The following is a 72,089-nucleotide window of genomic DNA, read 5'->3' on the forward strand; positions in this document are numbered from 1 at the left end:
TAAAGAATTGATACAAATCCCTAAGCTAAGGTGAATAATGCTTAAATGCACTCATAATGATGAGAAAATGAACTAATTAATCTTTAGGCTCAAGTTTAGTTAGGTGACAAGATTGAGACTTGTACTCATAGAAAGACTTGAGAGTTTGGTTGATTTCATTACTTGAAAGTGACCCCTTTTATATGAGGTGGGTAGATCTTGGCTTTGTTAACTTATATGGGTTAATTCCTACTTGCTCATGTGGCAACTTGCTAGACTTACTCTCACTCCCTACCTTCCTTGTGTTCTCGTGGCTTTATAGCTCAGGGATTGGTCTTACCTAGCTTTCTCTTAGGGAGCCTTATGTGTAGTGTCTTTTCCTCTTAAAATTCTGCAATACACATGAGTTGAAGAACATGAAAATCATGCAATTCAAGAAGGTAAGAGTGATTTAGGATGCAAATTATGATTCCCCAAAACTAAAACAACCCCAATTGATGAGAGGCTCATGTGAGGAGAGGGGTGGCTTTGATACCATGTTGAAAAACACAATACCTCAAGCTATGGCTATGGAAGTTATGACCTAAAGAATTGATGCAAAACCCTAAGCTAAGGTGGATGATGCCTAATTGCACTCATAATGATGAGAAAATGAACTAATAAAGCTTGAGAATCAAGTTCAGTAAGGTTCCTATAAGACATGTTTGCATGGAGCTTTGCTAACATGGAATGCTTCAACTCAAACTTCTATCAACACATATTCAATTTGTGAAGGAGGATTGAATGCCAACCCATGGTAGCAAAGGTAGTGGATGAATCCAAACTATGCAAAGCAAGTGAGGAAGAAATTGACAAGCTAATAAAAGTAAGATTCATCTACCCCATAGAGAAAGCAATCTTGCTATCACCCATCGTGATAGTGCCAATAGAAAAGAATGAAAAACCAATAAAGTAGGATACATCTACCCCATAGAGAAAGCAAGCTAGCTATCACCCATTATGATAGTGCTAAAGAACGAAAGTAGTATGAGTGGACTATGGGAAGTTGAATGTAGCCACCACTATCTCGATCGCTACCCTTCACAGACTCTATGCTAGATGAAGTGGAATGACGTGAAATGTACTCATTCCTAGATGGCATTAGCAAATACATTCAAGTCCCAAGAATAAGAATATTTCCTCGGATACCAGGTCCATCATTAGTGGTCAGTGGTCGGTGGGCTGCGTTCTTGATAGGCGGGCGTCTACCACACCGCCTATAGTACTATATATGGACATGCCATGAGCTAAGGTATCCAATGCTTGTGAGTATCCACCCTCTTCTACACCTTGTACATACTCCATCCAGAGTCCTGTCTAGATCGCCATCTAAGCTCTACTTGAGAGCGCACGGGTGGACAGCACCATTACTTGTACCTCTTTGGTATAATCAAAATTTTAAATTCTCTCCATGTGTATTTTTTGCATTGTCTATTGTGCTTTGTCTTGCTATCTCTTTCTGCTGTGCCATATTCTTATAGTTTCCATTTATGCTTAGTTTTTGAGCTCAGTACTCTCTCTTGGACTTTGAAGATAAAGTAAAATCAAACCATATAAATTTGTGGTACAAGCATTAACTGATATAGAATTGAGAAGATCACATACAAAATTTATACAAAAAATTATGTCATTGAACTTTTAACAAATTCTACACATAGCTAGTTACTGATATGAATCAGATTTATAGCTTGCTCAAGCTCAAAGTTCTAGCCTCAAAAGGTGAATCCATTGTTGCATTTTGATTTTGTAGTATCAAGATGGCCATAAATTGAATTCTCTTTGCACATGATTTCTCTTGCCAAGCCCACAAACCAAATAAATTTTTGATCATAGGATGAAAATCCAAAATGCAAGTAGAAAATACATGAATTACAAAATGGAAATCCACAATAGTGCACATGAACTTTCAATTGCAAAGAGATAAGACATATCATGGGTTGGAGAGTGTAGGGAGAAAAATCAAGTGAAATTCCATTAGAAAGCAAATAAATTAAAGTATAGAAAATGAGTGATTAAAATAAGGGCATTTTTAACACAGTGAAAGTCCATTAGAAAGCAAATAAAATTAAAGTATACAAAACGAGTGATTACTCTAAAGGCATTTTAATCATAGCTTTTAGCTCTTATTACCACTAAAACTTATTTTTATATGCAATTCATTGACTAATAGTGAGAAGTATCAACCTATATACAATTGCAAGCATTCACTTGTAGCATCTTGAGCTTTGAAAGAATTGAAATTACTAAATAATACTAAAAAGTATTAACCTATATACAATTAGAAGCATTCACATGTCTCATCTTGAGCTTTGAAAGTATTGCACTTATCTTACTAATTTGCATGCCAATGATTTATTGTGGTTGTTAGAGTAATCTATTACCTTTCAATCCTCTTACACTTTGCTTGATTATCCCATTAATTTGTGTTACTTTTGAAAATCTTGACTCATGTCGGTTGTCAATTGGTTCACTATGCATATATTATGGGCTTGGGCATCCATATAAGCATTAGATACTATGCATTACTTTTGAATTAGTTTTGAAAAACTTGACCCATGTCAGTTTTTGATTGTTTGGTTCACTATGCATACATTGTGGACTTGGGCATCCATATAAGTATTATATACTACCGTATAAAAAAACATGACAAAGCAACTTTTCATAATAATCAAACTAGCTTCTTAGTTCATCAACTTGCTTTAACAACCTTGCTATTAGAGCCTAAGGTTAGCAAAAGATGAGGGATAGAGCTCATGAAGAAGAAAAACAATGTCAAGCCTTGGTAGCACAAACTAAAAGGAACATTTTCCAACTTTGTCATTCTTAAAAGAGATGTAGCAAGAAGTCCATAAAACATTATGCTGCCAAAATAAAATATAGCTATTTCAAACATGAATAACATATGAAACTCATGGATTCTCAAATAAAAGATCTCCTTCTAATCATTCTTTTGAGTCATCTACATAAAAGAGATGCAACAAGAAGTTTATAAAACATCATGCTATCAAAATGGAATATAGCTATTTCAAATAGGAATAACATCTGAAACTTATGGATTCTCAAACAAAATATCTCCTTCTAATCATGCATCATTGAGCATGTTCTCTCAATTGCACTCTACATCATCACGTGTGGGGATGCTTAAATTCAATTCATCCTTTGTGTGCATGATGTTCCAAGTTTTATTCTAAGAGTTGTTATAGGAGCTTTGGATTTGTCAAAACACTTAGAGTTGTTATAATCATCACTATTTTCAATTGTATTTCCCATTCGTGCTTGGTTTTTAAGTTGACTTATCCCTTTAGGACTTCAAAACTTGAGGTGAATTCATCTTGTATAAACCTCCACCTCTCCTCTCTCTCTCTCTCTCTCTCTCTCTCTCTCTCTCTCCCATGTGGCCCCCCTCTCCCTCTCCCTCTCCCCCTTCCCCTTCCCCTTCCCCTCCACTTCTCCTCCCCCTCCCCCCTTGTGGCCCCCCTCTCTCCCATGCGCCCTGTTCTTTTCAAACAAGCTGACATTTGTAGATGGTCTGTGTAGAGATGATATGGTGTGGGCCAATGCTCCAAATAAAGAGCTTTCTATTAATTTAAAACTTTATATAAAATTTCAAATTCAAACCTCTTCTTTTTGGAGATCCTATTCCAATTACAACACTAGCAAGATTTCATGCTTTTTATTTACATCACTGGACAATTTTCATGCATATGTCAAACCGGATTAAAGCAAGTTCACACACAACATCTTTAACAAAAAAAAGACATTTGGGTGATTTTGACTGCGCTGTGCCAAAAGTAATACTCAAAGTGTACCTTTCTCAATTAAGGGAGGAGGAGGAAGAAGAAGATGATGATGATATTAATAGCCTAAGTTGCTAAGGTGGACCATAAATAGAATTCAAAGTGTTAGAAAGAAGAAACCCACAAAAAATAAGAAGAGGTCATTTTGCTTTTGCTAGCTTTTCCTTCAAAAACCTACACATCAATTGTCGGGTGTAAAACTAAAATTTTCAATATGTTACTCACTATATTTCAATGCAAGCAACGAGATCAATTGAGTTTTGTCAAATTTTGCCTTGAAAAATACACTAAAGGAAGGCTTTTATTCTAACACTTGAATAGACAGATAGCTAACGTAAGCAAAGTACTAGAAGCAAAATGACGATTCAATATTTGATCATTTAGCAATTGAACATGAGGTAGTAGCTGAACATGAGGTAGTTCATATGGCACAAATATGGTCTTGATATATGTATATATATATAAATGTGTATGTATGTATGGTCTATATGTATGTATGGTAGTTCATATGGCACAAATATGGTATGTATATATGTATGTATATACCATATATATATATATATATATATACATGGTATATACATACATGTATACCATATATATATATGTATGTATGTATGGTCTATATGTACATACATATATACATACCATATATGTATATATGTATGTACATATAGACCATACATACATACATATATATATATATATATATATATATATATATGTGTGTGTGTGTGTGTGTGTGTGTACATGTATACATTTTAAGTGTAAATGTGAAGGACGAAAGTTAGGGTTTCTTCGTATTACAAGTTAGGCTTGTTAGACATTCGTAAGAGGCTTTGTACAGTGTGTGCTATGATGAGGCCTTGAAGATAGGAAGATTTGAGACGCTGCACTCCCCCTTGGGTGTGTAGTCTTGTAATGAAAGCTCTGGCAACCTTCTGATGCACACACACGCTCTAGGGGTGGAACGAACCATCGATGTGTGTGTGTGTGTGTGTGTGTTTTTTTTTGGGGGGTGAACCCGCGCTTGCAAATGATGTGAGAGATCAAAATCGATGATTCGCCAGAAACCAAGCTTGAGTTGGTTCGTGTTGCCAATTTTCACTTCCATGACTCTGATGCAAGCGCTCTCCCAAACTTCTCGTCTTCTTTTTATGTGCAGACCTTTCTGTGTCATAATACAATTACCTTGAAGAGCGTGGTGCTTTGGGTTAATTAGCAATAATTACCTTAGGATTTTGAATGTGCCTTTCGAGTTTCAACTTGTACATGAGGGTTTGCAGGAGATGGTTAGTATGATATGGATCTCATTCATAGCTGCTTGATGCTCAAAGATTCAAAGCCCACGTGACACTAGCACTCCTGTTTGCTCATGTATGTGTCTCGATGAATGCGGAAAGTGTAAAATGTTGAGACATCCATGGCAAGTGTGAACTTACCATTTAAATGGATGGATGTATCAAGAAGTGAAAATGGTAGTCAATTGGCATAAGGACCACAAAGATGTCAACTCCACAAGAGAGTGACACCATAGTAAAAGATGTTCATTGAAGAAGCTTAAAAATATCTAACACTATATTAACACGGAGAGGTGGTTCTAAAGCTTCGTGGGCCACTAAGAACAGTGGTGAAAAGCAAGCACAAGGACCACCCAACTTACCTAAAGGAGGTGAGAAAAACAAGAAGAGCGCGAGCAAACAAGAGAAAAGAATTTTGTTATGCCTGTGCCTTTGCATGATGCACTACAAGAAGATGTATGGTTGATGATTCTTGCTCGAGAGAGGAAGAGGTCATGCATTCGTTTGCCAAGGTGCTTATGTCATCTGACCTGGTGCTACCACCACAACTTGAAGAGGCAAGATCAATGAAAAATAACACTCAACTAGCTAAAATGTGCCAATTGGCAAGGCCCCTTGTAAGAGCATCAACAAGAGAATTAAGAAGAGAAGTACATTGAAGGCCTACTTCAATACTAAAATGTGGCAATTGGTAAGACCACATATGTAAGAGCATCAACAATAGAAGATTGAAAATAAGAAGAGAAGTAAATTGAAGGCCTACTTCAATGTACTTGAAGATTGGAAATATGATCTTGATATATGTATACATGTATATATACATATATGTATATATACATATACATATGCATATGCATATACATATATATACATATATATACATATATATACATATATATATATGCACACACACACACATACACATATATATATGTATATATATATATATGTGTGTATATATACATACATGTATATGTGTATATATACATACATGTATATGTATATATGTATATACGTATATATGCCTTGATTCTATGAGGGGCCACTTACAATTTTACCAAGATATCTTTGATAATTACAAAGTATTTGTACCTTGGGATCACCTAGATTAAGGTACACATAGAGACACAAGATTCACACACTAAAGTTCATAGACTCAACTAGACTAAGGTTCACATAGATTAACCTAGACTAAGGTTCACATAGATCAACTAGACTAAGGTTCACATAGACTCACCTATACTAAGGTTCACATAGACTCACCTATACTAAGGTTCACATAGACTAACCTAGACTAAGCTTAGACACAATTCACACCAAGTAATTGATGCTAGATCACCCAAAATCTTAATAGAGTATACTTTCTAGAATAGAAAATCACCTTCCTTGTTATAGTGCGGAAATACTCTAGTAACCCTTAGTTAGTTGTAGATGCAGCATCTACAACTATCACCTTACATGGTTAGCCCTAACATGACTTAAGAGCACCTACATAGGTACACTTGGGTTAAACTTGGTCCAAAGTTAGCGTGGTTTGACATGATGAGAAAGAGATTCAATTATAGAGTAGTATCAAGACTTAGAACACAAGAATTAGAACTATAAATGAAAGTATAGAATAACGTAATAATTATACACAATAATGATATATAAAAGAGTACAATTCTTATACATTTTTTAATTCAAAAGGATTTTCCACAAATTGTGAAGTGTGTAGCTTGACTAAACTACTAAGATAAGTACTCATGCCAACATCTTGGGTAATAGCTTGACTACTAAGATAACATTTTTTATATTTTCAAGCATAAAAAGATAAGATCCCAAATTGCAAGTAATGTGTCTTTGGACTTATGTTAACATCTTTTGTAATAGTTGGTATAAAATAAGATTTTTGAAAGATAAATCTACTTTTATAAGGTGAATTGCTTATTTCCCTAGTTATATGGTCTCACATACTTCTTAGGCCCATGGAATCTTATAGTGTGCCTGCTTGCCAAAAGTGGTGTATGTTTTCTAATCACTTGCTTGCTGTTGGCCCATTGTGTCAAAGACGGCCTTAACTTAGGTGTGTGGGATTCTACCCTCTTCATCTATATATTTCCAAATATTGCACACTATCCTATACAGAGTAAGAAGATAATATTTTTATAATCATTACTTTCAAATGGAACTCAACCCATCCTTTGGTAGAGTTTGATCACCCATCGGCCACTTAGCCTAGAAAAGGTTTCTTTTGCTATTTTTTTTCTTACTTACTCCCTTATCATCTATAGGAAATTATGACCAACCACAATTTCCTCTAGTTGGTAAGGGATTACTTAAGTAAGAAAAAGTTAGCTTTTGCTATTTCTATTTCTTACTTAAGTACTCCCTTATCACAACTAGAGCAAATTGTGACCAACCGCACATGATTATTATATTGGCCATGTATCTAGTATAAGTTATCCTTACATAAGATTCATGAAACCATTTAGCACTAGTTTGGTAGCCTAAAAAGACATAAAACTATCCTTTTAAGGTGGTACATATTTTTTTTGGGTAGTTTGAACCCTTCTCTAATGAAACTTTCTTTGTTTGTTTAATATACATAATTAAATGGACATGGAAAAAACAAATTCATGAAAGAAAAGGGTCCACACGACATTTCCTCTTCATTACTTTCAAATGGAACTCAACCCATCCTTTGGTAGAGTTTGATCACTCATCGGCCACTTAGCCTAGAAAAGGTTTCTTTTGCTTTTTTTTTTCTTACTTACTCCCTTATCATCTATAGGAAATTATGACCAACCACAATTTCCTCTAGTTGGTAAGGGATTACTTAATTAAGAAAAAGGTAGCGTTTACTATTTCTATTTCTTACTTAAGTACTCCCTTATCAACTAGATCAAATTGTGACCAACCACACATGATTATTATATTGGCCATGTATCTAGTATAATTTATCCTTACATAAGATTCATCAAACCATTTAGCACTAGTTTGGTAGCCTAAAAAGACATAAAAGTAGTATCCTTTTAAGGTGGTACATTTTTTTTTGGGTAGTTTGAACCCTTCTCTAATGAAACTTGAACCCCTCTCTAATAAAAGTATCCTTTTAAGGTGGTACATATTTTTTTTGGGGTAGTTTGAACCCTTCTCTAATGAAACTTTCTTTGTTTGTTTAATATACATAATTAAATGGACATGGAAAAAACAAATTCATGAAAGAAAAGGGTCCACACGACATTTCCTCTTCATTACTTTCAAATGGAACTCAACCCATCCTTTGGTAGAGTTTGATCACCCATCGGCCACTTAGCCTAGAAAAGGTTTCTTTTGCTATTTTTTTTCTTACTTACTCCCTTATCATCTATAGGAAATTATGACCAACCACAATTTCCTCTAGTTGGTAAGGGATTACTTAAGCAAGAAAAAGGTAGCTTTTACTATTTCTATTTCTTACTTAAGTACTCCCTTATCAACTAGAGCAAATTGTAACCAATCACACATGATTATTATATTGGCCATGTATCTAGGCCATGTAGTATAAGTTATCCTTACATAAGATTCATCAAACCATTTAGCACTAGTTTGGTAGCCTAAAAAGACATAAAAATATCCTTTTAAGGTGGTACATAAATTTTTTTGGGTAGTTTGAACCCTAATGAAACTTTCTTTGTTTGTTTAATATACATAATTAAATGGACATGAAAAAAACAAATTCATGAAAGAAAAGGGTCCACACGACATTTCCTCTTAACAAATGAAATGGTAATATGTTTGTATCATCTCCAAGACCCAAACAACATAAATCTAGCTTCTAAGATAATATTTTTACAAGTCCTCACTATGACAGAGAACAAAATTTGGTGGACTTAGAGGTATTAAAAAATAATAAAGTACATGTCATCATGTTCTAGTCAAAGACCTTTTAAGTTTGTATTTTCATTTAAAAGTCTTAAATGATGCTTTCCATAACTAGTTTAAATATCTGTCATGAATACACATTTAAAAGCCATGATAAGAGTCCAAAATATCTCCTCATAGTAGCAAGCTAAAACCCAACTAGGTTTCAATAAAAATATCTATAGTGGGTGGATATACCATATTTCAAGCTCATAAGACATTTAAATAGAAAACTAGGGTCTCCACCCATGAAAACAACTTTTTAGATCAAAAGAGAAGACACAATCAAAACCACAACATGAAATGGGGATATTATAATCCAATTATTATTTCAAAACTTGAGGGATAATGCACCTAGTATAAGTACACCTAGTATAATCCAATGATTATTTCAAAACTTGAGGGATAATGCACCTAGTATAAGTACACCTAGTATAATCCAATGATTATTTCAAAACTTGAGGGATATTGCACCTAGTATCAGTACACAAGTATGTATATAAGATCCAGTTAATAATACACTTAAGAATGCATAAGTATGTATATATGATCCACTTAAGAATGCAAAAGTATGTATGTAAGATCCCCTTAAGAATCTAAGACGTTCCAAGGTCACCTCCACATAGAAACATCAAGTAGTAGAAATGCTAAAAACACATGTATCAAAAAGAGAAATATAAACTACATTCTAATGCAATCACCTCAAAGTTAGATGAGATCAAAGGCTAGAATGTCCATGCTTCCCACACAGATTTGGCTGACAACATATTAAAAAATCTTGTACAACTTTGTATTACCTTGGCATTGAATCTATAACTTCATGGTCTAGTTCACAGATGAGAATACAAAAGAATTGGACCAGTTTAGCTCCCATTTTGATCTAGTTTGATTCATTAGAGAGGAGAGATAAAAATATCTTAATGTTTTTGAATTAAAAACTCATCCACATGTGTAAAATAGGTGCCTACCTTAAAGTCTCCCCCCTCCTTACCAAGGTGTCAAAAATGTATCATTATTCCAAAATATCTCTTTTTTTTTGGTAATATCTCATAGTTTTTAACTAATAAAGCTTGTACTCAGTCAACTCTTCATCTTATGTGAGCATTTACTCATTTTTGGCTATTTTCTTTTATTTATTAGATTTATCTTATCCCAACACTTGGATTAATCTTATTGGCCCATAGGAACCTTAATTGGACCATAATCTAAAAATTTCAAAAAATCTTGACCCTTAGGATAAGGTCTTTTAAATCATTTTTAATTGATTTCTAATGCACCTTGGAAAATCTTGACCCTTAGGGGGATAAGGTCTTTTAAATCATTTTTAATTGATTTCTAATGCACCTTGGAAAATTTATTTTGAATTTCTGTTTCAGGGAAATATATTTTTGATATTAGGAGAATTTGTTTCTCCAAAAATATCTCAATATTGAATTATCTCTCTCTAGAACTTTTTATCTCTCTAGGTAAAAACAAGGAAAACAATATTTTCTTGTATTCAGAAATAGGGAATGATTACAGGGGATTGAAATAAAGCTTATTCATTATTCAGGCTAAGGAGGAATCTTACATCCTCTCCCACTTGAAAAATTGTGAATGTAACTCCATATAATGGTATCTACACACTAGATTATTTCCTTAGAGCTTCCATGCTCTTGTTTTGCTGAGATTAGAAAAGGCTATCAGAACCTCCACATTTTGGATAATTACTACACACTCAAATATGAAGAGACAAAAGAGACCAAGTCCATTTATGCAAGGTGTTACTAGTAGCAAGAAAAGGTTCTTTGAATGCATGTCACTACTCTAGCATGAATAATACCCTAGAGGGAAAGTTGGGTTTACGAAACTCATTGCCAAATCGTCCAAATTTTAGGGCAAAAGAGAGTCCTTAGATTAAATAAGAAATATTTTTATTCAAAGTTTCAAATTTTTAAATGAATTAGGTCCTCTCCACCTTTCTTTAAACCTGCCTTTTCCCTCTTTAGGGTCGTAATTGTATTATTGCCAAGAATGTAAATGGTAGAGTTTGTAATATTTCTCTTATTAAGAATCAAATATAGCCACACTTTTTTTTAAATGAATGTATAAGTATAGAGAATAAGGAATCGCTCTACCTCTAGTCAAAATACAATCACAAGGAATTCATCCATCAGTTCAGTTGGTGCTTGAGGTGTGCTTCAAGAGCTCCACTCCTCCTTGGGAAGATGGTAATATCACTTCTTTCCATCCTTTTGGTGTGTATATCTTTTCCCTTTGGTGTAGAATATTAGTGGCAACATTTGTTAATCCCAAGAATGGGTTAACATTCCCCCTTCTTGATGTCAACCACATCATCCTCATCTCATGACCGTTGTCCTCATGATCATGTGGAAGACTTTGCTGTGCAGAGAATAGAGAACTTGTGTATAAAAAGGGAAGAAGCGTAAACCCAAATGGTGAAAGACGAACCTTAATCGTTGAAAACTTGGAATTGGGCATTGGCTTAAAATTCAAGATGAAAAAAAAATTGGGGAACTGGTCAAAGACTCAACAGTGACGTCCAGGTGGCAATAATTCAAAACAAAAGGGTTGGTCAGGAAGTTCCAAGTCAGACACCGCGTGGACAAGATCTGCCAGCCCCTCTTCTTCTCTCTCTCTTCTTTCTCAACGAACGCGTCTTCTGCTCTTTTATGGCGTTTCCTTACTATAATCCTCTCTTAATTAAGTTCCATGGCCCGCTTCTTCTCAAAACACTGGTGGATCTTTCTTACCGTCTTTCTAGCCCTAGCTGCCTTGCAGGCCGCCATCTGCGTGTGTTGCCAATGGAGTGCGCGCAATGTTGCTCGCGACCTCGAAAAAGCTCAAGCCCAGCTTACAGATGCAGACATTGAGCAACAGAAGCAGCAGGAAGAAGCAGAAGATGAAAGCTCTTCGCCTCAACAGCCCACACCTTAGCCCTCATGCGCGCCCATGGATTCACAGCTTGTCGAAATGTGCGCAGCTATTGGTTCTAGGGTTGCTCGACCTCGCACCAGAGACGTCGGATCCCTTCATGATAAGGTACATCGAGGGGCCAAGAATTTCCTTCAATTTGCGGTGTTGTGCCCATGGTTTTGCTGCTTCTCTTCTTATCCAAATATGCATATCCACCTGTTGTTTGTACCCCAATTGGCCCCCTTGATGGTGGTAACATTTCTATTGTAATGAGATTGTACAAAAGCACATTGGTGGTGCAATGGGTGGCAGCCAATTATGGAGGTAATTTGGGAATTGAAGCTCTTCTCTTCTCTTTTAGGTTCCCTAGAAGGGGGTTTGCTATTATAGACTCCTGCTGTTCTCTCCTCTTTTAGGTTTCCTAGAAGGGGTTGTGCCTACTATCTATCGCCTATATCCTTAGGGTGCTAGTCCATTTTCAACCCATTCTAAGTTGTTTTGGCCCCTCTCTCTACTAGCTTCTGACTCCCTTGTTAGGTTTGTTGAAGCTTTTGGAAGTCTTGTTGTAATTACCCCAAGGTGGCAAAGTACAAATGTAATTCTTTTATTTAAAAAAAGATGTTCTCTTCTGTTTTCAATGGCATGCATGTGAAGATCCGAAGAAAGAATGCAAAATTCCGTGTGCCATAGAGGTGTCAGGGAAACTATTTTCACCGAACCTTAACATCAATTCTCACTATGGGTGGAAGAATAGACGGTTATTTTTTTTAGGTGGAGATGTATTCATATAGAGGTTTTAGTTGAGTAATTGGCTTGCCTTGCCTGTGAGAAGCCTCTTTAAATTATTTCTCATTAATAGCTTTTTGAAGGTTAAATAACATTTATAGGTGTTTTATCCCTAGTTCATTGGTTGTCTTTTCTCCCTATGTACAAGGTATGGCATGCACACTGAGTGAAAGAGATACCCTCACATACTTTTCTTCTCACAAAAATATGAGCTTGGAAAGAGTGAGATTTTTGAGCAAGATAGGTTGAACCAATCTAATCAACGAAGTATGTCCATCTTGGTGGTAGTGCCTCAAACAATCCAAGATCTTTTTAATGAATTGAGCTTAGGTTTGTATCACCTAGATGATACTCAGGAGCATGTTACTCGTCAAAGATACTAGGGTAATTAGACATATCTTTCAATGAGGAGTTACAAAGGGAACTATGAAGCCATTGCCTTACGAGAACCTCCAAGGAGAGCCTTGAGTTGTTTTTTTGAAATGAACTCTATCACAAAAGCTCTCACCCTTAGGGCCGTTGAAATATTAAGGGAGGATGTTACTTCAAGGGACCTTAAGACTTGTTTACAACCAAGAATTAGGATCTCAAGAAGAAATATCACCTTGAACTTTGAACCTATACAAAGTGAAATAGAGTTATGGCCTTAACATCCAGAGATGTCTCAAGGGAATTATTAAACAAATGATTCTAGAACATAAGTAGTTGTTGATGACGTACATCTAGAAGCAGAAAGAGTTGGAAGGAAGAGCTCAAAATTGTCTTATTCAAAACTAAATATGTTGGAACAATCGACTATTGACAAAATCAAGGGATAACACCAGCTCTTTTGGATAGCCTATGGCTACATGACAACTAATAGAAATTCCTCATGTGGATAATTTGAACCAAGACAAGGGGAAGAGACCTAAGAATCCAATTCAAAGCAAAAACTTTGAAGGTGCCAAACTCCCATTGAAACCAATGTTGAGTCCAATGAGGCTACTATGAGCAACCAAATGATTTTTTAACCTATCCAATGTTGGAAGAGCTATAGAGACAGTAAAAATGAGATAAATGGCCACAACTGGAGTTAGAGAGACACTAAGTGTGGCAAAAACTAGGACCAATGTTGAGTCCAATGAATCTATTATTAGGAACCAATTGATTTTTTAATCTACCCAATGTTGGAAGAGCTATAGAGACAATAAAAATTAGATGAATGGCCACAACTTGAGTAAGAGAGGCACTAAGAGTGGTAGAAACTTAAACAATGGGGGTGAATACTACGGTAGTATGTTCTGCACCCAAAATAACAACACCATGGTTCTTTGATAATGTTGAGAAATGTTCTGCACCCAAAATAACAACACCATGGTTCTTTGATAATGTTGAGAAATGTTTTCCTTACAAATATAATTTCTGGTCATATCCTTTTTCTTTATTAAAAATCATGTTAAAAACTCAAATCATAAGGTCATGAACACATTTCTCCTCATCATTTGAGCCTTGCACAATGTAAGATCCCTCTTCCTATGCCATAGTTTCAATTACATTATTGTTTTTCTAAAGTGCACTTTCTAGTGAGAGAATGTGCTTTTTTAAAAAGAAGATGTGCATTTAATGGGAGAGATTTGACTCCCATTGATTTGGGAGGTCATCATGTCACCGATCGATGAGCTGCATAGATCTAGTTTATTTTGGGTACTATTGTTCTTGTTTGTAGTGACCAATCCTTATATGCCACCTTCAAAAGCTTAAGCTTGGTCTCGCCTAAAAGCTGAGCCACATATCACACCTAGTTGCATCCATAAGGTGCTCCATGTGTCGGTGGTTTTTTTGATGCTAGTAGAGGCTGCATTCTCCATTTCGTTGCCTTGCCATTACCTAATCCTGAAAAGGAAACATTCAAACATCCTTAAAAAAGTCGATTCTCCGGAGGTTAAACATTCTCTTTGTAACTGTTAGTTTTTATGCACCTTTCTATCTCGCTCTTTTTTTTAAAAGAAATATTTGTTGTGTGGGTTAGTTCCTATAAGTATGTACAGATATACAACTCCACATTTTGTGGAGAGCATTTTTCAACAAACCTCCCTTCGTATATGATCATGAAGAATTATCGGGGAGTAAAGATTATAAGGGGCTAATATATAGAAGTTGATAGAAATGCCTCCCTTCATGTCTCATGTCTTCCCTGGACTTAACGAAGACTTGTGTACGCCTTTTGGAGCCATCCTTTGTAGCTTTTGTCTAAGGGGGATTCTTGCTTAGGAGTACACGTGGCAGCTGATGGTATTTGGGAGTCAAGGATTAAAGGTGGCAAGGGAAAGGTGGTGACGTTAGTGCAAGAACTTGTTGATCAGTAGTCTTTTCCTTGGGTGGTGGGGTTTCTAGAGGTATTTATGTAGATGGAGCCTGAGTTGATGTTGAATCCAAATCTTTTGAGAGACTGGTGAGGAAGGTTGAATTTTGATTTGGTTCTTCCCTTTGTCAATTTTGGTACTGTGAGTGGACAAGATTGAGGATTGGCTCGTAGATGTTGCTTTCATTGATGACGCTATGGGCGTTTGCTTTCATTTTGGCACCCAAATCCTTGTGTTACCCTCATAGTAGCCTTGATCTTGAAGAAGATGAATTGGAATCCATCAAGAGGTAACCTGTGGTTTGGATTGATTTTCTATTGCAATGTCTCTTGGGTTTCTTGGTAGTGGGTTGGCAATTGAGAATTGGTGGAGAAGCTTTAGGGACCCACTAAGGGTAGGTTGTGTACTAGTTCTTTATAGAGGTAGATGTAGATGTGGAGCTTGAAGATGAAGAACCTTATGGTGGTGAAGTGGATGTCAATGTGGAGGGAACGACATTAGATTATGTCAATGTTGAGGCTTTTTCCTTACGACATTCAAATGATTGGTGCTGGTCCAACACATTTGATGTGGAGACAATGTTCGTGGAGTGTAAAAGTGTAGGTTATGATTTTTTGCCACTAAGACAATCCTTGTGGCCTAGTCGATTCCGCATTAAGCCACTATCATCCAAGTCCGTCCAAGAATGACATTTTCTTTTTAAGTTCTTACAAGAGTGACCAAAAAGCTACCAACCAAGTGCTTGTTATCACCATAAATGATAGTTTTAAGGAAACCAAGTACTTTGGTATTTTTGGCAATTTTACTGTCTATTCTCATGTTCCTCCTTGGCACCCGTGGTAGAGATCGGAGCTATTCGGGCAACAACCTTCTAAGTTGAAGGTCACAGGCGACTTTTCAAGTTGAGGTTTACCCAACTGTTTCCATGTAGCAAAGGAGAGTAGATTGTGAATAGCATATTTTTGCATCCTTGGGTGAGGTTTGTTGTGAGAGTGCATTTGTTGACCTATTTTGTTTACAATTCCACCCCCTTGTACCATGTCGTGATTGTGGGTGTCGCATGCTTGGAGCTACATCCTATCTTTTTTGGCAGTGTAGAACCTACTTTAGAAGGTATGGGACTGGACTCTTCAATTCCTTGTAGGAGTGACCCCGCAGAGGCATGATGATCAGAGTGTTCTCTATTCAATTGGTGGACCCCATCAAGTGTGGGCTGTCTAAGAACAACAGGTAGAGCACAATGGAGGATAGAACATTATGATGCCTTAGCTCCATCAGTCTATGATATTTTATTGTCACGTACTTATCCATTTTGGGCCATTGTAGGTGACTTCATCGTCCATGTGGGGATAAATGTTTGTCTCACATACATGTCATCCAAATGCCATTCTATAGTGAGGATTCCCTAAGATATCTACCAAGTATGCCAAAAGTAGCATATGAGCTGGGAGTATCCCGTAAAGATGAGAGACCGGATGATGAGTCTATGTTTGCATTCATGTTGCATCTTTCCGCGATGATCTTTCACGAGATAAGCTTTGCTCTTCATTTTTATTCTTTTCTTACGTGTGTAGTCAAGTTTACAAGTTTGCTAGGGTATGTTCATCAATGTAGCCTTTCCCATCTCCACATTCAACCATCTTACAAGCCATTAAACAACAAGTCTCTTCTATTTGAATAGGTGTATTTGAAACTTTCAGATCTTTTGCAGTTTTTTTACTTTGCATTGCACTTGGACTGGTCCGATTTTCTCCAGATGAATATTAATGCTAGCATTTTTTCTTAAAAAGAGTCCTAATCTTCCTATTCTGCATCTTAAATAACGTCTGCCAAGTACTCCACTCTATCGTTTTATTGAGCCCTCTTTAGCCATATTCTAACTCTCTAGACAATTTGTGAGTGAAAGGATAGTCATTATAAAACATAGATAAATAAAATGATTAATTAAAAAAAAAGACGACCAACAAGAGAATCCATCGCCGTGTAGAATCCTACTAGGTCCTTGGGACACCGGCAATGGTACTTTGGACCGATGCCTTGATTTTTCATGGAATGGAACCTTGCTCCCCAATAAAAAACCATCACCGTAGGAAGTTCTTAGTGGTTCTTAGATACTCTTGGCAAAGGTCTTTGGGCCATTGCTTTGGTCTTCTCCACAGGGTGGTGCTTATCACTATTTATTTCGAGGAGAAAAGAGCACTAAAAAAAGCAATCATTAAAAATAAAATTATTTCGAAACAAAAACGATTTTTGCTATGTAAATAACTGTCTAATCATGAGTAACTTTGCTGAATGTAGACTTAGTATCTTGCTTTAGATGGTTCATGTGCATCATTGTGTTTTGAGACTACGGTCATAACCCTAGGCATACTCTTATACTTAGTTCATGGATAAAATACTCTGTACTCATTTATAAGTTAGATTGGCATTAATATTTATCTTTGTAGCATCTTGGGGAAGTTTGACCAGTCTTATCTCCATTACATCGATAAATGTTCTTTCTTGCTAAATCTTGCTTATTTCTCCAAGAACACCTTACTTGTTATTTTTGTTGTTATGCATATAATGTCAATCTTTGTGTTACTTTCCTCATGGCACTTGTCTTCATTGACATCTTTCGAGGATGGAACCATTGCCAAGGGACATCCACAACGTCGATGCCAGACACCTTACCATCTTCAACAATTTTGATTGAAGTTGTTGAAAATGCCGGATTTCATTGGAATGTGCTTATATTGTATTATTTTGCGTGTGTGATCGCTGCTTGTCTATTAAAGGTGCACCACGTAATCTTAGGTGAAAAGTACTAGTTGTGGATTAAGTGTTTTCATAAGCTAGAGTGGCTGAATAAGTCCTAAGTACTTTTTAACTTTGGCTGCCTGAGAGTGTAAACCCTAGGAGCCACACATAAAAGGTAAAATGTAATTCTCACCACTCATTCTCTTATGCATAATCTAAGTTAGTGCTCTTTACCTCTCCTTCCTTGCTTATCTTTTGTTGAGCTCTTTTGTGCTCCATTGTGTAAGAGAGTGAGACAGAAAGAGAGTGAGGGTCGAGCTTCCATTGGAGTGCAGTGGTGGGTGGCGATGCAGTGGAGCTTTCGGGTGCTATGTGGAAATGACACTACCTACGAGAATCTCAAGCGATTTGCATTCACGAGGTGAGTCGACCGTGAATTTGTGTGCTAAGCAAGGACTTGTTGGTTTCTTGATTGAGCTATTGTACTCCCGAGTGCGAAAGGGAAAATCCCAACATTTGGACATCCTTCCCAACTTCCCACTCTAGTAGGGTGAGGGTCGAATAGGCATCTTCTATGGTAAGAATCAGGGAAGCTAAGGGGGTTAGATGGAGGGTCGAAACCATGGTGCCATGTCACGAAGAACACATGTGCACTACAGCATCATCGTACCATTTCTCCCAAAGACTTTCAAATAATATATATGCCAGACCAAAGCCTGACAAAAATGGCATTTACATGTAATTGTACCCACCAGATTTTGAAATTAAAAAAAAAAACTGGCTGAAAATTTATCATGCCCCTACATTTTATGGGCTGAATTTCACTAACTCTTAAGTTAAATTACCCGCAAAACAAGTAGATTTAGGATGAAAAAATTGGAAATGCCCTTATTTTTAAGGGTTAGGAAAAAGGGAGCATTTATAATCGTACATTGGACAATTATACTCGTATGCATGTCAGACAATTTCAAGTAGTCCATGTGTATTTTTAAACTAAACACTAATACATTTATTCCTAACATGTACATCGTATGTTTCAAAGAATATGCAGCAGGCAACAAAAAAATAAAAAATAAAAAAAAATGTATGAGGTTCGTGAAGATTTCCAAAAACTCCAAACAAATTTGAAAACCTTTGAAATCCAAGTCAAAAGATACAAAATCCAAAAATAGCACTCCATTGAGAATTGTGCACTCTCTCATCAAGGAGAAATTAGCACATCAAAACATGGCTAACCCAAGGGGATGAAATGTTCCTTTGATGGATATGAGTCTAGGAGTTATATTCAACCAATTCTTGAGGTCAATGCCTCAAGAGCAAATTCTAGTCATCTCTACCATGGCCACTTTCTGTCTCCAAGTATGCCACTAGGGTTCACACCCTTGGTGACCCTAATTTCTATAGTGACTAGTCCTTCACCTCACACGAGTCTAAATCTCATGTAGATGCTGGGACTCAACCCTTGTAACTAAGCTTACCAATATTGAACACTCTAGGAAGGGGACTGCACAAGCAATCAATGGTGCTCTAAATTTTTGAGGACCTGCACATGGTCCTAAGGAGCTAAAGCCACCTAGAAACCTGGTTATAGACATCTCTAAACTCATGGGCAAATATGATGGAACCACGGGGATCGTGTTTTCTTAATAGAATTATTTAAACAAAGGTGTGAAGCTTTTGGAAGTCGTGACTTCCCTAATAAAGTACACACCTTGACTTCATGCTTAGTGTCGTTCATCACTTTAAGGTGAACTTTAGAATGCTGAAGAAAGCATTCGTCTACAAAAAAGGCAAGGTCCAGGGTGGAGTGTAGAAAGAGAACTCACACAATAGAGTACAAACTTGAGAACCTTTCAATTGAAAACAAGTTTCCAATGGCAAAAGACCTTGCTATTTTGGGCTACTGAACCCTTTAACACATCAAGGCACAATTTGCAACATTATGCTTAATGAGAAAAATAACAGAAGAAGCTCTGATGGAGAACTATTACAGTGGATGAATGCTTCAAAAATTAAATTGCTCCCACAAAATTCTTATCAAACCAATATAACTTATCTTTCCCTAGCCCTTTAATCTAATGTTCATAATATTAATCCTAAGTATAATCCTCAGTAGGGACAAATTTCTTCCTGAGATGTTTTGGACATTTTAAGATGGGGGCTTTGCAAGGACTCCCCATTGCTAACTTTTGCCTAAATAGCTAATGATGAGATGAGGCCAGCATTCATGCCTTCCGGCTTTCCACCAATTGGACAAATATGTTCACAATGACTATCTCGAGCTTTAAAAACTGGTAGTTTTTTGTAACAATCCTGTAATATCTAAAGAACTTCATGAACTATTTTTTGCAGTTGCTAATACATCTTGGATTAATAAAACATGTTCAGGTTCACGTACATCAAGAGTTAGTTTGATCCGACGTAGCAATTCACATTGCGCTCCTAATCCAGAGATCAGGGTCCCATTCCTTGGACTTCAGTTCTGTCACAGGGGATCATCTGGAGCTCTTTCTCTCTCTTTTTTTGTTTGTGAGGGTGGAGCATGTGGTCCTCTTTTTTGGCTATGGCACTTAAAAGACTTGTCTCTCTGTCACATGGATCATGTGGTCCTCTCACTTGGCTATGGCCTTAAAAGGCTCGTCTCTGTGTCACATGGATCATGTGGTCCCCTCACTTGGCTATGGACTTAAAAGACTCCTCTCTCTCTCTCTCTCTCTCTCTCTCTCTCTCTCTCTCTCGTGTGCAAATGCCGGTGCAACAAGGCATTCAAATCACAACTCTCATTAGATCCCTTCAAGGAAGGGCCTAAAAGAATCAATTTACAAACGAAGCACAACAATGATGTGCTTTCGCAAGAGCATGTGCATCTTATACAAAATAGCTGCCGTTTAAAATGCACTGCTGCTGTGGCCCGAGAAACGAACTCATGTTCTTTTCTTTCTTTTAGGACTGCATAATTTCATTCCTCTAAAGGTCACTCCAGTAAGAATTGGCAAGGACATGAGTTTAATCCAAACCTCTATCAGCACGCTTGGTCCGCTCAAGGGAGATATCACTGCATGTAGAAATGCTGCAAAGTTGCAACAGTAATGTGATCAGCCAATATGGCATTCTCCCAATCATAAATTTCTTTCCCTTCTAAGTTGGCATGAGTCCACCTTGATACCCAACTCTTGATCCTGCAATGATGTCACCTTACAGCACTGTCGCCTTGGTACCTAGATAGCCAGCACATAGATTAGTACAAAACTTCATGACAGGTGAATTCCCAGATCTTAGAGATAGCAGTGTCAGGCCTTTGAAACATAATAGTGCCCAGTCGCCACAAAATATTTATTTTTTTATACCAACAGAAAGTTCAAGCTCTTTCCCAAACCACAAAAACCAAAGTGCGATCTTGACTCCATGAAAGTCTACTCACAAAGCTTCAAATCATCAACTCTATGCATAGCATAGACTACGTGCTATGACATCCCACTCCCATCATCAACCCTCAAGAGTAGGTGGACGTTCATGCATAAAGATATGTCACCTTAGTAAACAGATCTTCATAGACAAAGCATCAAACTGAGGTAGAGTCAGCCACGACGAAGGCTAGCACTAAACACACGCACACACGCACACACGATTCTAATAGTTTTATAAATTAATTCCCCTTATACATTAGATCTCACAAAATGGGCTGATTTTTCTGCTAAACCCTAGCCCCAAATAGTAGTCTTATCATGATGCATGCATTGAGTGTTGGAGCTAATGCATGTGACATGTTAGGCAGGAGCTAGTACCTTTGTGTTTCCACACGTAAACATGAAAGACAAGGGATAAACAATATCAGGCTTTGAACGGGCATTGAAGGGACCCCACCTGCAGTCCCGAGGCCCCAGACATTCCCTTCTTTAGTACTTGGCCCACCTGGGTTGGTGCATTCTCTTGCAGGCATAGATGGTTGCAGCACATTGGCAGGGCCAGGTCATACTCCCTGATTTTCTTGCAGATTATTGGCACAGGCTTTGGGACATCGCAGCCTCGTGGTTGACACTTGGCTTGCTATTGCAGGACGACCTTCCCTACGCAGCTTCTGCAACGCCCCCGAGGAGACTTAGTGACATTGCCTCTAGGATTGCTAGCGGAGGATCCGCATGCTCTTCACATCCAAACAGAGCCCCCGCCGTTTTATCACATGGGGTGATATTTCTTGGGCCACCACTGAGGTGGGCACATCTATACTTTACTAGGAGAATGGCACTGGCCTCACCCTTCAGCTTACCCACTTTCGGATCTCGGCCATCCCAGCCTCGAGAGTCCCCCGTTACCCACAATAGACCCTCGGGGCTGGAGTCTGTCGGAGATGGGAGATCATTAGCAGTATTAACGCTTGGAATATCTGGCAGGCTAGATGCAGAAAGGCCATTGACGGTGCACACGGCACTTGCTGCACATTGGCAGGCTCAGGGTGTACTCCCTGAATTTCTTGCAGATTATTGGCACAGGCTTTGGGACAGCTTCTGCCCTCAAAAGGTTTCTCTCCATTTGGCTTCTGGCACATCACAGCCTCACCATTGATACTTGGCTCACCATCGTGGGATGACCTTCCCTGTGCAGCTGCTGCAATGCAGACTCAGTGACATTACCTCTGGGATTGCAAGCAGGTTTGGTGAAGGATCCTCAGGCTCTTCACATCCGAGTAAAGCCCCAGCAGTTGTTTTATTACATGGGCTGTGATTTCTTGGGCCAGAGGAGGGTGCAGCTACACTTTACGAGGAGAACAGCACTTGCCTCGCCCTTCAGCTTACCCACTTTCAGATCTCGACCATCCCAGCCTCAGCGGTCCCTGTTACCCACAATGGACCCTCGGAGCTGGAGTCTGCCAGAGATGGGAGATCATTAGCAATATTACCGCTTGTTGGAGCACCTCACACGCGATTCAGAGCGGATGCAGCACCATTACGCCACCTTCCTACGCACTTGGAGTCAGGGCCTTTTCCTCGATTGAGAAGGGGATGGACTGGTCTGGCCCTATAGACCCCCAGTGTGGCTTTTACCTTCCCCCTCCTCTGATGTAGTCTCCCTCCGAAAGATGGGCCAGCCGGAGAGGAAGCCCCCCCTCTTTTTCTCTTCACTATATCTCTTTCAAGGGATGTATACATGAGGCTCCACTTTGGGGCTGTTTTTTGTAGTCACTTTAATGACTAATGAAGAATCTCTTTAGAGAAAAAAAGTATTCCTCCAGGACAGCATGGGCAGGCCCATCGAGAACAGACGTTGAGATAGCACAGGCAGCCTGGGCAGTGTTCCAACCAGGCGGGCAGGTGTGGGACCTTTTTGGCAGGTGGGGTTGGTCATGCCATCAGGCTGACCTGCTATGACCCCGCCCCCTTTTCCATCATCATCCACTTTAGCCTCTTCTCTTGCTGTCCAGCCCCTCCCTAAGCCTGTGAGTGGCCTGTAGCAGCATCAAAACAGCAGCAAATCATCCCTAGAGTGGCGGCAGCCAGTGTTCACTGTTCTCATTTGATTTCGGGCAGAATTGTGGGTGATTATTTGTAATTTCAGTTTCAGTCTTCTGCCAGATTTTGGGCATGCTCCAAGGGTGGTTTCTTGGCACTATGCAAGCCTCACAGATGGCAGACGGATCTTTGACTTTGGACAGCAATTTGGTACAAGTTTGCAAGAGTGGAGTAGCTCAAATATCCATACCTTTGATACCATAACTGATTGTCATTGACACTAGCCTGGGCAAGAAAAGCTGTGAGCTCCACCATCTTGGACTCCTGATGCAATTACTTTCCCTATGTTTGTTGCATGCACGGAATGCTTGTTGTACTGATCCACAGCCTTAAGCCTGATTAAGAACAAGATGCTGATTTGAACATGATTAAGACAAAGGAGAGAGAAGAAGAGAGAGAGAGAATTGGTGTCAGGTTTTTTTGTATTTAATATGGTACAAAAAGGTGACTGAATGGTTGTACATGATTAGGCCCTTGTTCAGCCCCAAAGGGGTGACTTATGGCCCCTTCTACATGATTGATGATAACTTTTACTTTGAATATGCTGAATGAAATGAGGACCTTATGCTTTTATATGTGCTTGAGGTGCTGGTCAGCCAGCTACAGTTGTTGTCGGCCTGTTGCATGGACAAATATTCATGAAACATTTTATTTAATTTCTGTGCTGACTATGCTGCTGCCCACACCTGCTGACCATGCCTTTAGCACCTGGCCGCGTGCTGCTTGGGCTCTCTGCTGGTTGCTGACAGGGCTCCCATGCCCTCATGGTGATGATGATGATGATGATGATGATGATGATGATGATGGTGCTGAAGCTGTTGATCATAGTTGCAAACATTCTCTTTTGCAAGGGTATGCAAACGTTTGCAAAGAATGCAACAAACTCGCGATTGCAGAGGCTTGCATTCTTCACTTCTTCCCAATGTCTTTCCAATGTTTAAAAACGGGCGTCTGGCCAATATTTAGGTTCTTGTAAGGGCAACGTGTAAAAAATTGAGATTTCAAAATGTTGTCTCGACCCTCATTTTTATTTTCAGCTTGTAAGTGCTAACTTTAAATCTTAGTTTGTGTTCTCTTTTCTTCTCCCATAATTAATAATTTGGGCATAAGTTTCATTATTTTATGCATACATAATAAGGTCACGAATGCAACCTTGCCAAGGTTTGAAGCATTCTTTAGCATACTTAGCATACTCGTATGCGAATGCGCAGATGCAAAGAATGCTTGCAACTATGCTATTGATGATGCTGATGTTGATGCTGATGTCAATGCTAATGCAAATACTGCTGATGGTAATGATGTCCTAACTGCTAGATTAATCAAGGATTTAAGATGTTCATGCTGGAGATTAGCCATGGCAGAGCCATGCACGTGACATCCCCTCCTGCTAAACTTGATGACGTGGTGGACACTCTGTCATCCTTCCTCCCTGGACTACTGACTTTGACCTTCTACTTTAACTTTGACTCTTTTTGTCTAAAAACCTTCCCACTTCTGATCTCCACTTCCAAGTCTTGCTAAGGAACTCAACATCTGTTATGTCCCCATGCCTACTATCCTTTTCCCTTAACACAGCGGTGGGTCACCTATCGGAACTAATCATGCCTGCTGCTACGCCTTTGGAACTGATCTGAGAGCTTAATTGAGTACATACCCTCAGCCTTCAGGGAATGCTTTCCTGTAGCTTCGCCTGTTTACAGACCACTTCATTTGCCACCCTGACTACATTTTGCTGATGGATCTATGCACCTCCTTGGGACTATGCTTAGTGGTGGTTGAGCCTGAATGCTCCAATGTAATAAAGTAGGAACTTTATTCAATAGGGTTAATAATGGGACAAGTCCATGTATAAAAGAGGGGACTTGGACCATGGTTGTAACTTTTGATGATCATTTTTAGAAATGGAAACTTATGTTTCTTGGAGCTCATGGCTTCTCTCTTGGCTTGTGGAAGGCTATTTCCATTCTCTTGGTGAGAGACTAAACACACTTAGGCATCATGTTTACATGGTGATTACTCATATTTTTCATGCATTACATCCCTTCATTCCAATTGGTATCAGAGCTCTTGATTTTGATCATGGGCATGCATGGGTTGTTGGGAAAATTTGCTTGAAAATTTGAGTTTCTTTTAATTTTTTTTCTCATTTTCTTGTAATCCTTGAGTGATTCTTGACAAATCTTCTCTAATCTTGCTTAATCTCATGGATATGGTGAGCATTTCATGGAAATTGCTTGAATTTTGAGTGATTTTGGCCGATTTTGCCATTTTTGAACCAAATTTAGGGCCTCTGGACCAAAAATTTGGGACAGTCGGACCAAAACTTAGGGCAAGTGACTAATTGCAATTAACTTTTCTGCTAATCACGTTTAGTAATCATCTTCTTCTTCCTCAAGCTTTCCATAGCCATGGGATGCTCTTCCTTTACCCGTTTTGATGCCAAACCTTAGGGTTTTTGTAGAGCTCACTGAGATCCATCTTTTGAACCTCTTTACTCACATTTTTTTCTCAAGATTAGAGAGCTTTTGTTCATTCTTCCATGGCTGTGAGAAATCTTGCATTGCTAAGCTCTTACACACTTGATAGGCATCATTGGTAGCTTATTCACTTCATGAGGAAAGCAAGAGAGAAAAACGGCGGGCTGCAGACAGCAGGCTGCCGCCTCAAAATCGCTGAATTCGTGTGAGGGAGAGCTAGGTGAAGCCTAGCTCTACTACCTCATGAGATGGAAGCCATTCAAGAGGGTTCTTAGCCATTGTTTGGAGCACATTTTCAAGCTATGTTCAAGCACATGGGAGGTGTTCTTTGGCTGCAAATTTCAGAGCAAAGAGAGGCTACGTTTTTCTTCAACAAGAGGCTTCTTCAACATTTTCTACCATTGAAGCTTTCCGGATGACATTGGTGAGTGGTTTGATCAATTTCTTGCAAGTTTGAAGCATTTGGTGGAGCTTGGGAATGGATTAGGGTTGGACACATTCAAACTCCCCTAATTTTCAGAAATTAATCATTAAAGCTTGACCATTCACATGCCAATATTGCTTCTCCATGCATTATTGATGGCAATGGTGAAAGGAATTGATTCCACATGAGCTTGGCCAATTCATAGATCACATTTTGGGAGATTTTCTTCATTATGTCTCATTTGGCATGCCATTGATGGAATAGCAAGCTTATGCAATGTTTTTGGAGTCCCTCATGCTCATCTTGATGCCATATGGACACTATGGATGCTATACATAGCCATGCCAATGCTATGTTTTACACATGGGCATAAGAGAGCATAAGTTTTGGAAGCATGCATTTGTCAATATGATGTGAAAGGGATTGTTGGAATGCAATTGCAAATGCCTTGATTGTGGTTAACAAATGCTTATGCAAATGCCATGGTGAGGGCATTGTGAATTGTTGGTTTGTGTCATGTGCACAGTGGGTATCTACCGTGTGCTATACGCATGCAAGACTAGTTTCAAGGCTTGGGGAAGCTTGGAACTAGGCAGGCTGATTGACGAGCTGAGTTAGGGAAATACTAACGGGCGGGCACCCAAGTATGGACGGGCGGGCGGCCAAGTGTGGACGCCCGATGACCGGCCAAGAGCCTATAAAAGGGTGGCCAAGGTTAGTTATTGGATATAGAGAGTCTCGCGAGTTTGTGAGAGCTCTATGGTCTTGGAGCCTGGATCTAGTGCAGACGTGCACCTGCTTTATGCAGCCGAGGCCGGCAGCAGTCTCGAGGCCCGCGAGGGCAGCTTCGTGGCGGTATGGGACGTCGCGAGGAGGAGATTGGTCGGTACGTCATCCTAGTTAGCTCAGCTCGTGGCTCGGTGGGGACAGCCAAGTCTGTGGGCTTGCCCACGGCTGTCATGGTTGGGAGGTGAGTCAGGCCTGCACCCCCTTGCTTGTTTGTTGTTCGTTTGTTTGCAGGATTCGAGTTTCGAACCAAGATCGATCACGAGGGAAGATCCGTGGGGATTTGACAGTGGTATCAGAGCATACCTCGTGCATGAGCAAGTCGGTAGGTAGAGAAGAAGAGGTCGAAGTACAGTATGTGTTAAAAAAACTTGCTGTTTTTTCTGTGCATACTGCAGTTTTCAGAATTTGTATGTATTTTTTCTTCATCAAAGAACCCCATGTTGATGGGAGATGGTAGGTTGAATAGGGTTGATTTCTTTTTCAAAGAAGAGGCCTTGTGTGCAGTCGCATATCTTGCAGGAAGAGAAAACAGAAAAAAGAAGAAGAAAAAAAGCATGATGATTTTCGTTGCTTTTTGGCGCATGAGAGAGAGAGCGAGAGCGAGAGAAGTGCTTGATTGCCGATGAAAGGTTGGCGACTGGCCGAGTACGGCTGACGTGTGTGTCGTGTGTGTCATAGGCGTGGGGGCTGCTCACAGCTACAGGCGGCCAGGCCTGCTCGGCATGCGGCCAGGCCTGCGTAGCCAACCCCAGCCGGCGCACAGGCCACGCAAGACCAGCGCACAGGCCACGTGACCCTGTGGCCAGGCGTAGGCGCAGCCTACGTGTGCGCACAAGCGCTGGCTGCAACGTAGGCAGATACACGTGTGGCGGCGCAAACGTAATTCTGACGGCACTTCAATCGACGCAGTCAGCACACAGTCGGGCTAATCCAGGAGGGAAGTTTAAAAAAAAAAAAAACAAGCAAAGCATTACGTTTTTTTTTAATGCTTTAGTTTTTGTTTTCTTTAGGGAAGTTTAAATTTTTTTTTTTAAAAAAAGGTTTAAAAGTCCTCCCCTCTCTAAGGTTTCCAAGGTTTTTATTTTTTTTTAAAAGACAAGAGAATATATATATCCATATATATATATTAAAAAATATATATATATATATATTTATTCAAGAAAAAAAAAAGAAAAAAACACAAAAGCTAAAGTAAAAGCTAAGCATAGCTTTTCGAGATTTTTTTTGGCTTTTGGGAAACCTTTATAAACCCCTCACGTGGGCTTCTTGCCACACATCTCTCGACTTCTCGAGTTCTCAAGTTCTCGAGTTCTCAAGTTTTCAAGCTCTCAAGCTCTCGAGTTCGCTCGCACTTTTGTGGTGCAAAGACCAAATTTTCTCTCCGCGTATCCTCTTCACGATGTCGACCCAAGAATCAGAGTTGGAGCCCCTCGTGGAACGCGAAGGCTACGGAAGGCACTGATGCCGATCTTTTTGACGAGGTTGTGTCAAAATCAGATTTCCAAGAGTTCAAAGTAGCTCTCGAAGCTTCTTCGGCGGAACGTCAGGCACAAATCGCAGCCCAGATGCAGGCTTTGCAGAACTCCATCGCTCTCTTGACCACTACCCTCTCTACTTTCTCGGGAATGGATACCTTGGCTTCTGCTTTAGGCCCCAATATTACTCCGGAACCGTTCGGGGGCGAGCAAAAGCAGAGAACCAAGGAGATCGTGGACACTTGGCTACACAAGTGGCAAGTTCACTTTCAGTTTCATCCATATGATGATGGAAAGAAGATACAGTTAGCAGCAAGTTTCCTGTCCGGCAAAGCTTTGCTTTGGTGGAAGGAACTGAACCCAAAGCCAACGACTTGGGCACAATTCGAAGACATTTTCAAGAAAGAATTCCTCAAGAAAGAGGATGATTACGATGTTGTTGCCCGGTTTTCAGCTTTGACCATGACCTCGCAGCACCTCACTTATGAGGTCTACCTCCAGAAGTTTCGTGACTTGCAGATGAAAGCTACAAAGATGGATCCCACTACCCTTTTGGGATTTTTCGTAGCTGGTTTACCCGACTCGTACCGATTACAGGTTAAAAATAACAAATGTAAAACTTTGGACGAGACCATTCATTCAGCTCGTATCTATGATGATACGATGGTCTCTTCCAAGTCAAAACCCGTTACCGAGCAGGGGAACAAGCATAAAAGAAAGTTCTCCGCACCTATGGCTAACACGAATGAAGGCAAGTCTTCGGACCAACCTTCGAAGCATACAAGTTCGACACCAGCGAAGAAGAAACGACTCCTTAGGGCTTTGAAGCTCAAGAAGGAAGGACGTTGTTTTATCTGCGAAGAAAAAGGACACATGCGTAATGAGTGCCCGAAGCAAAAGGGTACCAAGTCTAACGCAGGACCCAAGCCAAAGGCAGCTAACCAGTTGTCTTTGACAGAAATTGAGTCTTGACACGACACTCAGCGACCATACCTATGAGGTACGTCTACCTGCGGCGGGCAGACAAGTTTGGGATCGCAAAGTGGAGATGCTTCCAATCCAGATTCAGGACTACAACGATACTCTGGAATGCTATGTCATGCATCTGGAAAATGTAGACTTGTTATTAGGGATTGAGTGGTTTAAGACTCTTGATGTCCAGATAGATTGGTCTAGTCATATTTTTTCTTTTCAGCATAGGGACACCAAGTATAGTATTTTAGGTGATTGTATCCATCCCTCTCAGGGACCTCTTGTAAATACAATTGATTTTGGAAATATAATGAATTCTTCTTTGTACACCGCTTTCCATTGTGTCTTGATTCCACTTTCTTCTTTTCTCATCCCTTCCATGGATGTGAATGAATTAAGTGTCTTTGAAAGCAAAGAATTACAGAAGATACTTGATTCGTTTCAAGATGTATTTCCTAAGGAACTGCCATCGGGTTTACCACCTGAACGCGCAGTAGATCATCGTATTGACTTGATCCCTGGTACTCATCCTGTGAGTATTCCACCTTATAGGATGAGCCAAGCTGAGGAAGATGAGTTGGCTAAACAACTCGAAGATTATCTGAGGATGGGCCAGATCCGTCCAAGTAAATCACCTTGGGGTGCACCTGTGTTGCTTAGGAGAAAGAAGGACAATACTTGGAGAATGTGTATAGATTACAAAAGATTGAACAAGCTGACAATTAAGAACCGTTATCCTCTCCCTAGATCAGATGACCTAATTGACCGGTTAGCAGGAGCGAAATATTTCACGAAGATAGATTTGCGTACTGGCTATCACCAGATACGTATTCATGAAAGGCATGTCGAAAGAACCGCCTTTCGGACTAGGTATGGCCATTATGAGTTTCTCGTATTACCTTTTGGGTTAACCAATGCTCCAGCCACTTTCCAACAAATGATGAACGATCTTTTTCGTGAACATTTGGGGAAATTTGTGGTGGTGTTCCTGGATGATATTTTGATTTATAGTCGTACTCTTGAGGATCATATCAGACACCTCACGATTGTCTTATCTATTTTAAGACAGAATCGACTATATGCCAAGATGAGTAAATGTGAGTTCTTTATGACGGACATCATTTACTTGGGACACAAGATCACTAGAGATGGATTGAGCATTGACTATGACCGAGTTCAGAAGGTTTTGGACTGGCCTATACCGCGAACAGTGAAACAACTTCGTTCTTTTCTCGGTTTTGTTGTTTTCTTAGGAAATCTGTACGGGAGTACTCTCAGCTCACACTCCCGATGACCGACTTATTGAAAGGTCGTGGACGTAAGTCCAATCAGCCTATCACTTGGAATAACGATTTGGATATGGCCTTCAGACTTTTGAAAGATAAAGTCAAGGAAGCACCTATCTTAGCATTGCCTGATCCTAGTCGGCCTTATGTTCTTGAAACTGATGCCAGTGACTGCTATCGGGGCTGCTTTATTTCAAGATGGTAGACCGGTTGCTTTTGAAAGTAAAAAGCTAGACGCACTCAATCTCGTTGGCCAACCCTTGAGAAGGAGCTTTATGCTGTGATTCATGCTCTCAAGGTTTGGAGACATTATTTATATGGCTCTAAGTTTGTGGTATTGACTGATCATCAGTCAATCAAGTATGTGTGTGCTGCGGATGATTTGAGAGGAAGGAAAGCTCGTTGGGCAGAGTTAATGCAAGATTTTGATTTTGAGATCCGTTATCGGAAAGGGTCCATGAATAATATTGCAGATGCGCTTAGTCGGATTAGAGAGGTGAATTCTTTGTCATTCACCGAGATTTCTACTGACTTATTTCAGTCATTGAGAGGGCTTTGCAGGACTGATAGTTATTTTGGGCCATTTTGGCAGAGGATCCAGGACGGGAGCTCATTGATTGACCAAGACTTGGTGACTGAGCAGTCTACCATTCAGGCTGCAGGAGGTCAGTGGATGATTCGGAATGGTTTGCTATTCCGTAATGACAAAATTTGTGTACCACAGATCCCGGACATTAGGTCCAAGATTCTGAGGGAATGTCACGACGCCCCTTCTGCTGGACACCCTGGGGTACACAGGACACTATCATTAGTGAAACACACTTTTTATTGGCCGAAGATGAAAGGGTATGTAGAAGATTATGTTCTCAAGTGTCAGATTTGTCAGGCAAATAAAGCTGAACGCTTTAGACAGGCTGGGTTGTTGCATCCTTTGCAAATCCCAGGTAATAAGTGGGAAAGTATTTCCATGGATTTTATTACCGGATTGCCAAGAACACATCAAGGCCACGATTCTATTTGGGTTGTGGTAGATCGCTTGACAAAAATGACTAGATTTTTACCGACCCGGAAGACTATTACAGCTACGCAATTAGCTCGGCAGTTTATCGAGCAATTGTTTAGACTGTACGAGTTACCGCAGGACATAGTCAGTGATAGGGACTCTAAGTTTACAAGTGACTTTTGGAAACTTGTTTTCGAGAAGTTGGAAACAACTTTGAATTTGAGTTCCTCTGATCATCCTCAATCTGATGGCCAGACTGAAAGAGTGAATCAGATTTTGGAGGATATGCTTCGGGCATATGTATCCAAAAGACAAAGTTCATGGGAGGATTATCTTCCTATGTTAGAATTTGCATATAACAGTACTAAGCATACGAGTACAGGGTTTAGTCCTTTCATGCTTATGTACGGTTTTCAACCAAGATCACCTGTTACAGTAGGATTCTCAGGACTTCAGCATGATGCAGCACGTAATTTTTTGCAAGATATGCAGGAAATGTTACAAGTTGCAAAGGAATCTATTAGAAGTGCTCAAGACCGAGACAGGTTTTATTCTAATAGACATCGTTCACCTAGAGAGTTCTCTGAAGGAACGATGGTGTATTTGCGAGTTCCGAAAGATTCCGAGACTTTACGGACAGGTAGATCTCCGAAATTATCCCCTAGATACTGTGGACCATTTCGTGTTACACGACGGATTGGTTCAGTTGCATATGAATTGGATTTGCCATCTCATGTGAAAGTTCATCCTGTATTTCATGTCAGTAGACTTAAGGAAGTACTGGGTGGAGCAGATCAGTTAGTTACTCCTCAAGAAATTATAGATGTCCAAGACATGACATTTGTTCCGCACGAACCTGAAAAGATTCTTGGCTTTCGTGAACGAAGATTGCGTCATACGCTTATCACGGAATACAAGATCAAGTGGAAGGATCGTGTTGAGGAGGACGCTACATGGGAGACACTGACTTCTCTTCAGAGAGATTACCCTGGCTTTTTAGTGAGCTCAGGAGTGAGCTCTTAGAGGAAGGGGAGTATGTCATGTGCACAGTGGGTATCTACCGTGTGCTATACGCATGCAAGACTAGTTTCAAGGCTTGGGGAAGCTTGGAACTAGGCAGGCTGATTGACGAGCTGAGTTAGGGAAATACTAACGGGCGGGCACCCAAGTATGGACGGGCGGGCGGCCAAGTGTGGACGCCCGATGACCGGCCAAGAGCCTATAAAAGGGTGGCCAAGGTTAGTTATTGGATATAGAGAGTCTCGCGAGTTTGTGAGAGCTCTATGGTCTTGGAGCCTGGATCTAGTGCAGACGTGCACCTGCTTTATGCAGCCGAGGCCGGCAGCAGTCTCGAGGCCCGCGAGGGCAGCTTCGTGGCGGTATGGGACGTCGCGAGGAGGAGATTGGTCGGTACGTCATCCTAGTTAGCTCAGCTCGTGGCTCGGTGGGGACAGCCAAGTCTGTGGGCTTGCCCACGGCTGTCATGGTTGGGAGGTGAGTCAGGCCTGCACCCCCTTGCTTGTTTGTTGTTCGTTTGTTTGCAGGATTCGAGTTTCGAACCAAGATCGATCACGAGGGAAGATCCGTGGGGATTTGACAGTTTGTGTTTTGGAGCTTTTGGATGATGGATTGAGGCATGAGTCCATGCTTTATTGATGAGTTCTAAATTGTAAAAGGGCATGAGTCATGCTCAATACTTGTAAGCCAACAAACTTGTTCTATCATTTGATATTATCCACATCATTTTGTACCTACACTCACCATTGCTACCACTTCAAGTTTCTATAGAATCTAGCAATGTGTGAGGGTACCTTGGCATTGGTTGGATCGGCCAAGGGGAGAATGGCTTGAACTCTTTGTGTCGTGATTGCCATGGTAAAGCGGTACAAAGGGGGATTAGGTACACCGGTGTGAAGAAATGGCCTCAACCTTCACCTTGGAGGAAAACTCGGTGAAGGGGTGAGAAGAGCTTGGCCAGGAGATCGGCAAGCTTCAACGCGCGTCCTCAACAATCCTCACCATCGACTTTGTGGATGCATTTGGGTAATGGGGCCCCTTTTCCGTCATATTGTGTGGATATTGCAAATGCTTTGATGGACAAAGAGTGCATATGATCTTTCATGACATTGTGGGATACAAAGAGTATTGCATTGTGATTTGAGAAGTTGCATTTTCATTTGAGATTTGGTTCCAATTACAAAGGAGACTCTGGCGGAATTTTTCCAACAAGGGAGCCAAACAAGCTTATTGATTGGAGATTTACCCCATGGATACACTTGAAGAGTTATTCATAACTACCAAGGGGAGAAACACCAATCATTTGTAGCCGGATTGAGCTTTGGGACCGAATTTTGGGAATTTCTGGGATTTTACAAAACCCTAATTCAGTCCTAGGGTTTTTGGGATTAGGTCCGAGTGATTACACGACTCTATTCTACTCCTTGAGAGTTTTCAAATGAGCCATAGAACCCCTTAATCGGATATCACAATCTCGGTCAAAGTAGTCATGTTGACTTTCTGGTCAAAGTCAAACGGAATATACTTCCACTTTGACTGAATCAAAATGCTTTTAGGGGTAGGTTCTATCTTCCGTTAGCTTTCTATAGAGCCGTCAAAATCCTAATTCCGACATATATTTTGCGTTTTAGAGCCAAATTACTACTTTCAGCTGTCCCGCACAAACCCTAAAACAGAGAGTACTTGCCCACACCTAATTCTTACTGTGTTCATTTGGGAGGATAGTAGACACCATTACCTACCCATAGAACCTTATGTTGTGCAAGAAATGATCATTGGTGATGAGGACATGGAAGGTAATATGGATGCAAGGGATGCATTCATCAATGAAGACAATGGGGGCAATGTACATAATCAAATTTCTCAAGGGACACAAGCGACGGTTAACCATGACACCCTCATGCAAATGCTTGTACAACGGTTGGAGACCTTAGACTCCAAGCTTGATTCTCATTTTGAAACATTATCCTCACGGATTGGTGTGATGGAGGACAAGTTTGGGAAGTCTCAAGCACAAGAAAAGCATGGGAATTATGGTGACTATGAGCAAAGAAAAGGCAAGGGCATCTTGAATGAGGATTCCATGAAGGCCGTACAAGAGGATCCATTGGGAGCATCCACTCGGGGATTCATGGCGGATGCACGGAGACCTCTTGTCAAGGACATGTTTCCTCCTCCTTTTCATTCGGGTTTGTCTCACCTCAATGCATCAAAGGGTCCTACCTTTTCTAGGGCAATGCATTCAAGGGAAGAGGATGAGGTGTTTGTGAATGATGAGGAGATTGCACTCGATTGGAATCAAATGTCCTTTGCCCAAAGACAAAGGGATGCTCACGAGAAGTGGATGGAATTGTCGAATATCATCAAGAGGGATTACAAAGACTTTGCACAATTTATGGAGTCATACTCGAAGATGCAAAGATTCAAGCCCTCTACCCAACATGATAACCCATCCCACATATCTTCCAAGGATGTCAAAGACAAAATCTCACTATCAAAGTTCAAAGGTGACGGGTCATCTCCGCAAGAGTTGGAGGAGTGGGCTACCAAGCTTGACACCTATTTCCAACTTTACCCAAAAAGTGAGCGTGATATGGTACAATTTTCCTCCTTACATCTTGAAGATTATGCTCATCAATGGTGGAGGCACTTGGTCAAACAAGGGAACACGCCATCAACTTGGGAAGGATTGAAGCGGGAGATGAACTTGGCCTTCATTTCACCCTTAGTGCTCGACCGATACCATGAAGAATGGTATGAGCTTTCTCAAAAGGGGATGATGGTGAGAGGTTACATCAAGAGATTTTTGAAGCTTTCAATGTACGTGGAAGGCTTGAGTGAAGACATGAAGATGAAAAAGTTTGTGCATGGGCTTGAACACTTCATTAAGGCGGATGTGTCGGCTCAAAGGCCTAGCTCTCTCAAAGAAGCTATGAGGTTAGCCGAACTCTATGAGCCAAAGTACAAGAGGTCTCAGCCCATGACCTTCACCAAAGACACACTCAAACCAACCACTACTTCTTACAATTTTGGGAAAGGTCCTACCTCTACATTACCATCCTCTAATCCAAGAACTCCTACATCATTTGGGGGTGGACAGCCAAAGAATGAGATACATCAATTTGATGCCAAAAAGGGTAGTGACTTCATGAAGAAGAAGCCCTTTCAACCCTTCAAGAAGACTCAAAGAATGGATGATCCAAAGATTGAGGAGTTGAGAAGCAAAGGGCTATGTTTCAAGTGCAAAGAGAGGTGGTCACCCGGGCATGTGTGCAAATCAAAGAAGATTGTGGCCACTATGATCCTCATGGATGAGGAAGAGAACAAGGATGACTCTCATGACATTGAGGAATGGGAGGATTGCAATGAAGAAGCATATGAGGAGTCACTTGAAGACCATTATTTCATCACGGAGGATGGTGAGTTTCCGTTTGATCCGGGAGGTGGAGTTAAGGAAAGCCTTGTGGACGGAGACATGCCTACCAATGCAGAAATTTCAGCTTGCATATGCTCTATCTCACAAGAGTTGTTGGCGGGTTGCAAGAACCCAAGCACACTAAGGTTGGTGGGGACCATCAATGGGAGGGTTGCACATATTCTTGTGGATTCCGGGAGCACTCATAGCTTCATCAACTCTAAATCCATCAACTCTCTCAAACTCAACATAAAGAAGTATACATGCTGTAATTTCTGGACAGCTTTGGGAAGGTCTACTATTGGGCCTATTTTTCTACTCCAACAAGCTTTATGGCGTATCCTAATGAAAGATTATGATGTGGGCTACATATGGCTGAGTGTACATATCATTTTCAGCCTAATATATGGAGTCTAAATGAAGGATTTTCAAGGGCCTTCATCGACTAGAAGGGCTGTCATAACAGTCCCACTCATACACTTTGGGCTTGAAGCTTTGTGGACTTCTATACATCCGGATTTTCATTGTATATGTGCTTAGGATGTACTTGAGAACTCTTAACCACTTCCCATTGATTACATTAGAGTCTCATACTTTGAGATTGTACATGTTATTGATTTTGAGGACAAAATCTTTGGGAAGGGATGGTTTGTAATAAAGTAGGAACTTTATTCAATAGGGTTAATAATGGGACAAGTCCATGTATAAAAGAGGGGACTTGGACCATGGTTGTAACTTTTGATGATCATTTTTAGAAATGGAAACTTATGTTTCTTGGAGCTCATGGCTTCTCTCTTGGCTTGTGGAAGGCTATTTCCATTCTCTTGGTGAGAGACTAAACACACTTAGGCATCATGTTTACATGGTGATTACTCATATTTTTCATGCATTACATCCCTTCATTCCATCTAATACCAATGTTGCATGTGTGCAGGCTTAGTTCCGTACGTCGTACGGATCAGATCGCACGTACAATTCGTACCGTACGTATCCGTACGATTAGGTACGATTTTGCCATGTTTCTGCCCGTTGGAAGTAGCCGTTTTTTTGCCCGTTTTTTCTGACCGTTTTTTGCCCGTTTTTTTGGCTGTTTTCCTTTCATCTCTCCTGAGTCCTTCTATAAAAGCCTCAAGGACCAAGCCTCTCCTCCATCTACTCCAAGCCTCAAGGACCAAGCCTCTACTTGAAGCCTCTCCTCCACCCTCCTCCAAGCTCCTTCCATCCCACTTGAGCCTCTACTCCAAGTTCTCTTCCCCCAAGCTCTTCCCATAGTTCATCTTCTCTACGCTCTCTCCTCTACTCCACGCTTTAGCCCTTCTCTTATCCATCATGCCTCGGGAGAAGCACGAGGCTTTTGATTTGCATTGCCTCAATGTGGAGAAGGACACCAAGAAGTCCAACTCCCATCATTGGACATGCCGATATTGCGGCAAGTCATACACCAGTGGTGCAACAAGGCTTCTCCAGCACCTTTCAAAGATTGGGGGACAAGTTGCCCCATGCAAGGAGATTCCGCAAAGCATTGCCGATGACATTTCGTGGAAGATGAGCGGCGGCTCAAATTCAAGTAGAGGAGCATCATCAACACACGCACCGACACCACCACTAGCACCACCATCGGCACATGATGAAGCGGCCACCGAGAGGAGTAGAGAGAGAGAATATAAGAGTCGACACTAGATTGGACACACTAAAAGCCGCGCCACCCCCCCCCCCCCCCCCCTTGCAAGCAAGAGTACTTGCTTGCTTGTATTTCTTTGGAAAACTTTGTACGATGATAATGAATGATGACCGAGGACTGTCCAATGCAAGGATGAAGAAGACTGAACAGCAGGCTGAACCAATAGCACCGTAGAAGACTCTATGAAGCCACTTATGGCATACGCAAATCCAGAACTAATGAGGATATGCACATATATATTGGCTGAAGATGAGAGGGTCTACTGCCTTGGACTGAAGCATAGAGTGCTTGAGGCTGTTTGTATGCTACAAGAACCCGGGGGATCACAAGCACGCATGTTCTCTTGAACTGCTTTGCTGAATTCTGAATGAATGAAGTGATTTATGCAATGGACCAGGGGGCTGCTTTTATATTGAATTTTACTGCTGGTCGGTCCATTCATGCTGCTGTCGGCCAGTTGTGAATACCCACGACTTGCTGAAAATGAGGCATTAAATGCCATGGTTAAGCATTAAATGCTATGATGGACATTTTATGCTGGCCGACTTGTTATATGATGCTGGCCGATTGCTACAAGTGCTGGAAAAAGGCCTGTGATCAGCCCTCCATGCTGGCTGACACGGATATGGGCTGCCATATGATGTCTGGCATCAAATGCTAAGGCATGTGACCTGCCTTGGCTTCCCTGTGGGCTGCCCAATGGGTGGTCCTTGCATCCATGCTATAGAATGCTTTAACATGCTTTGTTTTATGCATCTATTGGATTGACTTTACCATGCCTAGCCTCATATGACTTAATGCTTTGTTCTTCAAGTGGGTTAAGGGACTGACTTGACATCTAAGGCTGCTAGACTGACTTATGTAGCTCGTGCTTGACATGTCCCAAACTAGGGCTCACAATGGGGCTATGGCATACGACAACTAATCCTAAAGAGTATTAATATTATATGATGTTACATATAGCGTAGGGTGCATGTGACATTCCTCCTACTTAGCTTGGCGGCAGGTTCATGGCTTCCAAGTAGCCCAACAATGTGCATACATCTATCTCAACCAAGCACTCTAGTGCTTCAGTCCAAAGGCAGCCCAAAGTTGTCTTCAGCATTTAGCCTTCGGCAGTGCATCTCCCTCAGCGGGTCTGGGTGTGCATAAGGCTCTCCGAAGTGGCTTCACACTTGTCTTCAGCCCGTTTGATGGTTCAGCAGACGTTCGGTCTACATTGTCCTTGCGTTTGGCATTCCTCCATCAATCATCTTCAGTAAGTTTACTGCATTGCAACAGAAGTTCTCCAAAGTAATAAAGCAAATATTCTTGCTTGCAGAAGGAGATTGGGACCCAATCTGGTGTCGTGCATTCTCTCTCCAGCTCTCATGTGAATAAAGACAAAAGTGGATTGCTTCATGCTCACTAACATAAAGGTATAAAAAAGGTCTTGATGTGCATTACACGATCAAACCAATTGCATCAGCTTGGATTATTATGAGACAGTTGTGCGGTTGCACCACTAAAGGTCTGGCTTTGGACCAGGAAAGCAAACATGCTCATGCCGTGCACATGGTGAGTACGTAGGTTGGTGTGTCAAAGGCGCAGGCTTCAATGGTATGGGACGTCGGAGTTCGACACGGGCCTACAGAATTGTGCAAGAGCCCTAGCCTTGGCTCGGGGAGATCAGTGGATGCCGGTCGTCACGGTTGGGAGGTGAGGTAGCCTGCTACCTTATGATTTGGTTTAGTACTAACTGTGTTTTCAGCTGTGTTCAGAGCAGATTTTGGCAAGGACTCTATACAGACGGATTGACAAACTAAGAACATGAAAAATAAAAATAAAAAAAATCACCATGTTATGGGGATTGCATTAGAGTCTTCAAGAGAAGTTTCTACTAGTTGGGCACGCCATCAACAACTCAGGTCAAGCAACAACAAAGAGGACTCCCATCAAGGTGGTGAATGGCTGTTTCGCCATGAACCTGAGGACCAAAGCTTTGAAGACACACACCCATCACAATGCACACCAGGTGGTGTATGACCTTGATCTAATGTAGATGCAAATTTGCAAGGAGAATCAAAGGCTCAGCACAGATGAATTCATGAACCGGACAAACACAAAGGCATGTCCACTTCAAGGAAGGTGAGTGAGTCTATTTGAAGATGCAGAATTAGCGTCTAAAACAGTTCAGGTAAAGTTTTTTACAAACTTTCTCCAAAAAGCTCCATTTAAGATCATCAAGCAGCTCAGTAAGGCTGTTTGTGCTGAAGTTACCACATCTGGTCTTCCATTCAAGTAATCTCCAGGAGTAACATGGGCCGTTATCTACCACATGAGGACGAGCCTGAGCTAGTAGATGATGGAAAGCCTTTAGGAAGTATTGGTTCCAAAAGAGTTAATTGTTTATCAATTCAAACAAGAATCTTGATGGAGGAAGCTCTAATAGCTTCTGAAGTTTAAGGTTATCCTGTGAAGCACAAAGTGCGGTTCAATGAGAGCTGGCTCAACAAAAGCCCCTTCAAGCATGAGTCTTGTCCTTTGCTGAGAGCTTTCCAGGATGCTATGCAGCTGAGGATAGCCATAGTTCCAGAGAGAGAATGAGGCACATCTCTCTCTTAATAATGTTCAGAATGCACAAATCAAGCAAGTTCCAGGCCTCTGGACATGGAGAGCAAACAGGCAGCCTTTGCCATACAAACTAATTGGAGCATTCGCACGCTTGCATGCAAGCCAGTTCATGCATAGGCACACTTCCACTGTGTTCACACCCTTCCAGGCAGCATGGGCAGGCCCAATGGGTAGTGAACAGGTCAAAAATCCTGGTGGGTAGAGTAGACAGTTTCTAGGCCAGGTGGGCAGGTGTAGCACCCCTTCTACAGGTCAGGCAGGTCTTGAGCAGGCCTATCAGCAGGCCGACCTGCTATGATGCAATTGGGGATTATAAAAGGGGTCCTTCTCTATTCATCACCATCCACTTGAGCCTCTTCAACTGTTGTCCAGCCACTCCCTCCGCCCGAGAGCCACCTGTAGCAGTACTAGAACAACAGACAATCGCAGCCAGCATTCACCTGCACACAGAGGTTCTTAGTTGACTTTGGGTTGACTTTTGGGAAAATATGTGGCCGATTAATTGTATTTTCAGTTCCAAGGTTCAGCCACATTTTGGGCAGGCTTGTACATAGAGCATGTGCTCTCAACAATAATATAGTTCTACAGTGCTACATAGTTTAGGTAAATGTGTGCACTTGTGTCTTCTGTTGCTTCTATATCTCTATTTTTCATAAGCAAATAAGCAAACAGCCTCACAACAAAAAATATCACCGTCAATGCTCAAAACTAGAGCTTATATGACTAAATGCAATACCTTCACTGTCAACTTTCAAAACTAGAGCTGATATGACTAAATGCAGAACGGTAAATGATAGAGCCTGCTGAATGTTGAAAGAAGAAAGCGAGCTGGATGTGTTTGTTGAATGCATAGAGGAGACAATGTGTAGGTCTTCACAAAAGGTTGTGGTCTGATCCCTGCACGGATTCGTCAACCATGGCCCACACTGGGCACTCACCTGGCACCTATTCAGTGCCCATCTACCTCGGAATTGTTGTCTGCGTACCTAATACCATGCTACTCGATGTCCAGTACCACATGTATCTACATAACAGTCTCCAAACTTATCCATATCAAGAGACCTTGGCTTATCCAAGGGAAATGCAAGCCATCAGAAGGCAAGCAGAAAGAAAACAATAATGCCATGCAATTTTCTAAAGTCAACACACCACCACCAACGAGCAAAAAAGGCTGAGAGATGAACTTCAGTCTTACCTTGAACCAGTGCTCATTCATGGGCTTGCTTATAACACGGATCTGCTGCATATCATCTCGAAAGCAAAAAGACCACCTCTTTCGGCTATCAGTGCTCGTGTCACGCTTGTAAACAGTCACCACATTTGACCCTTCAAGGTAGATATTATCCAGAAAGAAGAGAAAAGGCTTATTACAAACGGACTTGATGGCAGTTCGGGTGTCAAAATCAAACTCCCCTCCCCCATTTTTTTTGTTCCAAGCCTTGAAAGTGATTTCGGGCCTCTCCAAGTCCCTAGGAAGCAAAACATATGGATACACCTGTACCACATAACCCGACGAAATAGAGAAAGTGAGTGTCTTGTCCCGATTATAACAAATGCAGTGTTGCAAGAAGCTACTAGGCTCTGTCCGCATAGCCTTTGTCAGATGGTGCAAACCATTCAGGGCACTGTATTGTGGGAAAAACGGATCTACTTCATCCAAGTGATGCATAGATATGAAAGGTGCAATAGGGTGAGCTGCCAGCAGACCGAAGGCATTGCCATGGACATCAAACTGCAAAAAGAAACATCATGAGAAGAGTCTGAGGATGAGTTGTAAACCTCAAAAGGACACTTAGGAGAAAACTGGTCAACAGTTCAATCTATGCAGCACCCATAAACAATACTAAAGAGAATCGATTGCATGGGATGTATCTACCTGATGAAAGCCAGGCTCTTTTGTGAGAGGTACTCCTAATTCGGAAATGCAGGCATGCAGCCGATCATCACTTCCAAAGAGAAAGGGGTACCGTTCCAAGCACTCATCCAACATGTAAGAAAGCGCCTTCGCAAGTGGGTAACTTATTGCAATTCCACCCCCTCCAAATGCCATCCCATGGCTGAAATAGGTGTTTGATGAATGGCTTTCTGATGGGTTGCCTATATAGTACAACTCTCTCGAATCATACTTTCTCAAAACCTGTAGAAGGTTGTCTGCTGCAAAAACAGTATCATCATCACCCATTACAAACCAACGCACATCCGGCAGATCCATTTTAAATGCTTCCTTGATGATTCTGGCTATACGGATACCAGAGGGATGCCCTGTTGGATTAGTGTAGCTAAAACTGCTGATATCTTCAGACACCTTAACTGTGGGGAGAGGTTCGTTGGGGTCCTCTTTGATGCTCTCCTCTAACCATACAAACCCTCGCATCTCTATTGGTCTCCACCATAGTTTCACATACTCCTTGCGCCGGGGCCATAGTTGAGCAGCACCTGCAATCCCAAAGAGGAGCTGGCTCATCTTTAGATCTCCTGTTGTGTTCAAGCTGTGCTGATGCCATTCGCTTGCAGAAAGAGTGTCGTTGCGTTGCTCTTCAAGTTCTGTAGGTTCCCACGGAAAGATGGAAGAGCTGCCCTGCCAAGTTTGCTGTGAATGAAAGCAACTGGTGCGTGAGAACACCAAGGAGACCCAAGCACACATCGCTAAGGCAAGTACGGAGACGATGACAACAACTGTGCTTGCTTTAGCATGCTTCCATCGCCTGCTTTTGTTCCTGCTCAAGAAACGTTCTAACTGGTAGTGTGACATGGTTTTGCTTCTGGCAGTCCTCTCATGGCCCAAGATTTTGAGGCTGGCAACCTCTACAATATCACAGGGGTTACAGTCAGATGTTAAAGACTCATAGAAAACGCTCATAAGCTCTACAAAAGCTTCACAACGAATGGCCCAAAATGCACAGAAAAGCTCATAAGCTTTACAAAAGCTTCACAACAAACTGCCCAAAATGCACAGAAGCTTGTGGGAAGAGCGTTCATATGCACAAAAAAGCTTTAGGAAGATCGCCCAAATGCCAAAAAAGCTTAATGACAATGCAGAAAAGCCTCAAAGTGTTGAACGAATAGCTCTGACAAAAATTGCCCGAATGGGAAAGAGGCTCTACGAAGATCGCGCAACTGGTAAAGGAGCTCTCACAAGATCGCTTAAATGGGGGAAAAGGCTCTATAAAGATCGCCTAAATAGATGAAAAACAGATCGCCGACTGCAGGGAGGTAAAACGCTCATAGAAAATGGCTCAATTGTGAGAAAAGCTCTGGTGAGATCGCCCAAATGCGAAGAAAGCTCTGGGAAGATCGCCAATGCAAAACGCAATGACAAGGTTTGCAAACATCGTCCGGATGCTAGAAAAAAGCTATGGGCAGAGGCGCCCACATGCCCCCAAAGCAAGGTCAATCGAACGCAATGAACCGCAAACTGTACACGACAGTGAGAAAGAAGAAATTCTGAGGTTCCCGAAGAAAGCGATCGATCTGTAGAGAATTCAAGTCGCGGAAAAAAATTCCCGGGCCAGATCAATTGGTCAATACAGCGGGAAATGAACCCACTTGCAGAAGTTGTAGATATGCTGCGAAGCTTTGATGTGAAGCCTTTTTTTTTTTCTTCCTTTCCTGTTGATCTGATGTAATGGTGGTGTTGAAGGCTTGCTGTAGAGGAAGGCGGCCAAACTGGCCACGACCAAAAGGACCAGGACTGCGTCAAAGGGTAGCTGCGAGCCCCATCAACGGGGCTACAAAAAGACTTTCTTGTTCTGCTTTTCTCTGTGCTTTATTGTGGTCTCTTCTCTGCTTTTTTGGCGCTTGCTGACCCAATGCTAGCTGATGAGGCAGATTTACATCAATTTACAATAGCTTTGCCCGATTAATATTAAATTCTTTGGATCCCTTTCTCATTGCCAATTTGCCCTCTCCTCTACATTCTCACAGCAAATCCCGCCTGCTACCAAAAAAACCTACAATTTGGCCCCAAAAAAAGCACTCAGATTGCTACATGACAGCTTTGTACCCTAATTGCAACAGCTTTTCCTTGCTGCATCAAGATTTACCCTACGTTTTATCAGAAAACGCGCCCCAGTTGCTACAGCCTGCGCCCTAAAAGCAACTGCTTTTTACCCCCAATTCCTCCCAAAATGCAACTGCTTTTCGGCCCATTTCGGCAACACGAAATATAAAAGGCCTGTCTGCCAAGGCCGAGCAATAACGTGTTGCCAAAAGCAATGCTTGGTGCACACGATCACATTTCTCACATGGGAGGGAAAAAGCATCTAGCAATAATGGAGCCCATCACCAAGGAGGGCTTTACTATTTAAGAAGTTGGGTTTGAACTTTACACTTAAGACTTGTGAATGTGACCCACACAATTTAGGTGGGTCAAAGCATGCTTGAATTTTGAGATGCATCACGCCAAAATTTGAAGGCCTACCCTAATCTTCAATTTGAAGGCCATAAACTAGGTTGACCTTCAAAATATATAAGTTTATTTGAAATTTTCAAAATAGTGGCAACCCTATTTTCTAAGAGGCCTTCTCTAGAAGGTTTGAAGGCCTCTGAAAACTTCATCACTCCATCATTTCCATTTTGGGCATCAAATGCTCTGTGGTGAGAAATACAATAAATCTTGAAAAACCATTAAAATTTTTGTGGGCATCCCATTGTTTCCTAGAAGGAGATTGCACCCATAAAAAAATCAACTTTGGTGGGGGAGGCGGGGATTCGCTATCTCATGGGGGGCTGGAGGTGGGGTGTTGCTCGATAAAAGCATTTTTTTCAACTAATTAAAATAAGGACACCTCCTCAATCTACGGTTTTAGTTCCCAAAATGTATACTATTTGCTTGCTTAATAACTAAAATATATAATTGATGAATCCTTAAAATAAGGGCAATGAAAAATCTTAGGCGATTTTTCATCATTCTAGCCAGTAAAAATGCACTAAGTTGCCCTTTTTTTCGAGCACTATCAGGGGGTGTTATCAATCTCATGGGAGCTTACCATCCCATAAGATTGTGATTATAACTAAAGTAGGGTATGAGGGAACTTTAGATTGGATGATGTAGGGTATGAGGGAACTTTAGATTGGATGATCTATCAGGAGTTGGGAACCCTTGGTTACTTAGGGATCACTTTCATGTCAAGGCATCTAAAGACGATGTGAAACCATGCTAAGCTTCAAAACCAAAGCCCCATCATGTGATGACATATAATTTCATCATACAAAAGCTAAAACTCATGAGATTGTGGGATATAATTGATGAGCAATGGAGCCCAGCACTAAAGGAGGGCTTTACTATTTAGGAAGTTGGGTCTAAACTTTACATGGTCCACTTGTGAATGCGACACAAGTGAACCTGCACAATTATGTGGATAGAGGCATGCTTTATTTTTTTTGTCTACAATGCCAGTTTAGATAAAATCGAATCAACATTCTTCTCTTTAATGGCATGCCAAAGGATCTAGTACTACTTTAGACCTTGTATTTATCTAAAGTGGAAAACAACCATTTACAAATAATATATGAAATACAACTCATTTTTAAAGCAATCTTGTTGGTCAAGGTTAATCTTTAGTTACCTCCTATACCAAGTACATATGTACAGCCTACACTGACCAACCACATCATCAAAGTTGGTGGTATAGTTCTAAAATTTTGTTGAGTACACATGTGAAAGCTTCATTATTGGAAGAGTTATCTAGGTGATGGTGGTTCCTTATTTAAACTTCAAAATCAAATTACAATAACAAGTGAAGGGTTCAAACTAAGCTTGAGTTAGATTTGAATAAAGGTTGCATACTCTTTGTGAGAGATGGGTATGGAAATCAACTTGCCCTACCGTCTTGTTAAAGGTTGGCATTCGTATTGGCCCCCAGCTTAAGAGGCCACAAGCTACACCAACTCAGCCCAATACACACACTATATTTCATACTTTATGAACTAGTTATGTCATAACAAGTGGCAGAGAAATCACAAGAATGGAGAAAGAGACAAGATTGTTATGAGAAGATGAAGAGGAAAAAATTGTCACTCCAAGAAAAGAAATGGTCCCATGCACAACAAGGTTCCGTTTCTATACACTTGAGTTCCATCCACCCATTTATCTCTCCTTAGTTGTGGCTAATGAGCGTCCACATGGGGCTGCGGCTTCCTTTCATCATGTAAATTTGAGGGTCCTGCCCTTGTTTTATGTGTTGATGGTGGCCACAAACCCTTGCCAGGTCCCTGGAAGGAATGGGCCTCCACTTACTTGAAGGAGCTTAATGCATGTCGTTTTAAAGTGCACCATTGATTTCAATTTCGCTCCTCACAATGGCCCTTATTTCTTTAGCAGCACTGCCTGCCCCAATATAACCTCGCCATGCCTCTCCTCTTTTGGCAAAATGTTCTCCATTACCTATTTAAGTTAGCTAGTAATACAAACTCGTGTTTCTATTGATGTTCACTTATTTATCGTATGTTATCATATTAATGTTGACTTGTTTATGGTTTGTTATCACAATTATGATACACTAGTGTGAGCAATGTGTTCATGATGGGATAAGCCAAGTATTGTTAACTAGTATAAGTTTAAGGTATTGTCAATCCATCTAACTAATCATTTTGATGAGTTGTTTGAGGAGTTTAAACTTGATGGTACTAGACATTATGTGATGCCTTGGTGTCTATTTCAATTGTACACTCCCCAATCTATTTCCAATGGCACACCTTGTGAGCACCTATGGAGATGTGTTCAACCACCCGCGGACCCACACAAGTTAAAAATTTAAAACTCAAAATCTATCAACTAGGAGCCATCTAAAAGGGGAAATTTGAATTCATCACCTTGTGTGACAACAACATAAGGTTATGCATGTGGTGAGTGACGGCAATAGCTTGTGATTTACTCGAAACCAAAGCCACAAAAGTTATCAACATCATTGTGGATAACAATAATGTAATTTTATGCATTTATTTTTTATTATGGCATGTGCCATACTAAGAAATGTATAAAATTTTGCTTGAAATATCTCCCAAGAGATAGGGAGTGTGAGTTTGGAGAGCAAGCTTTTTGGAGCGAGCTTTTCTTGATAGCCACTCTCTCTCTATACCCATATCTCCATACTTCTTCTCACATTTGTCCATCATTATATACATTACAATTTTCTCAATGGCACTAAAACCTTGTTAACAATACGTTCATGTGCTTCCACTCAGACAATATCTCTCCTTAGATCTCTGATAAATTTCATGAGGTCTAGCACCACATCCCCTAGAATGGTCCTCCAATAGCTTCTTCAAAAAATCTCATCCACATTGTACCCCCCCCAACCAATGTTTATGAATACAGCAAAGTTATCAAGCTACCACCAGGATTCCAAACTACACCTATTCATCAAACTTAGGAAAGAAACACCCACCTCTATATGCTTCTCCACGACTATCTATGTCCCACTCCCCTACTCCACCTTCATCTTTCCAATAGTCTAGCGCTCAGGATATATGTAAGATGATATCAAGGATAGTATGAGATTGTAAGCCTACAAGCTTACTTCTTGGGTGGAGCGCTAGTTTCTCTTGGTTTCTTTAGGTTCAGATTTCACTGGATAGAGCAGGAGCACGGTATCACTATATATGACCATACATTATCACCATGTAGCATCACATTGATTGTTACATCCACCATAGCTCAAGAGGATAAGGAGCTCTAGTCACCACCCAACCATAGAGGAGAATGTGGATAACTCCAAATTCTCGGGCACTTATAGGGGCATGTTGCCCATAAGCTTGCCTAGCTGCCAAGTGTTTGGACTTGGGCGCCCTCACCCCTAGACCCCAGATGCACTCGTCCTTCGCACTACGGCATTTAGGATCCACATTCGATCGAGCTTCCATGCGCTGTTACCAGGCTATGTGACGTTTACCCCCCCTCCCCCCTTTAAAGAGTTTTCGTCTCTAGCGAAAACAAACCGGGGAAAGCTTTTGGTAAGCGCATTTAGTTGTTCTCATTTGAGACCTTTTCTGACCTATCCTTCCACTTAACAATTTCCTATCAGTACATAGTACACCTCATGTTTCGATCTTTAAACCCAAAAATTCTCCTTGGTTCATGTGGAAGTGTCATAACTCCAAGGACTCAACAATAACTTTAAGATAAACTACATTATCTTAGTGATACATTGTTTTCACATGCCACTGACATGAAAAACTGGATGTACTTGAGAGCTCTCCGACACCTCAAGTTTGTAGACTATGCTACTAAAGAGTTGAATATTCTCCTTTTATAGCTCTACGGCCATAGGACATGTAGACTAGAATCCATGTAACAACCTGAATGCAATAAATCTAGTCGGTAAATGTTTTGAATACAAAAACCAAATTCAACAGGTGACATGTACTCTTGTCAACCTGATTGCTTTTACTGCATATGCACAAGCATATTCTCTAGAACTTGGTTGACTTTTTCAATCTAACCATCAAACTCCAAATGATCAGCCATATACTCAAAGTAATATCCAAATTTTGAAGATTTTCCTTTAAAAGCGACTATCAAACTTCCTATCTCTATCCAACACTATATCTATAGGAAGGCCATATAGTTTGTAGAGATGTTTGATAAAGAGCTTAGCGAGCTCAGATGTTTTCACATATTTTTAGTTGGAAGAAAGTTTGTCAACCTATTTACTCTTCCCTTCTTCAAGAAGATTTTTCATCTGTGAAAATGGTTCAGAAAGTTGTAAACAAGTGTCTGTGTGTAGACCATATGGTCATCTATGCCTGTAACTTCCCTAAGTACTAAGACAAGGAAAGCAAGACACATAGCACATATCCTTAAGTACTACGACCAAGTAAACATGCAATACTCATGTTTCATTTCGAACATTAAACCATAGTTTCCACTTGCAATATGAAAGATGTCAACAAAACACAAATTGCTACTAAGGCATCGAATAACATCATGCCTTTAGTATACACTAGAAGCTCTCAAATCCTCAAGAACTCCATAAAATGAATGTGCTCCGACATTCAAGGAATTCCTTTACATGTTCTACGACATCAAAGATGTTTTTCTCTTGTGGTTAGAAACCACATGGACCTTAATTCAATAAATTTGCTCAAACTGTTACAAGTCTTTAGCAAATTGTACTATAGTGTGGTAAAGTTCAATTGACCCTACACATAGTCTAAGGAAAGCTACACTTTCCTCTCTCCAAAATTTATTGTGTTCTTCCAAGAACAGTTTTCACATCTCGCAAAACGAAGATAATTTCCACATAGACAACGTCTATGTGATGTATAGTGTCTATGTACTACTACAAAATCAAGAGTAACGTCCCAATGAGAGTACCACTCCTAGCCCACGAGTAGATACATGCCTATCTATATGTCTACTCCTACAACCACTTTGGTTGCTTGGCGATACATATCTATGTCTTTACGGACATATTTATGGGCTATCTATGGTCACATCCAAAAGCTAATAGCACCATCCAGACACACCCCTACAAGTGTGGTCTCAATGGACACCTCTACTAGGTGAAACAATATTGTAAACCATTTCAACTATGGGAAATTATTTACTATAAAGCAATAAATGAGAAATTTTTTATCACTTACCTAGTCTGTATATACATATGCTACAATATGTGGATTAGGTATGCCTCCAACACACTTTACACTTATAGACAAACAAAATCAATCTCTATACTTTGAGACTGCTTTGACATAAATAACATAACATCCAATTTGTGTTCAATACTAATATGAAGTTTAGTGTATAACAAATATTTGTTGCCTCCCCATGATAGTGGTAATGCACTACCTACCCATAGAGTTGGCAATATAGTACCCAACTGTAAACCGATGACAACAAAAAATAACTAGTCCTTGTGTGCACTTCATAAACATATTACAAAACACAAATGTGTATAAATTTTCTTTTTCATGGTGAAGTAAAGAGGAACAACATCCACTTTACCTTGTCTATGAAAACACCGAATCTCTCTCTCTCGATTTGGTTTAGTAACTTCATACATTTCTATTAGTAACTCCCTACTCATGGATATACTCTCCTGCTACGTTAAAATCCAAAGAGCCATCTCTTACAAGACGACTGAGCCACTTATTTTACAAAATGCTCACCTCAATTGAAGTAAAACCTTTGGCACTACGGCGGCACAAAGTCAAGAGCATTCCACCACCCAATCCTTGTTGATCCAATGACATCTAATCAACAACTATGTCAATCTATGAACTCTACGGTTTAGTATCTAGCTATGAGTCCTCCTAGGCTGTGATAGTAGGCATAGACTCAACTTTCATTATGAATAAAAATAGCAAAGTCCTTCAAGAACTTGCCCTAAATATTTTGTGGATCCACTTTATGGCCAACTACCATGCCTGAGCATAGTGCAACAACACTTCCACGCCTACCCAAAATACATACTGAACACTCTGCAAGGTCAAGGATGTATCTAGAATATTAAGCACCTAAGGTATATGACTTTCCATAAAATTTGAGCTCATTGGAAGTCCACCCAATATCGGTTAAAATATACTATCACTTTTTTCCCCGATAAATTTTATCACCCCCATTTGACCAAGGTCAAGTGGACATGAAGGGTTCACCTCTAAGCACTCCATCTCAGTATATATAACCCAAGAGATTCGCCTAACCACTCTAGACCAGCTCCTTATTAGTATATAACCCATCTCAGTATATATAACCCAAGAGATTTGCCTAACCACTCTAGACCAGCTCCTTATTAGTATATAACCCAAGAGATTTGCCTGACCACTCCAGACCAGCTCCTTATTAGTATATAACCCAAGAGATTCGCCTGACCACTCCGGACCAGTTCTCCCTCTTCTTCTCGCAAAAACCTCAGTTACTCTCTTTGGGATTAGCACACCTTTTTGACGAGGAAGCCATGACTGCTAGAAAGTGCAATCGCATATAGCAAGCCATGCTTGACTATATTAATGATCAAGTTAACTTTTGGATACTAAATACTAGTATCAAGATCAAACTTAAGTGTAATCACTCTGGATTATGACACTAAACCTATTTTGGTGTGGCCATGAACTCTCCATATCATTTCCAAACCGTGAGTTTACTTTTGAACCACTATGGTTAATTCTAAACCCGACATCTATGTCAAGAGATCCCTCTAATCACTCCGGATCAACACCTCATCTTAATGCAATATACTATATCGGCACCCACAAATGGTTAGCCAATCCTCTTAAAATAGCACATGGATTGTGCAGATATAATCTATGTGTAGTGATTACGCACCACGTACCGTGTAGACATAATCTACATAGTACTGACTATGCACCACGTACTCAAAAGCCAAGGAAGTTAATTTCTGGTTTTTGCCTTCGTATCCCATAATCTACATAGTGAATACGCACCACATACTCAAAAGCCAAGGAAGTTAATTTCTTGTTTTTGCCTTGGTATCCCATACCACCAAGGTCACAAGAGTTTGCATAGAGTAGTTGACGTCCCATACCATCAAATAATCATGAAAACTATTGTGACACAAAAAATAATCTTTCTTACTTTAATTGGGATGATTCCACATCCTTAAAACCCAAGTGATACAAAACATCACCATATAAAGTATAAGGAATAACTTGTTTTATAGCGTGTGTTCACCATTTGAGGAGATTCGAAACCACCCCATAATTCTACAATACTTGCTACAAAATATGAATGTAGGATTAATTTAATAAATCTTGGGCTACTTGTAGCCCCAACCACTTGGATTTCAAAATTTATGGTGTTACAGGGTAAAAATGAGGAAAAACACAGCTAATAATTCCCCAAATGGCATACCATATCATATATTCTCCCAATTTATCAACATATGCATATTCCACATAACTAGAGTAACTACGTACTCAAACTTAAACGTGGTGAACAACAAACAAGAATCCTTTATAGTACTAGGGTTTTATGTACTCAAAGTCTACTGATTCCAAGCTCGGGATTTCTACAAACCCCCCTGACTCTGAGCATGGGATTACTACGAATCTCGTTAAAAGGGAAAAAGGTTTTTCGCTCTTTCTCTTTTCATAAATGGGGTCAAAACCCAACCCATACATATTTGTAACCAAATATTTTTCTTCTACTGGCGTGTTAGAATTCATGCAAAAGGCATGCATCTCTATGGAGAGTGCACAAATGCTTGCATCTCTACAGACCAGGCTAACAACACTCTGGTTGTTAAATAGCATAACACTGCAATTTGTGAAACACCCAAAGACACGTTCTTATCATCTAGTGATACGAACAAAGGTCTTCATCACACTACGGTGAGATTTAAAACCAATGTTAGTAGTTTTTTAAGTTGGTTCAAACTATATCTTAACAAATTAGTTGAGACATATAAACTTTTTTGGAGGCCCATCCAATAAAAAACAACCTAAAAGAGATTAAAATATACAATAACAAAAACTAATGTCAGTGTGCACTTATATAAAAAGCCGGTGAGGTATTACAATCTCTCTCTCTCTCTCTCTCTCTCTCTCTCTCTCTCTCTCTAAGTTTGAAAAAAAAAGGAAATAAAACCCCTGCTCCCCCATGACAATTTGCGAACAAGGGTTTTTTTTTCTTTTTTTTTCCAAATTGAGAGAGAGAGAGAGAGAGAGAGAGAGAGAGAGAGAGAGAGAGAGAGAGAGAGAGAGAGAGAGAGAGAGAGAGAATCTTAGGGAAAAACTTAAGAATTTTCATTCTTAATTTTTCCCTGAAATTCTCTCTCTCTCTGTCTCTGTTTGGAAAAAGAGAGACAGAGATAGAGAGAAAGAGAAAAGTTTTTTTAAAGAAAACAAAAAAGACCATTTTGAAAAAAAAATCTTGGCTCTTCGATCCCAAGTGGTGAGAGTGTCACTTGGGATGGGGGAGCTAGGGTTTTCTATTTCAAAATTATTTTCTATGTTTTCTTTTTTTATTTAGTTTGGAAAAAAATATGAAAAAAAACCTCAACTCCCCCTCTATATTTTTAAAAGGGGAGTTGGGAACCCTAAGATTTAAAGATATGAGGACATTTGTTGAAGTGCTATAAATTTTTTCCCCTCTTCTTCTCCCTCTCACATCTATTTTTCCTCTTTACCTTCTCCCTCTCACTTGGCTGCACTTTTTTTAGAAAATGTATCCTAAAGCTTCAAGCTCAATGATGGCCAAAGCCGATGTCTCTTTTGTTGAAGTTCTCAAAAAATTTATTTTCTTTGTAGTGTGCTTTTGGCTCTATCCATTTGTTGAGCTTGGCTCTACAAGTAATGATGCTCTCCCATGCCTTCACATAGCCGATGCTCTCCCATGCTGCTCTATCTGTTTAGCGTTTTAGCACTTGGACTCTGCTCTCTATTCGTTTGTTAAAAGTTGAGCAGCTATGTTGTGCCCATGCCTAAGGGATGCACACACACACATGGTAGTGTGAGCTGCTCTATTCTGCCCTTGCCCAAAGGCTACACTCCCATGTGAGTGCACACACACAGCTTCGTAAGATCACAGTCCCGTGGAAGAACTTTTGCTCAACTTGTTTGTAATGGTCACACATAACTGCCTAAAACGCTTGTAATGGCACATAGTTTTATGAAAGCAATGATGCTCAAATCTGATCATCTTATGATGCTTACAATGTTTACAACGACCACACAATTTCATATTTGAACTTGTCTTTCGTAGTTGTGCACTACTGTGTGACGTTGGATCAACTTTGGCCGGGAGGATCACACAGAACGTCGGATTATCTTAGCCTAGGATCACACAACAATGGTTGGATCATCGTTCGACGACTAGGACCACATAGAGTCATCGGATCAACTTTGGGTGGGACCACATAAAACAATCACATCATCTTTGGCTAGGATCACACAGTATTGAATCGACTTTGGTTGGGATTATATATGATCTAAGAGCCTTGTCTATGACTTGAGCACCCATAGTAGACACTAAAATCATCAAAATAGTTGGATCATCTGATCTTTAAGATATGCCTTATCAGTGACCCGAAAATCTAGTAGGATATTGAAATCGTGAAAACAGTAGGATCATCGGACCATTAGAATGTTGGGATCATAGGATGCTAGAATCCTCACAGAATTGTAGAACACTAGGATTGCCAGATCATCCATGATCTGATAGCTAGAATCGTTAAAAAGCTTTGAGAGCCTTATTGTTGATAGTTGTTATGGGCTACCACACCTCCAAGAGGGTACTCAATGCATTCACCTAAAGGATGAGCAATAGATCACAACTGTCGTAGGGCACTTACTAAGGATTCGAACTTGAGTCCCTTGAGGCGTCCAAGCTCACTTGTTAAGCTCCACCTCCACCTCCACGCTGTCACTGTGTCGGTAGAAATTTCTTCGTGATTGGAGCTTTCTAAGTGTGCGTCTGAACGCTGAGTGGGAGCGCCAAAATCCTATGTCCACCATGTCTTCAAACGTGACATGCATGTAAGCCGGAGGACATCTTAGACGATGGTAGTAGAGTATCATGCTTCTGTTAGATGGCCCTTGATTCATGTCAAACTTCAATAGCCATCATAGGGCTCCTTAGGTTGACAATGGTGGCATAGATGCCTCTTGTGTGTATGGGGTGAGCTTTCCTCTGATTTCTAGCAGGTCAGTTAAGGTGATGATTTTTGATGGACCACTAAGAATCCTGCTATAGTAAATAATATGAGCCGCGATCACTAACTAATTCTAATGGGCAGCTGAACCTCGAGATAATTTGCTCGTATAAGAATTTTGATGTTGTCCGTGTATCAGCTCGCTTTGAGGCTCTGGCTTCTGTCCATTTTGTGAAATAGTTCATGGCCCACGATCACATATCGGATTGGGATGGATATGCCATTGGACTAATAGGTCCAACAAAATCTACTCCCCATTTTTCGAGGGTTGTCTTACAATAATAGGGGTGAGTGGCATCTTGTCCTTTTGTTGTGGGATAGCAAAACGTTGACATTCTTTGCACCTTTTGACAAATTCCATAGCATCTCCGAATAACGTAGGCCACCATAATCCTACTTGAAGCACTTTGCAACCTGTGCTCTCTCTAGCAAAATACCTGCCTCTCCTACGATCCCTAAATGAGCTTCATCTAATATCATGAGACGAACTCATCTTCTCTCACACATCTTCTTAGCACATTATCTTTTCCTAGCTTATTTAGTTCTCCTACCAATTACTTTTGATAAGGTGCTGCAAGCTTGATAAGCCGTCACATTTTATCTTTGTTCAAAGGTATTTCCTGCGAAAAACCATGAGCTAGATAATCTGATATTTCCTCACTCCATTCGGGTACCATGTCTAATTTGAACAAACAAGCATTAGGGAGATCATCTTCAACACCAGTTAAACTGGTTTCCCATTTGGAATTCTTGACATATGATTGGCTAACATATGCTGTGTTCTTTTTGTCCGTGACTATAAACTCGAATTCCAACAATAATAGCAACCATCGTGTGATTCTCCCCGTGGTGCAAGGCTTATTCACTAAGTATAATAAGGTTTGATGGTCCATGACGAATACAAATTTGTTGGCGAATAGGTAATGTCGATACTTGTTGATAGCGTAAACCATGGCCAATCCTTCCCTCTCTGTGGTGGTGTAGTTTACCATGTATCATTTAACTGACGAGACTAGCAAAGCAGACTGGATAGTCCAATTTGAACTCACCAGGCTGGGCTAGTACGCATCCAATAGCAAAGTTTGATGCATCAATATACACATGAATATGAGATCCCAATTGGGGGATCGTAGAATTGGTGCGCTAGCCAATGCCTGCTTCAATCGATTATATGCTTCCTGGCATTCCTCATTCCATTCAAAGACAATGAGTAGCTTGTACAATGGCCTGGTGATTTCAGCATAGAAAATTATGAAGCCGCGGTAATACCCCATGTGGCCCATAGATCTTTGCACACCTTTGTAATTAGTAGGTGGTGGCAGCTCCAATATCAACCTGACCTTGGATCCATGGATATACCGTTCTTTGAGATAATGTGTCCCAATATCACACCATGTTTGACCCAAAACTGACACTTTAAAGGGTTCAGGGATATACGATATAATCGACATCACTCAAACACTTTCCTTAAGCAAGCCAAATGGTCCACCCATCGAGAGTGTACACACAGATCATCAATGATGAATACCTCCAACCACTTCTGTAAAGTAGTCTTTGAAGGTTGTGCACATCAATCGTCGTTGAAATGTTTCTGGGGTATTAGTGAGACTGAAGGGCATAACCTTGTATGCAAATGTCTCCGACATTGTATTGAAAGCTGTCTTATGCTGGTCCGTTGGTGCTATGGACACCTAATTGTAGCCGGAGAATCCATCCAAGAAGCTGTAAGCTTCTTCACCAACCACTCTCTCCAAAACATGTTCCGTATAGGATAGTGGATAATGGTCTTTCCTAGTAGCTGTGTTGACCTTTTTAAGATCAACACATACCCTAAGTTTTCCATTCTTTTTTGGCACTATTACGATTGGTGACAACCAATCCGTATGTTTGATCTCATAGATGAAATCCGCAGTAATGAGCTTGTCTATTTCCTCCTTTATAATTGCCACATACTTAGGATTTATCTGGTATGGTTTCTGCCTAGTTGGCCTTGACCCTTCCATGATTGGAATCGTATGTTGCACTACCTCAGGTGTGGTGCCCCCTTCATCTCCTTGTAATTCCAAGCGAAACAGCCTTAAATTCCTTAAGGAGAGCAACGAGCTCATCTTCTTCAGCCGAAGAGTCAAGTCCTTATAGCTTCCTCCCCTAGTCCCGCAATATCAACTTCCTTGACTTCCGTCGGGCCATCGTATGAGTGGATAGCCCATCCTCCTTAAACTTTGTTGCCATCAGTTGGACCACTTTTTGCTCATCAACAATATAGGTTTTGAAGTGGTCGGGTACTGAGAGCAAGTTTGGTTTGTCCTCATTTTCACTTTTTGTTTTAGTCATGATCTTTCTAGCCTCACGTTCCACTTTTGGCCAAGGCTTTATTGCGCTTTTGATGCCCAGCTTTTGTAAGCTTAGGTGTTTCTAGCTCTTGAAGGGTGTCTCTCTTATGTCTTCCTTCCAGTGATATCTTACTCAACTCCTCACCCCAATCCTTAGAAAACTCATCGTGTACCTTAGTGGCCTCAAGGTATCTCAGCCACCACTGGGCATCCGTCGATTTTCTTCATAATAGGGCATTTCGTCGAGCAATATATCGTTTCTGTTTTCGCCACCTTATGAGGCATTGAGCCTTGGTATGGCCTTGCATTATGGTCCCTTCTATACTAGAGGTCTCCTCTTTTGATGCTTCATCAATGGTATGCCAATTAACCATACAGAAGATAGAGGTCGTGTGGGGATAGTTCCAGATTCCACATACTGGGTCCCCTTGGGTTGCATCACATCTATGGTAGCTAACACATGCATCCAGTTTTCACTGAAGTCTGGAGGAGGAAGTGATGCATACATTTTCGTTTCCTCTTCTTCCTTGAAATTTCCCACCGAGGGGGTTGGCATATTTGTACAGATGTGGTCCGTTCTGTTGTGACCGAATCATTAATTGCCCTTCCATGGGGTGTGCTTTCCATGTTCTCAGACCTATCTTTAAAATTTATGAATCCCTATGCATATACACGTGATCTAATGCCCAATCATGCACCAATTTGGATCCCCTCATGAAGGGTCTCCCCAATATTATGTCATATGAGTCCGGTTGTGGCGGCGCAGGAAGTCCATGCCCACAAATGTATGATGGTAGTGAAACGTAAAGAGTTTGAGTTTCACATTCTCTAGAAGTCCAATGGGCCTTGAAGATGTTCAGTTAGCCATTTTAACGAATTAGATCGAGTTTTCCCTAGTTCTCTCAGCAACGTTTTGTGATGATGCTAACCCCCCCAGGATAGCCAGTGTGCCTGGTACTCGCCTATGATGAATCGAGATTGTAGCATTTGTGTCGTCACTTTCGTAATAACGCTCCAATTGATTAACTGGTATCTTAACAACTCAGGTTTTCCTTGTGTTTCTTAAGGTTCTTTCTGACAGAGGTGATAGAACCTCCTCTATAGTATCGGCTCACTTTAGTCTGACACCTTCTACCCTGTCTTTTATGTCCATCCATAGGGTTGGTGAATTGCATAACAGTTGCCCTAATGGCATTTGTACAGGCGTGGACAATACAGGTGCTGTTGCAAGACTTCCTATGTCTCTGGGTTCTTTGGAGATTGAGGATTCCACCTAGGTGTGTGTCTCGCATTCATCCATAGGGAAGGAATGGATGGAATCACCCAACACATTTTTTTCAAACATTCTGGACATTGTGTTTGCTTGGGATCCCTCTTTTGTTTCTTTTGGAATTGGAGTAGGTACATCCAATTCCCTGTTGGCTCGTTTCGTGGATACATTGTATCCCTGACTTGGTTAGCCCTTAGCTTTGGCTTCATGAAGCTGTTGGCATTCTTTGACTAAGGCCCTGGCATCTTTGAGCTTTCTTATCTCACCGACTCCTTTAGGAGTTGTTGGTTGCTTCCTTTACTCCTCTAGGTCCGTCCCTTTGTGGTTGATCCTTTGATCCCCCTCTTCTCTCGATTGGGTGGATCCGGTGTTGATCGTATCTTCTTCAGATCCATCTTGTATTGTGACCCTTGTGTCACCCTTACCCACTTTTTCCACTCTTCTCCTGCGGCCAGTTCTAGAAATAGTCACATCTGCTCGGTTCTTTCCCTTGTCTCTTAATTGAGCTTGGGCTCGTGTAAGGACATTGAGTGGTGTGATATTTCCAAGCTACACACTAATGGTTCGGATGGTGGCCTGATTGGCAGTAATAGTCGAACCACTTGCGCAATATGGACAATCCTTGATCAAATGATCAATACCACATTTAGTACAAGTGAGTACTGGCATGTCATTGGGCGTAGCAGTCACTTGTTGGGGTTGGTGCGTATGAACCATATTCTTACGCACCAACAAGTGACTGCTACGTCCATAGTCTTGTTTCCGACTTGCTTGCTCTAAGTTTTAATTTCTTGGTGACTCGATACACGAGAAGTCATAGTTGCTAAAGATGTTCTTACATCTTCTGATTGCGGCAATTCCAACATATTATCTTCATATTCAATTGCTAGTTTGTAACATGCATCAAGAGTGGCTGGTCGGGCTAGTAACCCAGATAATCATGCATCTTGTGGTCTTTAACCCTTGTCCGGAAGCAAGACAATAACTAATCGTTAGTTAACCTCTCCCATAGTTTGCACCTTGAATTTAAGTGCTTAAGTCGAGACACATAGTCTCTCATCGACTCAACTTCCTTTTGTTTGATATTATGTAACTGTGCCACAAAGCTCCATTTGTCACCACTTCTGGTGGCAAAGCTGGGCACAAATACATTCTTGAGTTGTGTGAAGTTAACCTTATCCTCGGGCTTGAGGGTTCGGAACCACTGACGTGCTTTCCCTTCTAGGGTCAGTGAAAAAGCATGAATCATTGTCACATCACTGAGACAGGCCCACAGGTTTCACATGTGGATTCAAAAATCTTTACATGTTGGATAGGATCTCCGTCTCCCTAGAGAATTTTTGGACGAGTTTGGAAATGATATGTGGCTTTATCTGGGAGGGTCGAGATTCTAGAGCAGTGCCTAGTTCTCTGACCATTCCTCAGCCCATCTCTGCTGCCATATTTAGCAAATTTGTCCTTGTGGCTGCATTGAGGTCAATGGTTGGATCCATCCTTGGTCTTTGAGGAATTTCTCCCCCCCTTCTTAGACCTCGTCCTCTTCCTGTATTGGCTCTTCTAGGTATCTCTGATCCATGGGATGGTCCTGCCACTGTACCACCTTGGAGTGGCTCATCATTAGTTGCCTCTGTACGCCTTTGTAGAATTAAAAGTTCCAAGTCCTATAGGAACATAAGATGATTGATCATTTGCTCAATATCTTTTTTGGTGTACAGGCGGTCCTCCACTTCGCCCGCCACTCTTGCTAGGTTATCCTCTTCTTCTAGGGTTACAAACCCTTCCTTAGCTCTGGGCTCCTCATTTATGGGTTCTAAGTTTGGAATTTTCCCCACTTCTTTCCATCACCAATTCCGGGTCCTTACCTCGTGATTGGAGTAGGTTTAAACTTCCCATTTCCTTTTGCTCATTGCTCACCCTTTGAGTATCGAGCTCTTGTTTCCTTAAGCTCAACTCTCGTAGTAGTTGTCATTCCACCTTGCTCCTTCTGAGATCTAACGTAGGAACGTAAGATGATTGATCATCTGCTCAATATCTTTTTTGGTGTACAGACGGTCCTCCACTTCGCCCGCCACTCTTGCTAGGTTATCCCCTTCTTCTAGGGTTACAAACCCTTCCTTAGCTGTGGGATCCTCATTTATGGGTTCTAAGTTTGGAATTTCCCCCTCACTTCTTCCCATGACCAATTCCGGGGCTCCTTACCCCGTGATTGGAGTAGGTTTAAACTTCCCATTTCCTTTTGCTTAGCTCTCGCCCTTCGAGTATCGAGCTCTTGTTTCCTTAAGCTCAACTCTCGTAGTAGCTGTCATTCCACCTCGCTCCTTCTTTTGGATAAGTATTTTCTCCCAGTCAATAGGAAGAGATTCCCTGAAACAGAATCTTAAAAAGAGTTTTCCAATGTGCATTAGAAATTAATTGAATATGTGTATTGGACATCTTGGGCCTAGGGGTATATAATTTCAAATTTTTTTGATTAAGGTCCAAATAGTGTTCAAAAAGGGCCAATAAGGTTAATCCAAGTGTTGGAATAAGAAAAAGGCAAAGAATAAAAGAAACCCCCCCCTCCCCAAAAATGAGTAAATTCTCACATAAGATGAAGAGTTGACTAGTACTAGGGTTTATTAGTAAAAAAATGTGATTTATTAGTATAAAAATGGAATTTTGACACCTCAGGATGGGGGGAGGGGGCTCATGAATTAGGTGCCTAGAAATCACATCAAGGGGAATCTCCTCTCTCCTCCTTCAAACCAAATAAAAAAAGTGAGCCAAACTAGTCTAAAACTTGTCCAAAATGGATCAAACTGAAGCTGTAAGCCTCTAGATTCTAGTTGGACTTGGTTGGTGGCCTTCCTCTCCTATAAATAGACCCCCATTCCTTTTTATTTTCATATTGGAGTAACTCTATGCTAGTGTAATTTTCAGTTTAGTATATTTCTATTATCTCTCTACTTTGCCTCTCCATTGTGAAGCTTTGGGGCTTCACTAATCCTCTTCTTCTCTTGGAGATTACCTTCTTTTACTTGGTGGCCAAGCTTCTTCTTTGAGGGCTTCACATTTCCCTAAAGAATCAAGCCAAAAACCAAGGGTAAGCCTAAAACAATGGTGTTTTACTCTCTTCTAAATAGTAATCTTCTTCCCAACTCCTCTAATGCTTGGGAAGCATTTTAATCTATGGTTTCTTCTTTAAAACCATGCTTTTATTGATTATATTGTTTAAATAGATTAGTGCTAATCTTTTATGCTTAAATAGATTAGTGCTAATCTTTTATGCTTAAATGTATTAGTGCTAATCTTTTATGCTTAAATGTAATATTTTTGATTTGTAAATCTCTCTTTTTGTAAGGATGCTCACTTTATGGATTAATCCTTCTTGGAAGGATAGATCTTAGTCCTAATCTCATTTTTTTAATCAAAACTCTAGGCCTAACAAGCTAGAGATGGAGATTAAGCAATTGTATGATTTTTAATCTAATTAAAATAAGGATTAGTTTATTTATGCTTATTTTATGTTAAGAAAATTCATATTTATTCATTCTAAAGTGAAAGAGAGCTTGTGCTAACATTCTTATAATTATTTTCATATGGAAGTCATATTTGGGTAATTTTTCTTAAATAAACAAGGTGCTTAAATGTAGTTATGTTTATTTTAAGCATAGGTTTATGCATAAACTAATTTTTATGTTAAAAGGGTTATTTTAACCATTTTTAATTCATAGAAAATGTAGGGAAGTTATGGCAAAATTTTATCAGTAGAAAATGAAGGTTTATGCATAAATAATTTTTATTCTAAAAGAGGAATTTTGAGTATTTTTAATTCATAGAAAATGCAAGGAAATTATGGTAAAATTTTTATTATTAAAAAAGAAGAAGTTATGCATAATAAATTTTATGCTAAAAGTGGAGTTTTGAGCATTATTCATTTGCCTGAAAAATAAAGAAGGTTATGCACAAATTTTTTAGATGAATTATGGAAATGATTATAAATATAATTCATTTAGATAAAAATGGATTAGTAGGTGTGTATAAGTATTTTATGCTAAAAGAGGGATTTCCATAATAATTCATTTTGGAAAAATAGAGAAAAGAAGGTGAAAATATTCATAGGGGTGCATTGAGAAAATATAGATAAATTTTAACCAAAAAGAGGAAATATGGATATAATGGATTTTGTAAATCCCATGAGGTCATATGCATAAATCTTTTATTCAAAAAGAAGAATATTGAGTATATTTTATTTTAAAAAAATTGAGATAAGAATGAGAAAATATTCATGGGAATGCATTGTGAAATCATAGATAAAATTTTAATCAGAAAGAGAAATCACGAACATAATTAACTTTTGGAATTATGAATTATATGTGTTTAAATTCTCAAAAAATAGAATCTTGGGGTACATTCTGAAATGGAAAAAGGATTTCCCAGAAAAAGACCAGAAATACACTTAGTTGGATGAATGTGAATACTTGTGACTTATCCCTAGATTGCCTGGGAAAGGAATCTGGAACTCTTGAAAGGATCGAGGATCCAAAAGAGAATGGAAATTTAGACTTAACTGAATTGAGTCGAGAAAAGTTGTCTTTAACTGAGCCAAGTAATGGTCGAGACTTAGAAAGTCCTATCAGTATAAAAAGTAGAGTAATTGTACTTTTAATCTGGTTGATGTGTGAAAAGATGTGAATGGATATGAATTGATGTGGGATGATGTGAATGGATGTGAATTAATGTGTGGAAAGATGTGAACGGATGTGAATTGATGTGGGATAATGTGAGTGGATGTGAATTGATGTGGGATGATGTGAATGGATGTGAATTAATATGGGATGATGTGAATGGATGTGGAATGATGTGGGATGATGTGAATTGATGTGGGATGATGTGAGTGGATGTGAAATGATGTGGGATGATGTGAATGGATGTGGGATGATGTGAGTGGATGTGAAATGATGTGCGATGATGTGAATGGATGTGAATTGATGTGGGATGATGTGAATGGATATGAATTGATGTGGGAATGATGTGAGTGGATGTGAATTGATATGGGATGATGTGAATGGATGTGAATTGACGTGGGATGATGTGAATGGATGTGAATTGATGTGAAATGATGTAGGAAAATGTGGGATAATGAGAAATGACGTGGAATGATATGGGATGATGAGAAATGATGAGGAATAATGTTAAAGGATGTGGAATGATGAGGAAAGATAGGAACTTTGTTCGAAAATGTATTTGTATGCGAAATCTGTTTTTTAAAGATTGTTTTATGTCAAGAATGTTGGGGAAGCATTTTGACTATCTTGTGGCATCATGAGGTCATGGGGGGACCTAAGTGAAAAGGTTGCAAGTTGACGGAGAGTCAATGAAGGACGTCTCATGTCGTGGCAAGGTCGGCCGAGGTCTTGACCAGTCTCGGTTCGATTAAAATGGTAAACTTCGGGTACGGTGGATGAGGGACCAAGGAAGCGGTTTATGAGTGAAGTGCTATGTGACCTGTGAAGGAGCCTAGAGGGTGCTGACCGGGCTCTAGGTCATCCCCAGGATACCCACGCGTGCGACGAGGAAGAAAAATAAGTCGGAGCTGTTTTTTGAACATGGGCATCGATCTGGTTGATTGGCCTTGCTGGTCTTCAACGGATGAGTTCATGGCTCTTTTACATGGATCTTGCTGATTGATATAGTTGATCTTCAACGAAGAGTCCATATGGATTTTATGTGATTATACTCCTAGGTACTATGGGCTAGGAACTATTGAAAAGGCCCCTGAGTGAGCAGGTGGTGAGCGTTCTGGTTGCCGATGATGCTATAGGTACGCTGTGGAAGGAATGACTGAAATTTGGATTTTATGGTTAGGAAGTAGAAAAGTTAGAAATGGGACCTGGAAATGGAATACTGAGAATTATGATGGAAACACTGTGGTTTTACTGCAATGCTGTTTTGGAAATAGTTGAATCAGAGAAAAAGCAATTTCCTATTGGGTGTGTAAGTGGTGTGTCTATTTAAATTTTGCATGATAGCCGGCTAGGAGGCCTAGGAACTCTTTTTCCATACCCGGGATAAAATATAACCAAATTTTTATAATGGATCCTATCAATACAGTGGTTAGGCGGTTGGCTAACCCATGGGATTGGATGGTGGACTGATGGATTCCTATAATAAAATTCAATTTTGTTCAAGTTACGATAGTTGAAGTAAGTCACAGGATAATCCTTGTTCTATGGAAAAGAATCAACGGATGTGCCTCTTTGATGGGGGAAAAAAGCGTTGGTCTCTATGAACCAAGTGCAAGTTCCTCCCTTGATTCGGCCATGTGACCTTCGGGTTCGGTCGAAATACAAAGGTTAGTTAAGGCCCTTGACTATGTTAGAAGATTTTTCCTGGAGGAATCGGGTTTGGTTTTGGATGAGCCGCTGGATTAGTCTCTTGTCCGGACATTCGTGGGCGAGGCCCCGAGTGGGAAGCTCTGCCCTGCGCGTGAGGTTGCTACTTCCGCTGCCAGCACCCTAGAGTTCGATGCGCAGAGAGGGGGCAGGGATCTCACGGAGAGAGAGAGAGAGAGAGAGAGAGAGAGAGAGAGAGAGAGAGAGGACTGTCTAAGTCATTTTCAAATGAGATTCAAGAGCTGATTTATACTAAAGTAGCATGGAAATCTCAGGTACAAAGGCACGTTATTATAACATGATGGAGATTAGTATGCTAGCATGGAACTTCACTTGCACGGCAACTATTGCAACAGAGAACTAGAGAGAGCCGAAATCTATCCATGTATATGTAGCGCTTCTTACTTCCATTTTGGTTTTACTTCCATTTTGGTCACTGCATAGTGACCAAAATGGCTGTGATAGATGTGATGGAAGGAACCAACAGAGGAGATGCAAGGTTTTAGGGGGAAGCTTCAGATGATATGCCCCATTATACTTGCCCTATTTTTTGCCCCCTAAATTACTACCTTCTCATCCCACTTCTCACTCACGAATACATTGTGTGTGTAGAAGATCGATATGGAGACTCACACTACCCCCATTACAATTGGCGGCGGGGAGACTTATCAACAATTTAACAAGGAGACATGTCACCGGGTGGTTGGGTTGGGTTGGGTTGAGTTGGGTTGGGGGCAAAACACAAGCATTTTAGTCACCTGATGGAGGGAGGGAACCAACTCAGGAGGTAGCTTAAGATAATATGCTCCATTATACTTACTCTTTTTGCTGCCCGCTAACTACTCATTTCTCACTCACCACCAATACTACGCGTGTGTAAACGATAGTTGGTGAGACTGAAACCACCCAGCCCCCCATTACAATTGTCGGCGGAGACTAATCAACAATTTAAAAGTTCAACAAATCGAAAGATTTCCAATGGTTTTAATTAGGTTGTGGATTGAGTGACATTAGGTCCCGCCTCCTGAACGAGGCGTGGCAAAACTGAGATGATGGGAATGCAGGGTTTCGAACCCTGTACATCTTGCACGTCAAGCAAGTGCTCTACCAGATGAGCTACACCCCCCCGACACGCCCGCATCATCGGCGGCCATTAATTACATATATGTAAAGGTGTGCGCTCCTATGGCAGACAAAGTGATTTGAACACCAACAAATTTGCTCCGTCGCATGCCCTTCAACAAGCCAAAACGGATGGTAACTTAAGAAGTAACACTAAGGTGTTCCCATGGTAGGCCATGAAACTATCCTAAAGTACCAGGAATTTTGCATTTCTCCTCTAAGTTTGAAAGTATTGCAACATATACACATATTTAGCAAAATTCCTCCTCTAAGTTTGAAAGTATTGCAACATATACACATATTTATTTAGAAATTTAGTTCTTGATTTTGAGTAAAATCTTCCACCTTAGATGTTCTCTTTCTTTGCAATTTCGGGAAGGTTGAAACTCCTTATATTATTTTCAAATCTTGGAGCTTGGCCAGAAAATATCAGGGCGCCTTGGATTTTATGGAAATTAGCTTGGTTGTTGAAATAATACAAGATACGAGAACTTAGAGCATGCATGGAGAGCCTCAAAAGCGAGAGTAGATACCACTGTGAGCTTCTCGCTAGATAGAGATTGGACCAACCTTGGTGCATGGTATACTATAGATATTATTGGGGTACATGTATGGTTAGGTGGCACTTTTTACAAGTTAGAAAGCATGATTTTACTAGAACTACATTAGTGTGCATGAAAAGCAACAATAATCTTACTCTCTTCAACATAAAAAACTTACTCAAAGTTTTCAAACTAGTTTCTAAATTGTCTCACAACTTCTTGAATAAGCCAAAAAGGACCTTAACTTAAGAAGTAACACTAGAATTTTCCCATGGTAGTAGGCCATGAAACTATCCCAAAGTACTGGGAATTTCACATTTGTCCTCTAAGTTTAAAAGTATTGCAATTTATATACACATATTTATTTAGTTGTAGATTTTGAGTAAAAGATGTTCTCTTTCTTTGCAATTTCGGGAAGGTTTACATATTATGCACCTTATATTGTTTTTAAATCTTGGAACTTGGCCAAAAAATATCAAGGTGTTATGAAGAGTAAATTCATGGAATTTTATATTTCCATGTTTCTTATTATTTATGACTTCTTCTAGACGGGTTTATATTGGGGTACCTTTCTAAATCCAAGTATAACCATAGCTTACTTTATATGTACGTAGGAGATTCCATACATGCATGAGAGTATGGGTTGCATTATCTTGATTTATTAAGTTATTTATATTTTTAATTAATTAATTTATAAATTGGTATAGTTGATATAAGTGCAGATACTTGGGTTGGATAATAAAGGCGAGTAGGTGGTGGTGGTCAAGAAGATTTTGAGACACTTGACTTTGGGTGTCAACGGAATACTAATTGATTTAATGACGAATGGTTGCCATTTATTCCATTTTGGGTGGCCTCCATATTTATTATCAACTTATTGGGACATGTAAAAGCTCCCTTATGCATATTTAATTTTACAAGAGATGTACATATTTATATGGTTTAAAGTTTACACATATTTTGAGTAGTTTGGTTTGCACGTTCAATAAAGCAAGCTATTTTTTATTAAAGTCGATATCTTAGTTAAAAGTGGATGCTATTTTGAGCTCCATAAGTTATTTTAAGCAATATGATTAAAATACACTAAGAGGAAGCATGGGCTCACTCTTGTGTGGGAGAAATGTGCAAATTTTATCCTATGCTATGTTAATTATTATTTTACAATTATTTTATGGATCATTTTCCTCCAACAATGGTATGAGTGGTGTTAGAGCTAAGATTAATTGCAAAGCTTGAAGCCTGTAAAGAACCAACTGACAAAGAAACTTTGAAAATTCAAGGGAAGGCAATTCTTCAATTACAATTTATATACACATATTTATTTAGTTGTAGATTTTGAGTAAAAGATGTTCTCTTTCTTTGCAATTTCGAGAAGGTTTACATATTATGCACCTTATATTGTTTTTAAATCTTGGAACTTGGCCAAAAAATATCAAGGTGTTATGAAGAGTAAATTCATGGAATTTTATATTTCCATGTTTCTTATTATTTATGACTTCTTCTAGACGGGTTTATATTGGGGTACCTTTCTAAATCCAAGTATAACCATAGCTTACTTTATATGTACGTAGGAGATTCCATACATGCATGAGAGTATGGGTTGCATTATCTTGATTTATTAAGTTATTTATATTTTTAATTAATTAATTTATAAATTGGTATAGTTGATATAAGTGCAGATACTTGGGTTGGATAATAAAGGCGAGTAGGTGGTGGTGGTCAAGAAGATTTTGAGACACTTGACTTTGGGTGTCAACGGAATACTAATTGATTTAATGACGAATGGTTGCCATTTATTCCATTTTGGGTGGCCTCCATATTTATTATCAACTTATTGGGACATGTAAAAGCTCCCTTATGCATATTTAATTTTACAAGAGATGTACATATTTATATGGTTTAAAGTTTACACATATTTTGAGTAGTTTGGTTTGCACGTTCAATAAAGCAAGCTATTTTTTATTAAAGTCGATATCTTAATTAAAAGTGGATGCTATTTTGAGCTCCACAAGTTATTTTAAGCAATATGATTAAAATACACTAAGAGGAAGCATGGGCTCACTTTTGTGTGGGAGAAATGTGCAAATTTTATCCTATGCTATGTTAATTATTATTTTACAATTATTTTATGGATCATTTTCCTCCAACAATGGTATGAGTGGTGTTAGAGCTAAGATTAATTGCAAAGCTTGAAGCCTGTAAAGAACCAACTGACAAAGAAACTTTGGAAATTCAAGGGAAGGCAATTCTTCAATTACAATTTATACGGAAAGCCTAAAGTTCAAAAGAAAGTTTGCTATTACCCATTGGACAACCAATTCCCACAATTCTTTTACCCACAAGGCAAACCACTCTCCAAAAACCACCTAAACCTAGAAATGGTTTTCTTGATTCCTTTCCCTAGACAAATTAGACACCATGGATCTAATTTTCCTAACCTAGAGGCTCCAAAACCATCTTTACCCTGGCCTTTCATCTCGCTCTAATGGTGCACAGTGACTCTTGCATCCTCAATTACTTCGCTAATTCATGTTTGCAGAGACGAGGCGTATAGCTCTTCTCTTTACTTTTTAAGCATTTAAAGCTTAAACCTCCCTCCTATGTTGAAAATAATCTCTCTCCTCTTCTACTCAGGCAGCCGGTAGCTTTGAGATAAGCTTTAAAGCTTCTTAAAGCTTAAAGCTTATCTTAAAGCTTTTATATATAGGCTACAAAGCGTATTATTGTTTTTAAATCCCAGCCAACAACCCATCTCAGATTCTACCAAATTATTTTCTCCCTTGCCAGTAAATTTCAGAGCTATTTCTTAGCCCAAAAATACCTTATTTCTACCCAAAATTACCATTTAAGCCTTAAAATGTCTTAAAAATTATCTAAAAATCTAAAAACTTTTCTTTAGCTTATTCTAACAGTTTAGCAATTTTCCAGCCACTTACGCATGTCAATTTCAATCAAACCACCAACATGAGAATTATTTATTATTTTTCTTTAAAACCTAACGCACTTGAAGGTTCCTTTGTCAGAATATATTGTACACATCAGAATGACTCGGACATGTCCTCAGATAATTCTCATCAACTATTTGAACTCTTATGACTTATGGTACTCGCTTCTATATCAAAACGTAATTCAAGCTTATTTTAGGCATTTCTAAAATAAACTCGGGGGTGAATCTTAATTAATTCTTGCGCTTGTTGGTAAAAAAAAAAAAACTCGAGGGTGAATCGTCCAAGATGTGGACATGTGATCTCACGAAGACTGTTTATCATGATTCCTATTGGAAAAACTCAAGTTTTTGATCCAAACATTCTTTTTTTTTTTTTGACTCATGGAATAACATCTAAGACGATCCAAGAGTGTAACTGATGAAGACTTTGTTACTTGTTTAAAGTATCTTACCACCTGAAAAGATATTTGTCTTACATCATACACATTTTTGTAGAGGACTATAAAATTTCTTACACTTTATATTATAATAATTGTCACATTTTATTTTTATAGAGTACTATAAAATCTCTTAAACTATCTTAAATCACACTTACCACCCTGAAAAGATATTTGTCTCACACCATACACTTTTTTGTAGAGCACTATAAAATCTCTTACACTTTATATTATAATAATTATCACATTTTATTTTGTAGCACACAAATTATCTATTATCGGTGATATTCTTTTTACTCTCTAACAATAGTTATGTTTAAATTTATCTTGTGTACCTAAGTTTTATTTGTACATTTTATATTTAACTTTGATTCTAACATAAAGCTTCTCTACCACTTTTATTCAAAGTAAATAACTTTTTGTTTATTAAATATAATCTTGCACTAGTAACCCTTTCTACAAGGACTTCAAACTATAATAATAAGAGACCATCTGTATCATAGATATTTAGTAAAGTATAAAGGCCAACCCATTGAAGAGGCTTAATGGGCTTAATGGTGGCTACCTGATCATGCCCTTGTTACCTATCCATCTTTGATTATGGCTTATCTTTATACTTGCCCATGATGATTCTTTATTTTGTGACAACTGTGTGAGGACAATTGCTTATTACCCCCAAGGCATGTTATGAGGAGTAAATTCATGAAATTTTATATTCTCACATTTCTCATTATTTATGAATTTTCCTAGATGGGTTGAGATTGGGAAGCCTTTCTAAATCCGGGTGATTATAGCTTACTTTATGTGTATGCAGGTGATTCTGTACATGTATAAGAGATTGGGAAGGAAGCCTTTGTAAATCCGGGTGATTATAGCTTACTTTATGTGTATGCAGGTGATTCTGTACATGCATAAGAGATTGGGAAGGAAGCCTTTGTAAATCCGGGTGATTATAGCTTACTTTATGTGTATGCAAGTGATTCTGTACATGCGTAAGAGTATGGGTTGCATCATCTTGATTTATTGAGTTTCATATGGTTATTTATATTTTTGATCAATTAATTTACTAATTGATTGGCATAGTTGATGTAAATGCTCATTTTTGGGTTGGATAATGGAGGCGAGCAAGTGGTTAGGTAGAATTTGAGACACTTGACTTTGGGTGTTGGTGGAATACTAATTGATTTTGTGACGATGATCGCCATTTATTCCATTTTGGGTGGCGTCCATATCTTGGAATCTTCTACTATTTTTGACAGTACTACATATGAGACCTTGTTTATGCTTTCAACTTGTCCATTTATTTGCAGTTAATTTTGGGAAGACTTATGGATGATCACTTATGAGTTCTAGGGGACATCCAAACCTTGTGAAGACCTTCTCTCATAGAGGAAGTTGGGAGTCGTTCTATAGCCAGCCTTGATTGTGGCCTTCCTCTTGGCCCATTTGGTTACATTTTGATAGCCACAATGATGTATCATTCTTGCGTGCTTTTTGCTGTAGGGATAAAGTGTCCAACAAAATCCATTCCTCGCCTCATAGACATGATTGGTTGAGGCATCCTATTCCTTTGTTAGGGTATTATGAAGTGTTGTCACCCATCACATCTTTTGACATATTCTATAGCATCTCTAAAGAGTCTCGAGCCACCACAATCTGAAATAGAGGACTTTACGAGCAACGATTTCACTCCCAAAATATCCTCTGACTTCTCTAGTGTGAGCTTGTTTAAGAATGTCAACATACACATCCTCACACACATAGAGTCTTAGGATGCCCTCTCTCCTTTTTTATAAAGTTTTCCCAAGATAAGTGTGTCGGGGGTAGTTGTCTTGACTAATTATCTCGTCCTTTTTAAGGCCATCAATTCCTCTAATGCAAACCGACCATGGATCAAGAATTGGATCGTCCTCAACTCCTATTGGTGGATCTCCACTCAAGATTCTTGACATACGATTATTATTTCTTACATATGTTTACCCTTTTCTTATAGAGATGATAAAATCAAG

At 40.0% G+C, this 72,089-nt stretch overlaps 1 protein-coding gene across 2 annotated transcripts; it reads right to left on the reverse strand.

The window, feature by feature from the left end:
• Positions 1-20,549: 20,549 nt before the first annotated feature.
• LOC147625577 (uncharacterized) lies at positions 20,550-44,603 on the reverse strand. Of its 2 annotated transcripts, XM_086817090.1 has the most exons (4): positions 43,990-44,603; positions 42,320-43,246; positions 41,639-42,175; positions 20,550-21,002 (listed from the first exon to the last, which is right to left on the reverse strand). In XM_086817090.1, the coding sequence occupies exons 2-4, from the start codon at positions 43,193-43,195 to the stop codon at positions 20,904-20,906; spliced, it is 1,512 nt and encodes a 503-aa protein (XP_086673216.1). In that variant the 5' UTR covers positions 43,196-43,246; positions 43,990-44,603; the 3' UTR covers positions 20,550-20,903. The 2 variants fall into 2 exon arrangements, with proteins under 2 accessions (XP_086673216.1, XP_086673215.1); XM_086817089.1 differs by having other exon boundaries at positions 42,320-44,602.
• Positions 44,604-72,089: the final 27,486 nt, after the last annotated feature.

The sequence above is a fragment of the Cibotium barometz genome, chromosome 23, assembly GCF_041138505.1.
Source record: "Cibotium barometz isolate CiBa-2024 chromosome 23, ASM4113850v1, whole genome shotgun sequence".
In the NCBI taxonomy this organism is placed as follows: domain Eukaryota; kingdom Viridiplantae; phylum Streptophyta; class Polypodiopsida; order Cyatheales; family Cibotiaceae; genus Cibotium; species Cibotium barometz.

Bases quoted from the DNA above. Each gene is read 5' to 3' on its own strand.
- LOC147625577 (XM_086817089.1), bottom strand. From the start codon at position 43,303: ATGAGCGTTTTCTATGAGTCTTTAACATCTGACTGTAACCCCTGTGAT. The intron at 42,176-42,319 runs GTAGATACATCC...TTCTTTTTGCAG, and splicing joins AAGAGCCTGGCTTTCATCAG to TTTGATGTCCATGGCAATGC. The intron at 21,003-41,638 runs GTAAGACTGAAG...CTGGCTATCTAG, and splicing joins TGAATGAGCACTGGTTCAAG to GTACCAAGGCGACAGTGCTG.